This window comes from Trachemys scripta, chromosome 24, assembly GCF_013100865.1.
Source record: "Trachemys scripta elegans isolate TJP31775 chromosome 24, CAS_Tse_1.0, whole genome shotgun sequence".
Taxonomy (NCBI): Eukaryota; Metazoa; Chordata; order Testudines; family Emydidae; genus Trachemys; species Trachemys scripta.
Genome location: NC_048321.1, coordinates 1,574,688 through 1,646,776, shown reverse-complemented (window position 1 = coordinate 1,646,776; position 72,089 = coordinate 1,574,688).

Below are 72,089 nucleotides of genomic sequence, written 5' to 3'. Positions count from 1 at the left end.
CATTGTGATCATCTTATTTGGTCTCCTGTACAGCACAATAATTCCTAGAGCAGATCGCTTAGAAAAACATCCAATCTTGATTTAAAAATTGTCAGTGATGGAGAATCCACCACCACCCTTGGTAAATTGTTCCAGTGGTTAATTACTCTCACCGTCAAAAATGTATATCTTGTTTCCTGTCTGAATTTCTCTCTCTTCAAATTCCAGCCAGAGTGCTGGATTGCAGAGTCCATTATTAAATATTTGTTCCCCATGTAGGTACTTATAAACTGAACTCAAGTCACCCCTTAATCTTCTCTGTGTTAAGCTACATAGTTTGAGATCTTTATGTCCATAACTATAAAGCATTTATTCTCACCTTTTAATCATTTTTGTGGCTCTTCTCTGAAACCTCTTCAATTTTTCAACATTCTTCTTGAATTATGGGCACCAGAACTGGACACAGGATTCCAGTAGCAGTTGCATCAGTGCTAAATACAGAGATAAAATAACCTCTCTACTGACTCCTACCCAAGATTTCCCTGTTTATGCAACCCACGATTGCATTAGCTCTTTTAGACAGTGTCACACTGGGAGCTCATGTTCAGTGACTATCCATCCCCCAAATGTTTTTGAAAGTCACTGCTGTATTAAAATGCATGTTGTTTGCTTGTGCCCAGTTTATCAAGTGAGATGAAGTGGATATTTAAAAAATATTTTTATGAATTGAATGTGTACCTCCGTTTCCCCAATACCTTGCATGGCTTTTCAGTGGGGCAAAAAGGATTAAGTTTGCTCTCAGGGCAGACTAAAAGACATGGGGTGGGGGAGGGGTTCACCTAGCTGTCTGAGTGGTCTGAATGGGTCATTAAAAAAAATGGTTGAAACTGACCCAGATCAGCAAAAAATCCAGCAAGAAAAGGAGACACAAACACACCCCGCCAACGACTGAACAATCAGCACCTCACAGCAGGAAACTCCGGCAGGTGGGAGATGTGAACTAAACTGGAGAACAAAGGGCAAACTGTGTCAGGTGACTGAAATAAAAGCTGCCCTTTCCAGGGACTCAGCATCTCTCACCTGGGATTAAGGACAAAGAGACCAGGAGACAGAGGGCGTGCAAAGGAGTCCATTACAGTTTGGCTGGCGCATGGCACTGGCTTGTCCAGGATGGACTATGGTTTAACCCCTGCCTCTCTTTGCTAACCTAAGGACTTTCAGAGTCTGTAGGCCAGGTGACTACTAAAGTGCTATCTTGTTTGTGTCACTGCAAACACTCCCTGGGAGCATCGCACCCTGAGGAAAATAGGGCAAGCCTCCCGCAGGAGTCTGGCTCGGCTGGATTCACTGCAGAGAGCAATGGAGAGAGACAGAATAGCTGTGCCTAAGGCCCAGTCTAAGAGTCTTGGAGGTTGTGCCTGCACAGGTGGAACTGTGTGAGTCCTGGGGGCCTGGCACATTACAGCGGTCACGCCCAAGAGACTGGTTACAGGCTGGAGCATAGACCAGACCCTGTGGATCCATGACACGAAGTGATCCAGATCTTTCTGAATCAGTGACCTGTCCTCTTCATTATTTACTGCTCCCCCAATTGTCGTGTCATCTGCAAACTTTGTCAGTGACGATCTTCTGTTTTCTTCCAAGTCATTGATAGAGACATTAAATAGTGTAGGGCTAAGAACTGATCCCTGCGGGACCCCACTGGCAACACACCTCCTCTGTGACAATTCCCCATTTACAGATACGTTTTCAGAGAATCATAGAATATCAGGTTGAAAGGGACCTCAGGAGGTCATCTAGTCCAACCCCCTGCTCAAAGCAGGACCAATTACCAACTAAATCATCCCAGCCAGGGCTTTGTCAAGACTGACCTAAAAAACCTCTAAGGAAGGAGATTCCACGACCTCCCTAGGTAACCCATTCCAGTGCTTCACCACCCTCCTAGTGAAAAAGTTTTTCCTAATATCCAGCCTAAACCTCCCCCACTGCAACTTGAGACCATTACTCCTTGTTCTGTCATCAGGTACCACTGAGAACAGTCTAGATCCATCCTCTTTGGAACCCCCTTTCAGGTAGTTGAAAGCAGCTATCAAATCCCCCCTCATTCTTCTCTTCTGCAGACTAAACAATCCCAGTTCCCTCAGCCTCTCCTTATAAGTCATGTGCTCCAGCCCCCTAATCATTTTTGTTGCCCTCCGCTGGACTCTTTCCAATTTTTCCACATCTTTCTTCTAGTGTGTGGCCCAAAACTGGACACAGTACTCCAGAGGTGGCCTCACCAATGTCGAATAGAGGGGAATGATCACGTCCCTCGATCTGCTGGCAATGCCGTTAGCCTTCTTGGCAACAAGGGCACACTGTTGACACATATCCAGCTTCTCGTCCACTGTAACCCCTAGGTCCTTTTCTGCAGAACTGCTTCCTAGCCATTCAGTCCCTAGTCTATAACAGTGCATGGGATTCTTCCATCCTAAGTGCAGGACTCTGCACTTGTCCTTGTTGAACCTCATCAGGTTTCTTTTGGCCCAATCCTCTAATTTGTCTAGGCCCCTCTGTATCCTATCCCTACCCTCCAGCGTATCTACCACTCCTCCCAGTTTAGTGTCATCTGCAAACTTGCTGAGAGTGCAGTCCACACAATCCTCCAGATCATTAATGAAGATATTGAACAAAACTGGCCCCAGGACCGACCCCTGGGTCACTCCACTTGAAACCGGCTGCCAACTAGACATGGCGCCATTGATCACTACCTGTTGAGCCCGACGATCTAGCCAGCTTTCTATCCACCTTATAGTCCATTCATCCAGCCCATACTTCTTTAACTTGCCAGCAAGAATATTGTGGGAGACCGAATCAAAAGCTTTGCTAAAGTCAAGGAATAACACATCCACTGCTTTCCCCTCATCCACAGACACAGTTATCTCCTCATAGAAGGCAATTAGATTAGTCAGGCATGATTTGCCCTTGGTGAATCCATGCTGACTGTTCCTGATCACTTTCCTCTCCTCTAAGTGCTTCAGAATTGATTCCTTGAGGACCCGCTCCATGATTTTTCCAGGGACTGAGGTGAGGCTGACTGGCCTGTAGTTCCCTGGATTCTCCTTCTTCCCTTTTTTAAAGATGGGCACTACATTAGCCTTTTTCCAGTCATCCGGAACTTCCCCCAATCACCATGAGTTTTCAAAGATAATGGCCAATGGCTCTGCAATCACATCCGCCAACTCCTTTAGCACCCTCGGATGCAGCGCATCCTGCCCCATGGACTTGTGCTCGTCGAGTTTTTCTAAATGGTCCCAAACCACTTCTTTCTCTACAGAGGGCTGGTCACCTCCTCCCCATACTGTGCTGCCCAGTGCAGCAGTCTGGGAGCTGACCTTGTTTGTGAAGACAGAGGCAAAAAAAGCATTGAGTACATTAGCTTTTTCCACATCCTCTGTCACTAAGTTGCCTCCCTCATTCAGTAAGGGGCCCACACTTTTCTTGACTTTATTCTTGTTGCTAACATACCTGAAGAAACCCTTCTTGTTACTCTTAACATCTCTTGCTAGCTGCAACTCCAAGTGTAATTTGGCCTTCCTGATTTCACTCCTGCATGCCAGAGCAATATTTTTATACTCCTCCCTGGTCATTTGTCCAATCTTCCACTTCTTGTAAGCTTCTTTTTTGCATTTAAGATCAACAAGGATTTCACTGTTAAGGCAAGCTGGTCGCCTGCCATATTTACTATTCTTTCTACACATCGGGATGTTTTTTTCCTGCAACCTCAATAAGGATTCTTTAAAATACAGCCAGCTCTCCTAGACTCCTTTCCCCCTCATGTTATTCTCCAGGGGGATCCTGCCCATCAGTTCCCTGAGGGAGTCAAAGGCTGCTTTTCTGAAGTCCAGGGTCCGTATTCTGCTGCTCTCCTTTCTTCTTCGTGTCAGGATCCTGAATTCAACCATCTCATGGTCATTGCCTCCCAGGTTCCCATCCACTTTTGCTTCCCCTACTAATTCTTCCCGGTTTGTGAGCAGCAGGTCTAGAAGAGCTCTGCCCCTAGTTGGTTCCTCCAGCACTTGCACCAGGAAATTGTCCCCTACACTTTCCAAAAACTTCCTGGATTGTCTGTGCACCGCTGTATTGCTCTCCCAGCAGATATCAGGATGATTAAAGTCTCCCATGAGAACCAGGGCCTGCGATCTAGTAACTTCTGCAAGTTGCCGGAAGAAAGCCTCGTCGACTGCATCCCCGTGGTCTGGTGGTCTATAGCAGACTCCTGCCACGACATCACCCTTGTTGCTCACACTTCTAAACTCTCAGGTTTTTCTGCAGTTTCATACTGGAGCTCTGAGCAGTCATACTCCTCTCTTACATACAATGCAACTCCCCCACCTTTTCTGCCCTGCCTGTCCTTCCTGAACAGTTTATATCCATCCATGACAGTACTCCAGTCATGTGAGTTATTCCACCAAGTCTCTGTTAATCCAACCACATCATTAGGATGGGTCAGTGTGTTCCTATTATCTTTGGGGAATGTGCTGGTATCGGGGTGTTCTGGTACCACCCTTCTGGAATGTGTTTATGTGTATATTCTTGTACCTAGCACTACTTAGGAATATGTGTTTCCGCAATATCAGCCCTGTTCTTGCCAGATTCTACGAGCAGGACCAGCCGCTTGCTCACAACTTAACTTTGCTTTATGGCAGCAAAGTTTTGATCACTACTTTAGTTCAGGCCTCTGATACAAGGCCTTATGTTTCAGGCTCTCTTCCTACTACAACCAATACTATCTAATTGTTTCCTTGTGCTCCCTCGTCTGTCTGTATCTATCTGTTGTCGCTTGTCTTACACTTAGATTGTAAGTTCTTTGGGGCAGGGACTGAGTTTTTGTTCATTGTTTGTACAACGCTTAGCACAATGGGCTCCTGGTCCATGGCGGCAGGTCCCAGGCACTGTCATCATCATCTTACTATCTCTTTTCAGAGGCTTCTCTTTTTTTTAATTTTAGCTTTGTAAAGTTACCGCACATAAAATGTAATGAACCTGGTAATCAAACAACCCCCTCAGTTGTTTCTCTGACTCCCTCTGAATTGCTGATAACATTGCTCCAAGTCCTGGTGAACAGCTGGCATCGCTGGATTGGAGCAGCTGCATTTCCCCTCCCTTTGATGTGGGGAATGCAACAAGATCTCAGTGTAACCATTTCTGTCACACACTCTCCACTCCCAGCAAGATGAACACAAACTCCTCTTCCTCTGAGTATTCTCAACTGGGATTAGGAACATGGGGATCACCAGACTGGATCAGACCAGAGTTTTGTTGGGGAACCATTAAGAGCAACTAAATATTAAGGTCCCGAGACATTCCTCAAAATGAACACAAGAAAATTGCTAATGAAGTAATTTTTGGAATGATTCACAAACAAAATTGGAATTTGAAGGAAAAATCCATATTGAAACAAGATAAGAAATGTTGACATTAAAGAATCATTGTGTTTTCCATAACTCTGCCCCTTTAATAGATTAAGGTGGTAGGGGAGGGTAAAACATACTGATTTATAACATTGACATATAAAAATGAAGGATTGGTAAATGGTAAGATTAAAAGCTATGATAGCTATATTTTTAATAATTTGTAATTTGATAATGAATGGCATAGATAAGGTAACACTTAGGCCAAGGCCCAATGGGAAAAACACTGGACCAGCAACTGAAGGAACAGGATTGAAAGAACAGACCAAGGGATCAGAGAGGTGCCAACCATCATGAAACATAGGAGGACACCCCGGAGCCCCTTAAGTCCCAGTTACCTGGAATTGGTAAATTGGGCCCTCACCTATTCTGTCTTCTCTGTTATTATTTGTCTGGCATAAATGTATGTTCAGATACATAAGTGGCAATAATTCTGTCTGAAAATTGATTAAAGCCTAAATTGTGTGGACATAGAATCGTAGGACTGGAGGGGATCTTGAGATGTCATCTAGTGCAGTTCCCTGCACTCATGGCAGGATTAAGTATTATCTAGACCATCCCTGACAGGTGTTTGTCTAACCCGCTCTTAAAAGTCTCCGATGATGGAGATTCCACAAACTCTGTAGGCAATTTATTACAGTGCTTAACCACTTTGACAGTTATGAAGATTTTCCTAATGTCCAGGCTAAACTGCTTTTTGGTGCAATTTAAGCCCATTGCTTCTTGTCCTATCCTCAGAGGTTAAGGAGAACAATTTTTCCCGCCTCCTCCTTCCAACAACATTTTTTGTACTTCAAAACTATCATGTCCCCTCTCGGTCTTCTCTTCTCCAGACTAAACAAACCCAATTTTTTCAATCTTCTCTCATAGGTCATGTTTTCTAGACCTTTAATCATTTTTGTTGCTCTTTTCTGGATTTTCTCCAATTTGTCCACATCTTTCCTGAAATGTGGTGGCGCCCAGAACTGGACATAATATTCCAGTTGAGGCCTAATCAGTGCAGAGTAGAATGGAAGAATTACTTCTCGTGTCTTGCTTACAACACTCCTGCTAATACATCCCAGAATGATCTTCACTTTTTTTGGGGGGGGACAATAGTGTTACACTGTTGACTCATATTTAGCTTGTGGTCCAATATGACCTCCAGATCCCTTTCCACAGTACTCCTTCCTAGGCAGTCATTTCCCATTTTGTATGTGTGCAACTGATTGTGCCTTCCTAAGTGGAGTACTTTGCATTTGTCTGTATTGAATTTCATCCTATTTACTTCAGACCATTTCTCCAGTTTATTCAGATCATTTTGAATTTTAATCCTATCCTCCAAAGCACTTGCAACGCCTCCCAGCTTGGTATCGTCCGCAAACTTTATAGATGTACTCTCTATGCCATTATCTAAATCATTGATGAAGATATTGAACAGAACCAGATCCCAAACTGATCCTTGTGGGACCCCACTTCATATTCCCTTCCAGCTTGACTGTGAACCACTGATAACTACTCTCTGGGAATGGTTTTCCAACCAGTTATGCACCCGCCTTATAATAGCACCATCTAGGTTGTATTTCCCTAGTTTGTTTATGAGAAGGTCATGTGAGTCAGTATCAAAAGCTCTACAAACGTCAAAATATACCACATCTATTGCTTCCCCGCATCCACAAGGCTTGTTACCCTGTCAAAGAAAGTTAATATGTTGGTTTGACATGATTTGTTCTTGACAAATCCATGCTGATTGTAACTTATCATCTTATTATCTTCTAGGTGTTTGTAAATTGGTTGCTAAATTATTTTCTCCATTATCTTTCCGAGTACTGGTCTGTAAGATGACTGGTCTGTAATTCCTCAGGTTTTCCTTATGTCACTCTATAGATGGGCATTATATTTGCCCTTTTCCAGTCCTCTGGAATCTCTCCCATCTTCCGTGACTTTTCGAAGATAATCACTAATGGCTCTGACATCTCCTCAGTCAGCCCCTTGAGCTGTAATTGAGTAACTGAGTAATTGTAATTGAGTTTCCCAGTTTAACCCCAACCGTCCAAGACAGGTAGGTACCAGCTGCTTCAAGGGAAGGAACATGTTACCCCCTAGCTATGGAATAATCTGCCCCCAGAAAAATTCCTCCTGACCCCTTTTGTTAGAAGCTAGGGCTGATGTCCTGAAGGAAGAGGGTTTATATCCCTTCCAAATTTGTGTTTATTATTTTAATAATCATTATTCTAACTCTGGACATTCCTGTTATCCAGATGAATGTCCAGTTATTTTCTGAATCCTGCTATGCTCTTGGTCTCAGTGATATCTTGTGAATGTGAGTTCCACAGGCTAATTGCAGGAGTGGGAGGTTTCCTTTTATCAGTTCTCAATTTTCTGCCTTTAATTTCACTGAATGTCCTTTGTTCTTCTCTTGTGAGACACAGAGGACAGAAGCTCCCAGTCTCCATTCTCTAGACCAGTGTGACAGACCCTATATCCTATATAGAACCTCTATATTCACAGCCTACACACTATTGTAATAATCTCCTACAAAGTATGCCTTATAAATTATCATTTTAAAACTCATAATTTGCTGGTCATTATTGTCCTGATAAAATGGGTGTGGCAACATAATGTGAAGTTATAAGATTTCCCTGTAAGATGCCATTAACACATGTTCGAAAACCCACAGCCCTGCCAAAACCGAGACTGGCAAACAGGTCTGTCCTAAACAAAGGAATGTGTGCTCTGCTTAATTTGCCTTTAAGTAGAAAATCATCAAGCAGGAAGGGAAACAAAGGAAGCTCAAACAGGTGAGGAAAGCAGCAGGGAACATCCTTCTACATAGACTTTTTTGTCTCCTGGTGATAAAGTGGAAATGTTTTTCAAGAGGGGGACTGAAACTATGAAAAGGAGGGACAAACACCCTCAAGGGATCCCCTCCCCCCCCCCCCCCCCCCCCATCACAATCACTGCACCTGAAGCAACAAAAGAGGCATTTGTTGGACTCTAGAGGAGGAGTCCTGACCTAAGTAGTTTGGTCAGTAGGACTGCTGAAAGTATGTGGTGAGAAAACTTTGCTTTGAACTTAACCTAGTTTGTGAAGTTAGGCACCAGTAGCGTTTTATCTCTATTTTTCTTGTAACCATTTCTTACTTTTATGCCTCATTATGTGTACTCATAATCTCTCTCTTTGTAGTTAATAAACTTGTTTTATTGTTTTATCTAATCCAGTGTGTTTAAATTGAAGTGTATGGGAAACTCCATTTGGGCTGACAAGTTGTGTGCATATTATTTCTATTAAAGAAATAATGGACTTAAAACAACTTGTACTGTCCAGGAGAGGGCTGAGCAGTAGAGGACATACATTTCTGGGGGAAATCTGAGACTGAGGGCGTGTTGGGGTCACCCTGCAGTATAACCAAGGCTGGTGAGAGCCAGAGTATAACCCAAGTGTAGCTGGCAGGCTGCAAGTACACACAGACACTCAGGGCATGGCTTGCATACTGGAAAGCTGTTTGTGAGAGGCCCAGGTGGGAGATACTTCAGCAAGATATTGTAAGGCACTCAAGGTTGCAGGGCAGGGTAACACAGCTGCTCATTAGTCTGGATTTGTACCCCTGATATGTCACAGTAGGACAGAAGCTCCCTGTGTCCATTCTCTAGACCAGTATTTCATATCCCTTTATGTTATCATGTCCTTTCTTATTTACCTTCTCTATGCATTAACAATCCCAGTCTGTTCAAGAATCATAGAATATTAGGGTTGGAAGACACCTCAGGAGGTCATCTATTCCAAGCCCCTGCTCAAAGCAGAACCAACCCCAACTAAATCATCCCAGCCAGGGCTTTGTCAAGCCTTAAAAACCTCCAAGGATGGAGATTCCACCACCTCCCTAGATAACCCATTCTAGTGCTTCACCACCCTCCTAGAGAAATAGTGTTTCCTAATATTCAACCTAGCCCTCCCCCACTGCAACTTGAGACCATTGCTTCTTGTTCTGTCATCTGCCATCACTGAGGACAGCCGAGCTCCATCCTCTTTGGAACCCCCTTCAGGTAGTTGAAGGCTGCTATTAAATCCCCGCCCCCTTCTCTTCTGCAGACTAAATAAGCCAAGTTCCCTCAGCCTCTCCTCATAAGTCATATAACAGTTTTTTCCAGACCTTTTCTCTGAGCTCCTCTAATTCTGCCCTTTCCACTTGGAGATGGGTGACCAGCACTGCCCACAGTACCCCAGGTGAGGGCGACCCATTGATTGGTGGGGAAGGTGAGCACCCTGGGGATGCTGTGGGGCTGGCAGCCATTTGGCCCTGACCCATCGGCCCACAGCAGAGCTGGAAGTTTCATGGGCTATAGAGATGGAGAAGACTTCAAACAGCATCTTTTGGGGGTAGGGCAGGATTGTTCCCAGGGTTGTTCCCAATCTTCTCTGCTTTCTCCAGGATAGCTTTAAATGCCCCAGGTGATGGGACACTGTGCACCCTTATATACACACACCCGTTGACATATTTCCCCACACTGTCAGTTTAAATGCTTCCTTTCTCAGTTTCATCCCCTCACTCTGAACTATCCCCACTTGCAGCACCCTGAAGAACTCCTCTCCCTTCGTGTGAAAGGTTTCCAGGCTCTGATAGGGGCTCATCCATCAACTGGAGATTTGGCAGCTTTCCTGGGACTGTCAGTTCCTAAGAACAAACAGCTGCAGAGCCACCTTCCTCTTCCCGGAATCAGGGAAGAGAACACATGGCCCCAGCCCAATGCAGAGAAACAGCCAAGCCCCAGAAATGCAGCTCAGGAGCCAGCAGAGCCAAGCTTCACAGAGCACTTCCCTGGATTTCCTTCACAGGAGGGTTCATGCCAGGAGCTGGGAGACCAGCACAGCAGCTTCATCTTACAGCTCTGCCGGCCTCTCCCCTCACTATAGGGCACAGACCCGCTTCCCTTTCCTCCATCTCAGCTTCTCGTTCTTTCTCCTTCCAACAAGCAGCAGTGTGGTTGGAGAGGGAGCAGCTTTGTGGAAAGGAAAAGCCACCAAACAACATGGCTAGACAATAACCAGGTAACTGATCTGGCAAATAGCACACAGGCAGTTCCAAGAGGGCACCACATGGCATCCCAGCTTTAGGAGTCATGGACTGAGAACTGAGGCCACCTCTGGATGGAGCTGAGCCCCGGTAACACCTTATTGCCAGGCACTGCACAAATACAACAACCCGGGAGTTTCATTGGGACAGGAAGCAGGCAAGTAAAGCTTGTCCAGATGCTCAGACTACCCACCCACGCATGCCCCCACACGGCCTCAACACCACCCGAAGGGTGCTCAACCCCTGCACATGCACACACCCACACTCCCCCACACAAAGTAGAGACCCACACACAAAGCTTCACCACAAAACTAGCCACATCTGCATGAGAAGCTGCATGCACACAAGGTACACCTAAAGACACACATTCACCCCCATACCTCCGTGGCTGTGCACAGCCCCAGCCAGACTACCTGTGCCCAGCCCCCACACCAACAGCACACAACAGCCAGATCCACTCACACAGAGTCCCAGACCCTCATCCCTGCTCTGAGCCCCGTTCCCTGGCCCGAGGTGTCACCCAGTTGCTGCTACTGATCCTGGGCAAGTTTGCTACTGATCCTTGGCCTCCCACCCAAAGTGGGATTGAGCAAGACTTCTCCTGAGTGTTAACAATCACACACGCAGAGACCAGCAGCACAAACTAGGTATTGGGAGGGCGCTAACCAACCCCAAGGGGATCCTGGCCCAGGCCCTGGCAGCAGCTGGTGTGAGTGGGACTGGAAAGCAGGGGGAGGACGCAGCTGGCTGCAGCATTGCTGCAGTGATTACAGTCAGCCCCTCCCATCTCTCTGCCTGGCAGGGCTAGTCCTGCCTGGAACACCAGCCAGACCGCTCCCTCCCCACAGGTGCCAGAGGCCCAGGATCTCTCCCCCACCCTTGGGTGGGGACTCACATGGTTCTCAATCCTCTGGTCCATCTGGAATGAGCCCCAAGTACTGGGTCTCTGGGGCAGGGACAATAAAGGCTACAGACCCCAGGAGTAACCTCCTGCCACACAGATCCCAGAATTGACTTCCCCCAAAATAAGCAAGACCCTCCCTCCCTCTGTACTTACCATGGAGCAACCCTGCTGGGGTCTCACTGCCCCCGTCATACACACATGCCCCCAGGCTTGTCGGAGAATGTTACCCGGATCCATTGATTCAATGTCACAACCATGAGCCTCCTGAGGGGAGCAAAGCCTGCCAAGTGGGGCGCACAGGCCAAATGTCTCTGATCAGAGCAGGAGACACTACAAGCCCCAGTTCCTTCATCCACTGCATGGGTTATCCTAAAGCAGGCCAAATGCTTCAGTTTACATGTTGTTTTTCAAAAATGTGTAGGGGGAGGGGCTGTGCAGTGTCTCCTGGGGGAGGGGCTGTGCAGTATCTCATAGGGGATGGACTGTACGGTGCCTCCTAGGGAGGGGCTATGCAGTGTACCCCTGGGGAGGGGCTGTGCAGTGTCTCCCTAGAGAGGGGCTGTGCAGTGTAAACTCATGGAAAGGTTGTGCAGTGTATCCCCGGGGAGGGGCTGTGCAGTATCTCATAGGGGATAGACTGTGCGGTGCCTCCTAGGGAGGGGCTATGCAGTGTACCCCTGGGGAGGGGCTGTGCAGTGTCTCCCTAGAGAAGGGCTGTGCAGTGTAAACTCATGGAAAGGTTGTGCAGTGTATCCCTGGGGAGGGGCTGTGCAGTGTCTCCCCAGAAAGGGGCTGTGCAGTGTAAGATCATGGAACGGTTGTGCAGTGTAAGCTCATGGAAAGGTTGTGCAGTGTATCTCCAGGGAGGGGTAATGTAATCTGGATCCTCCAGATAAATATTGAAATCAGAGTCAATCAGGGTTAGTCACCTAATGGACATAGGAACTTAGTGGCAAAAGTGCCTATCTACTTCATTAGCCGCCTAAATACCTTTGGCCCCAAGCAATTTGGGAGCACAGGTTCCTTAGTGCTTGTTTCTCTGTCCCTGGAACCCAGCTGCCCTTTCAGTAGCAAGGGTAATCCAGGAGGTGCACTCAACTCACACACACACCCAGCATTTGGGCAAGGTCTGATACCCAAGGTCATCTTTGCAATAACAAAGATTATTGAAGAAATGCCCCTAGATAGTCACCATACCCAAAGCCCTCTGTAGTCTGTGTTTTTGACTTGGCAGAATAGTTGTTCTCTTTTTCAGATCAGGCCTGATGCCATTTTTTGACAGAATTTCCTGCAAATACAAGAGTTCTTTTTTCTGGAATTGTCATTTTGTTTTACTCAATTTCTGACCCTGGTCCCTAGCAATCTGCAGGACTCGTTCCAGCCCGTCCTTCTGGTTTTGTTCTGTGGGACCCCAAATAAAAATATCATCTGTGCACATCCTGAGGTTGTGAATGGCATCCAGAAGCTGATGCATCATTCTATGGAATAATTCAGATGCAGAGCAAATTCCAGAGGGGAACCATTTGAAGCACTGCCTGACAAAAGGTGTGTTAAATGGGCAATGGTGTGAATTCTCTTGAATGGGGGAAAATTTATCAAAATCCATTTGATGCATCCAGAATGGGGAAAACCATGTCACCTGCCATTCCCCCCCCAGATTCTATGGTTAGTGTGTGATAATGCTTTCTCCTTCGGTTGCTTGGGGCTGTCTAAACAGAAGCCCAGTGCTCCATGGAGTGCACCCACCTGGAAGGTTCCTCCAATTCCTTGTCACATGCATCAAGATGAGGCACTGATGTTCCTTCTCTAGCCTGCCCCTCGGGGCCACAGGGACATTCCTGGCTGCATTTTCCTTTCAGGTGATTTTATTTCTTACTGGTAACTCTCCTGATCTGTTGAGCATATCTGTATATTTCATCACTGACGCTGTGCTATTCAGAGTCAAGTTTTGTTGTATGGTAATAACCTGTGTATTGACCCAATTGCTGGCTTGATTCCAGGCCTAGGATTGGTGTTGTGTCCCCTGACAAAAATGTGTTTGCTTCTCTGTTGTTATATGTCAGAGTAAGGCAGCATCTTTCCACCACAGAGATGGAAAATCCATTGTATGCTTTCACAGTTGTACAGGCAGCACATTGAGTTCAGCACTTACGTCCACCTTGTCTGTACTGTGTGTGTTGTCAGTTTTAAGTGTAATGGACCAGTTTTTGTTGACTGCTGACAGTTGCTGTATTGACGCAAATCACAAAGCTTCATCAGTGGTTTCCTTCAATGCTTTTACAGTTCCCTTTGCTTGCATTGTCTAGTAAAATGGCTGTATTTATGGCAGACTCTGCACTTTTACCCAAATTCTAGACATGTGCATTTCCACATTTCACACATTGTCACTGGCTGTCATTTGCTGCAAGATGCAAGAAGAAAAACAACAGGGCAGTCTGCAAAATATATTTGATGCCTGTATACCAATGCAAGGAATATGGGGAACAACTTTAAGTTATGGTATATGAAGAAAATTATGACTTAATTGGCATTACAGAGACTTGGTGGGACAAGCATTGAGAGAGATAGCTTGTTCCAGAAGGATAGGTGGGGAGGGGGGAAGAAGGAGGCATTGTGCTGTACATCAAGCATGTGTACACTTGCTCCAAGGTCCAAGAGGAAATGAGCGGCAGACCTACCGAGAGTATCTGGGTGAGGATTAAAAGGAAAAAAATAGTAGTGATGTTATGGGGCGGGGGGGAAGGTCTATTATAGACCCACCAAATCAAGAAGAGGAAGTGGATGAATCATTCTACAAGCAGGTGACAAGTTTAGCTAACACACATGAGTTAGCATTAATGGGGGATTTTAACTTTCCTGATATCTCTTGGAAGACTATCACAGCAAAACATAATATGTCCTGCAAGTTCTTAGCATGTGTAGGGGACAACTTTCTGAATCAGAAAGTTGAGGAAACAACTGAGGGGTCAGCCATTTTGGATCTGGTTTTGATCAACAGTGATGAATTAATTATGAATGTCAAGGTGGTCAGGAACTTGGGAGGAACTTAAGTGATCACAATCTGATAAAATTCAAGATCCTATGGAAAGGAAGACATGAGAATAGCAAAACAAGGACACTGGACTTCAAAATGGCAGATTTCAAGCAATTGAAAAAAAAGATGTAATACTAGAGGGTCAACACCAAGCTATTACAATGCAGAGGAAAGATAAGAAGAGCCACAGGAGATCAATGTGGCTGCATCATTAGCTTTTTAGCTATTTAAAAAACAAAAGGGATACATACAGGAAATGGAAGGAGGGGCATGTCACTGAGGATGTATACTGGGAATAGCACAAGCATGTCGGGACAAAGTCGGGAAAGCCAAGGCAAGGAATGAGTTACAACCGGAAGGATAAAAGAAGGGGTTCTACAAATGTCAGACAAAAAAGAAAGATCAGGGATGCTGTGGGCCTGCTGCTCAATGGAGAAGATGAGCTGGTAATGGGAGATGATAAGAAGGCGGAGCTGCTCAATGTCTACTTTGCTTCAGTCTTCACACAAAAAATAATGTGACCAAATGACTAGCGAAGTTATCATAGACAATAAAGGGAAAGAGATGCTGTGACGAACTGGGACTGTTCTTACTGTGGTCTGTGAATGCTGACAGGGGAGTNCCCCCGACCTAAGGGGGGGGGCGTGAAACTGGAGGGGCCTGGTGTAATTCTCACCAAGGAATGGGAGGGATGCGGGGGCATCCATGGGAACGGGGGTAGGTTCGAACTTCTCCGGGTCACTGGCTAAAGTGACCCTGCTCAGTTCGGTCTCGAAAGGGGGAGAGATGTGATGAACTGGGACTGTTCTTACTGTGGTCTGTGAATGCTGACAGGGGAGTGTGGCTAGGATAGTCTGCATTGGGGGATGGGAGACTGCCCGAAGGAGAATACCTGAGCATGGAACATGAGAACCCAGGAAGGGGTTGGAGGCCAGGTGACACCTTGGCCCGGGAAACTGAACAAAGGCTGTGGGAGGGGTCGCTGAAGGCAGAGGGTTGGAAGCTGGCTGGTGAGATGGCTGGGAGGCAGAAATGGCTCTGACCTCCCAAGGGGGGCTGGGATGCCCTGGGACCCCAAGATGGACCTAACTGAGGGGGGTCCTGTTGTCTGTGCCTGCAAGACCTGTCTTGGACTGTATTCCTGTCATCCAAATAAACCTTCTGCTTTACTGGCTGGCTGAGAGTCATGGTGAATCGCAGGAAGCCGGGGGTGCAGGGCCCTGAGTTCCCCCACACTCCGTGACAGATGCAAATCAAGATAAATAAAGAACATGTCAGAGATCTTCTAATTTGAATGAATTCAAATGAGCAGGGCCTGGTGCTATTCACTTGAGGGTGCTGAAGGAATTAGCTGAAGACATCTCAGAGCCAGTGGTGATAATATTTGTAAAGTCATGAATGCCAGGAGAGGTCCCAGAAGACTGGAGAAGGGCTAACACAGTGCTCATCTTTAAAAAGGGGGCAAAGGAGGAGTCGGGGAACTATAGACCAGTCAGCCTGAACTCAATACCTGGGAAGCTACTAGAACAATATATAAAACATTCTATTTGCAAATACCTGGAGGATAAAGGGGTGATCACCAGCAGCCAGCATGGATTTACCAAGAACAAATCATACCAAACCAGCTTGATTTCCTTCTTTGATAGGGTAACTGGTTTGGTGGATAGGGTCAATGCAGTGGACGTAATATACCTGGACTTTAGTAAGGCTTTTGTCACAGTCCCACATGACATTCTCATAAGTAAGCTGGAGAAATGCAGGCTCGGCAGAACTACCATTGAGTGGATACTGTGACAGGGTCAAGCCAGATGGCTACAGGAGAGTGTTGGGATCCAGGAAGTGGGTGGGCGGAAGCCCACCCACTCCTAAAGGACCTCCCCCCCAGCCTAAGGGAATACAGGAGAGTGTTCGAGAGCAGATACATTAGTCCCAGATTAAGTAGATCCCCTTTCCCTGGGTAAGGTAACAGGGGTAGTTCCAGAACAAGCAGGAACTTGCTGGAACCAATTAAGGCAGACAGGCTAATTAGGACACCTGGAGCCCATTAAGAAGAAACTGCTAGAATCAATTAGGACAGGCTGGCTAATCAGGGCACCTGAGTTAAAAAGCACCTCACTTCAGTTTGTAGCATGCGAGGAGCTGGAAGCAAGAGGTACTAGGAGCTGAGAGTGGGAAGGCGTATTGCTGGAGGACTGAGAAGTACAAGCATTATCAGACACCTGGAGAAAGGTCCTGTGGTGAGGATAAAGAAGGTGTTGGGAGGAGGCTATGGGGAAGTAGCCCAGTGAGTTGTAGCTGTCATGCAGGTGTACCAGGAGGCACTCTAGACAGCTGCAGTCCACAGGGCCCTGGGCTAGAACCCAGAGTAGAGGGCAGGCCCGGGTTCCCCCCAAACCTCCCAACTCCTGATCAGACACAGGAGGAATTGACCTGGACTGTGGCTTCTACCAGAGGGGAAGGTCTCTGGGCTGTTTCCCGACCCACAAGGTGAATCTCTGAGGTGAGCAAATCCACCAATAAGTGCAGGACCCACCAAGCTAGAGGAGGAACTTTGTCACAATACATAATTGGTTAAATGACCACAAGCAAAGAGCAACTATTAATAGAATGATGTTGGATTGGAAGGAAGGCCTCAAGTCCACAGGGATCTGTTCTGGGTCTGGTGTTATGTAACATCTTTACTAATGACCTGGATGTAGGTATAGAGAGCATACTGATCAAATTTGAAGATAATACAAAGTTGGGGGGGGGGTTTGCAAACATTTTGGAGGATAGAGCTAAAATTCAGAGAGAATTGGAAAACTGGACTACAGACAACAAAATGAAATTCAACAAAAACAAATGTAAGGTACTTCTCTTCTGGAAGAAAAATCAAATGCACACATACAGAATGGGGGATATGTGGCTTGGCAGCAGCACTGCTGAGGAGGACCTGGGATTTGTGATGGATCACAACCTCAACATGAGTCAGCAATGTGATGCTATTGCAAAAAAAGCAAATGCTATTTTAGGTTGCATTAATAGAAGCAAAGCATGCAAGTCACGGGAGATGATAGTACTGCTACTCAGTGCTGGTTAGGCCTCAGCTGGAGTACTGTGTCCAACTTTAGTCACCAATGTATAGAAAGGACGTGGAGAAACTGGAAAGGATCCAGAGGTGAGCGACAAAGATGATCAAAAGGATGGAATGCAAACCATCTGAACAGAGGCTGAAGGAACCAGCTATGTTTAGTTTGGAAAAGAGGAGATTAAGGGGGGACAGGATAGCAGTCTTCAAATACTTGAAAGGCCACCATAAGAAAGATGGAGGAAAAAATGTTCTCTCTTACCACAGAGGGCAGGACAAAAGGCAATGGGTTCAAATGACAGCATAGCCAATTTGGATTAAATCTCAGTAAAAACTTCCTAATTGTAAGAACAGTAGGACAATGGAACAAACTGCCCAGGGAACTCATGGAATCTCCTTCACTGGAGGTCTTCAAAAAGAGGCTGGAGCCATCTGTCTTGGATGGTTTAAACCAGAGGTGGGCAAACTACAGCCTGTGGGCCACATCCGGCCCGCGGGACTGTCCTGCCCGGCCCCTGAGCTCTCGGCCGGGGAGGCTACCCCCAGCCCCTCCCCTGCTGTCTCCCCTCCCCTGCAGCCTTGCCGCAGTATGGACAGCACTCTGGGCGGCGGACCGGCACGCTCCTGCAGAGCAGAGCAGCAGAGTGTCTGGCTTCGGCCGGGCAGTGCAGCTGCCAGACATGCTGCTCTTAGTGGCATGGTAAGGGGGCCGGGGCCAGGGTGTTGGATAAGGAGCGGAAGTTTGGGGGGGGCAGGGGATGGGGAATTGGGGGGGGGGTTGGATAAGCGTGGGAGTCCCAGGGTGGCTGTCAGGGGGCAGGGGTGTGGTTAGGGGTTGGGGGGCAGTCAGGGGATGGGGAACAAGGTGGTTGGATAGGGGGTGTGGTCCCGGGGGGTGGTTGGGGGGGGTCCTGGGAAGGGCAGGGGGACAAGGAGCACGGGGGGTTGGATGGGTCGGGGGTCCTGTGGGGGGGGCAGTCAGGGGTCAGGAAGTGGGAGGGGCTGGATGAGGGTGGGGGCCAGGCTGTTTGGGGAGGCACAGCCTTCCCTACCGGCCCTCCATACAGTTTTGCAACCCCAATGTTTGTTCCTCTTGTAAGTATTTATAGGCTGTAATGAAGTTACCCCTTAACCTTCTCTTTGTTAAGCTAAATAGCTTGAGCTCCGTGAGTCTATCACTATAAGGCAGGTTTTCTAATTCTTTAATTGTTCTCATGGCTCTTCTCTGAACCCTCTCCTATTTATTGATATCCTTCTTGAATTGTGGGCACCAGAACTGGATACAGGAGTCCAGCACTAAAACATGCCTTAGGCCTGGTCTACACTACGGGTTTAGGTCGACTTTAGCAGTGTTAAACCGAATTAAGCCTGGACACGTCCACACAACGAAGCCCTTTCTTTCGACTTAAAGGGCCCTTTAAACCGGTTTCTTTACACCACCTCCGACGAGGGGATTAGCGATAAAACCGGCCTTTGCGGGTCGGAATTGGGGTAGTGTGGACGGAATTCGATGTTATTGGCCTCCGGGAGCTATCCCACAGTGCTTCATTGTGACCGCTCTGGACAGCGCTCTCAACTCAGATGCACTGACCAGGTAGACAGGAAAAGACCCGCGAAGGTTTGAATTTCATTTCCTGTTTGCCCAGCGTGGAGAGCACAGGTGACCACGCAGAGCTCATCAGCACAGGTAACCGTGATGGAGTCCTCCCAGGATCGCAAAAGAGCTCCAGCATGGACCGAACGGGAGGTATGAGATCTGCTCGCCATATGGGGAGGTGAAGCAGTGATAGCTGAACTCCGTAGCAGTAAAAGAAATGGAAAAGTATTAGAAAAGATCTCCAAGGCCATGAAGGACCGAGGCCATAACAGGGACACACAGCAGTGCCGCGTGAAAATTAAGGAGCTACGGCAAGCTTACCACAAAGCCAGAGAAGCAAACGGAAGGTCCGGGGCAGAGCCGCAAACTTGCCGCTACTACGCGGAGCTGCATGCGATCCTAGGGGGTGCAGCCACCACTACCCCAACCGTGTGCTATGACTCTCTCACTGGAGAAACACACAGGGAAGACGGTTCGGGGAACGAGGAAGATGACGATGGAGGTACTGTAGGTAGCTCACAGCAGCAAGGAAGCGGAGAAACCGGTTTCCCCAACAGCCAGGATATGTTTGTGACACTGGACCTGGAACCAGTAACCCCCGAACTCACCCAAGACCCTCAGGGCACACAGGAGACCTCTGGTGAGTGTAACTTTGTAAATATTTGTAAACATTACAAAAAAAAGCAAGCAAGTCTGTTAACGTGTATGGGGATGGAGCGGAAATCCTCCAGGGACATCTCCAGAAAGCTCTCCTGGTTGAAATGGGGTGATTTTATTAAGGGGGACATTCAGAGGTGCCCGTTCCTGCTCTTCTGACCAGAAATGTTCCCCGCTGTTAACCACGCGGTGGGGGGAGGGGTGAAGTGATCATCCCAGAGAATCGTGTGTGTGTGTGTGGGGGGGGGGTGGTTTACTTGTGTTTGTGCCGCATGTTAAACGGGAAACCGCAGCCCCCTCCTTTTACATTGAAACCCCATTTTAAATGGACAACCCAATTCATCCTTGATATGGGAAATGCGCTGCTGTTTGCAACCTTTCCCGCATGTTAAGAAGGTTAAAAAAGCCAAAACACTGTGGCCTACGATGGCTGCCTGCAAGCCGAAATATGCGACCTTGTAATGAAAGAGTGTACCCATTGTTCCCTAAAATGTGTCTTTTTTAACCACCTCTCCCTTCTCCTCCGCCAGCTGCAAATGTTTCTCCTTCGCAGAGGCTCGTGAACATTAGAAAGAGAAAACGTAAGACGAGGGACGAGATGTTCACGGAGCTGCAGATGTCCGCCCAGGCTGATAGAGCACAGCAGAATGCGTGGAGGCAGTCAATGTCGGAGATGAGAAAAGCCCAATATGAACGAGAGGAGAGGTGGCGGGCTGAATCGCGGGAAGAACAGAGCAAGTGGCGGGCTGAAGACGATAGGTGGTGTCAGCTTGCAGACAGACGGCAAGAGGCAATGCTCTGTCTGCTGGAGCATCAAACCGATATGCTCGAGCGTATGGTTGAGTTGCAGGAAAGGCAGCAGGAGCAGAGACCGCCGCTACAGCCCCTGTGTAACCAACAGCCCTCCTCCCCAAGTTCCATAGCCTCCTCACCAAGACGCCCAAGAACACGGTGGGGGGGCCTCCGTCCACCCAGTCACTCCACCCCAGATGATCGCCCAAGCATCAGAAGGCTGGCCTTCAATAAGAGTTAAAGTTTTAAAATGCAGTGTGTCCTTTTCCATCCCTCCTCCCCCACCCATCCCAGGCTACCTTGGCAATTATCCCCCTACCTCTGTAAGGAACTAATAAAGAATGCATGAATGTGAAAAAACAATGACTTTATTGCCTCTGCAAGCGGGAGGGGAGGGGAGGGTGGGGTTGGAGGGTTCATCAAGGAGAAACAAACAGAAGTTTCACACAGTAGCCTGGCCAGTCACAAAACTCGTTTTCAAAGCTTCTCTGATGCGCACCGCGCCCTGCTGTGCTCCTCTAACCGCCCTGGTGTCTGGCTGCGCGTAATCAGCGGCCAGGCGAGTTGCCTCAACCTCCCACCCCGCCATAAATGTCTCCCCCTTACTCTCACAGATATTGTGGAGCGCACAGCAAGCAGCAATAACAATGGGGTATTCTTTTCGCTGAGGTCTGAGCGAGTCAGTAAGCTGCGCCAGCGCGCTTTTAAACGTCCAAATGCACATTCCACCACCATTCGGCACTTGCTCAGCCTGTAGTTGAACAGGTCCTGACTCCTGTCCAGGCTGCCTGTGTACGGCTTCATGAGCCATGGCATTAAGGGGTAGGCTGGGTCCCCAAGGATCACGATAGGCATTTCAACATCCCCAATGGTCACTTTCTGGTCCGGGAAGAAAGTCCCTTCCTCCAGCTTTCGAAACAGAGCAGAGTTCCTGAAGACGCGAGCATCATGTACCTTTCCCGGCCATCCCACGTTGATGTTGGTGAAACGTTCCTTGTGATCCACCAGGGCTTGCAGCAGCATTGAAAAGTACCCCTTGCGGTTTACGTAGTCGGTGGCTTGGTGCTCCGGTGACAAGATAGGGATATGGGTTCCGTCTATGGCCCCGCCACAGTTTGGGAATCCCATTTCAGCAAAACCATCCACTATTGACTGCACGTTTCCCAGAGTCACTACCCTTGCTATCACCAGGTCTTTCATTGCCCTGGCAAATTGGATCACAGCAGCCCCCACCGTAGATTTGCCCACTCCAAATTGATTCCCGACTGACCGGTAGCTGTCTGGCGTTGCAAGCTTCCACAGGGCTATCGCCACTCGCTTCTCAACTGTGAGGGCTGCTCTCATCTTGGTATCCTGGCGTTTCAGGGCAGGGGAAAGCAAGTCACAAAGTTCCATGAAAGTGGCCTTACGCATGCGAAAGTTTCGCAGCCACTGGGAATCGTCCCATACCTGCAGCACGATGCTATCCCACCAGTCTGTGCTTGTTTCCCGGGCCCAGAATTGGCGTTCCACGGCATCAACCTGCCCCAGTGACACCATGATTTCCACATTGCTGGGGCCTGTGCCTTGTGAAAGGTCTATGTCCATGTCAATTTCCTCATCACTCTCGTCGCCGCGCTAAAATCGCCTCCTCGCCTGGTCCGGGTTTCGCCTTGGCATGTTCTGGCTCTGCATATACTCCAGGACAATGCGCGTGGTGTTCATAGTGCTCATAATTGCCGCGGTGATCTGAGCGGGCTCCATGATCCCAGTGCTAGCTATGGCGCCTGGTCAGAAAAAAGGCGCGAAAGTAGTATCTGATGGACCAGGAGAAGGAGGGCGGGAGGGAGGGAGGGCCGAGTGATGACATGGCGTACAGGAACAGGGAGAAACACAAACAACTGTCACACAGAATGGTCCCCCCAAAGATTAAACTGGAAACCCTGGGCTTAGCAGGCCGTTGATTTCACGGAGGAAGGGGAAGCAAATGAACACAGAACAAATCTATTTTTTACATCTTAAGGTGGCAGCCGACGGTGCAGCATGAGTGACAGCCATACCAGTATGACGACGATGGGTACCAATCATAATATACCATCATCTGCCAAAAGGCAAGGGGCTGCTGCTGTGTAGCAATGCAGTCCCACGTCTGCCGGCACCCAGAGGACATATGGTGACGGTGAGCTCAGCTGAGCTGACCGGGCTCCATGCTTGCCGTGGTATGTTGTCTGCACAGGTAATCCAGGTAAAAAGGCGCGAATCTATTGTCTGCCGTTGCTGTGACGAGGGGGGAGGGGCCTGACGACATGTACCCAGAACCGCCCGCGACACTGTTTTGCATCATCCGGGCATTGGGATCTCAACCCAGAATTCAAAGAAAAGGCGCGAACCGCTTCTCGGCTCTCTGAGCTGTGGCGCAAACGTAGTATCTGACGGACTAGGGGAAGGAGGGAGGGGGGCCGAGTGACGACATGGCGTACAGGCACAGGGAATTAAAATAAAGAACGGTGGCTGTGCATCAGGGAGAGACACAAACAACTGTCACAGACAGGTCCCCCCCAAAGACTAAACTGAAAACCCTGGGTTTAGCAGGCCGTTGATTTGACGGAGGGAGGGGGAAGCAAATGAATACAGAGCAAATCTATTTTTTACATCTTAAGACGACGGTGCAGCGTGACTGATAGCCCTCGGCATCTTTCTGGGTGCTTGGCAGCAAATACGGGGCGGTGTATGACGATGGTCTTCAGGCCTATTGCACAATCGGCTGCTCAGGGAAGACTCTGCTAACGTACGATGACCCGACTTGTAATAGGATGGCTAACAGTCGTAATACACCATTTACTGCCAAAAGGCAAGCCCCACGGCTGCCAGCACCCAGATCGCCGATGAAGGCTACCAGTCTACTGCACCGTCTACTGCGAAAAGGCAGTTAGCAGCTGCTGCTGCTGTGTAGCAATGCAGTCCCACGTCTGCCGGCACCCAGAGGACATATGGTGACGGTGAGCTCAGCTGAGCTGAGCGGGCTCCATGCTTGCCGTGGTATGTTGTCTGCACAGGTAACCCAGGTAAAAAGGCGCGAATCTATTGTCTGCCGTTGCTGTGACGGGGGAGGGAGGGGCCTGACGACATGTACCCAGAACCGCCCGCGACACTGTTTTGCATCATCCGGGCATTGGGATCTCAACCCAGAATTCCAAGGGGCGGCAGAGACTGCGGGAACTGTGGGATAGCTGTGGGATAGCTACCCATAGTGCAATGCTCCGGAAGTCGACGCTAGCCTCGTACTGTGGACGCGGTCCGCCGACTAGAGCACCTAGAGCATTTTATTGTGTGGACACACACAATCGGCTGTATACAACCGATTTCAATAAAACCGGCTTCTATAAATTCGAACTAATTTCGTAGTGTAGACATACCCTTACTGTGATAGACTTAAGGAGCTCAATCTATTTAACTTAACAGTGAGAAAGTTAAGGGGTGACTTGGTCACAATCTATAAGTACCTACATGGGGAACAAATATTTACTAATGGGCTCTTCAGTCTAGCAGGGGAAGGTACCACATGGCCTCAGTGGCTGTAAGACACATGCAGATTGGAAATAAGGCATGCATTTTTAACAGTGAGGGTAATTAATCATTGAAACAATTTACCAATGGTCATGGTGGATTCTTCATCACTGACAGTTTTAAAATCAAGATTACATCTTGAATACTGCATGGAGATGTGCTTGCCCCATCTCAAAAAAAGATATATTGGACTTGGAAAAGGTTCAGAAAAGGGCAACATAAATGATTAGGGGTATGGAACAGCTTCTGTATGAGGAGCGATTAATACGACTGGGACTTTTCAGCTTGGAAAAGAGATGACTAAGAGGAGATATGATAGAGATCTATAAAATCATGACTCATGTGGAGAAAGAAAATAAGGAAGTGTTATTTACTCCTTCTCATAACACAAGAACTAGGGGTCACCAAATGAAATTAATAGGCAGCAGGTTGAAAACAGACAAAAGAAAGTATTTTTTTCACACAACACACAGTAAACCTGTGTAACTCTTTGCCAGACGATGTTGTGAAGTCCAAGACTATAACAGGGTTCTAAAAAGAACTAGAGAAGTTCATGGAGGATAGGCCATCAATGGCTATTAGCCACGATGGGCAGGGATAGTGTCCCTAGCTTCTGTTTGCCAGAAGCTGGGAATGGGCAACTGGGGATAGATTATTTGATGATTATTTTCTCTGTTCATTCCCTCTGGGGCACCTGGAATTGGCACTGTCAGAAGACAGGATATTGGGCTAGATGGACCTTTGGTCTAACCCAGTATGGCAGTTCTTATGTTATGTTCTTAAGATTGGATGTTTTTCTAAAAGATCAAAGAATCATAAAATCATAGGACTGGAAGGAACCTTGAGAGAGCTTCTAGTCTAGTCCCCTTCACTCCTGGCAGAACTAAGTATTATCTAGAATGTCCCTGACAGGTGTTTGTCTAACCTGCTCTTAAAAATCTCCAATGATGGCAATTCCACAACCTCCCTAGGCAATTTATTCCAGTGCTTAACTACCCTGACAGTTAGGAAGTTTTTTCTAATGTCCAACCTAAACCTCACTTGCTGCAATTTAAGCCCATTGCTTATTGTCCTATCCTCAGAGGTTAAGGAGAACATTTTTTCTCCTTCCTCCTTGTAACAACCTTTTATGCAATTGAAAACTGTTATTGTATCCTCTCTCAGGCTTCTCTTCTCCAGACCAAACAAACCCAGTTTTTTTCAATCTTCCCTCATAGATCATGTTTTCTAGACCTCTAATCATTTTTGTTTCTCTTCTCTGGGTTTTCTCCAATTTGTCCACATCTTTCCTGAAATTTGGCACCCAGAACTGGACACAATACTCCAATTGAGGCCTAATCAGTGTAGAGTAGAGTGGAAAAATTACTTCTTCTGTCTTGCTTACAACACTCCTACTAATACATCCCAGAATGATCTTCACTTTTTTTTTTTACAGCAGCGTTACACTGTTCACTCATATTTAGTTTGTGATCCACTATGACCCCCAGATTCCTTTCTGCATTACTTCTTCCTAGGCAGTCATTTCCCATTTTGTATGAGTGCAACTGATTGTTCCTTCCTAAGTGGAGTATTTTGCATTTGTCCTTATTGAATTTCATCCTATTTATTTCAGACCATTTCTCCAGTTTATCCAAATCATTTTGAATTTTAATCCCCTCCTCCAAAGCACTTGCAACCCCTCCCAACTTGGTATTGTCCAGGAACTTTATAAGAGCACTCTCTATACCATTATCTAAATCATTGATGAAGATATTGAACAGAACCAGACCCAGACATGATCCCTGCAGGACCCCACTTGATACGCAGTTCCAGTTTGACTGAGAACCACTCCCTAGGAGCGGTTTTCCAACCAGTTATGCACTCACCTCATAGTAGCGCCATCTAGATTGTATTTCCCTAGTTTGATTATGAGCTCATGAGAGACAGTATCAAAAGCCTTACTAACATCAAGATATGCCACATCTACCACTTCCACTCTATCCACAAGGCTTGGAACCCCACAAAGAAAGCTATTAGGTTAGTTTGACATGATTTTTTCTTGACAAATCCATGCTTACTGTTACTTATCATCTTATTATTTTCTAGGTGTTTGCAAATTTATTGCTTAATTATTTGTTCCATTATCTTTCCAGGTACTGAAGTTAAGCTGACTGGTTTGTAATTCCCCAGGTTGTCCTTATTCCCATTTTTATAGATGGGCACTATATTTGCCCTTTTCCAGTCCTCTGGAATCTCTCCTGTCTTCCATGACTTTTCGAAGATAATTGCTAATGGCTCAGATATCTCCTCAGTCAGCAACTTTAGTATTCTAGGATGTATTTCATCAAACCCTTGCGATTTGAAGACATATAACTTGTCTAAGTAATTTTTAACTTGTTCATTCCCTATTTTAGCCTCTGATCCTACCTTATTTTCACTGGCATTCACTATGTTAGACATCCAATCGCTACTTACCTTTTTGGTGAAAACTGAAACAAAAAACTCATTTCACATTTCTGCTGTTTCCATATTTTCTATATTTTCCCCTCCTCATTGAGTAATGGGCCTACCCCGCCCTTGGTCTTCCTCTTACTTCTAATGTATTTATAGAATGTTTTCTTATATCCTTTATGTCTCTAGTTAGTTTAATCTGGTTTTGTGCCTTGACCTTTCTAATTTTGTCCCTACATATTTCTTTTATTTGCTTGTATTCATCCTTTGTAATTTGACTAATTTCCACTTTTTGTAGGACTCTTTTTTGAGTTTCAGATCATTGAAGATCTCCTGGCTAAGCCAGAGTGATCTTGTCATACTTCCTATCTTTCCTATGCAGTGGGATAGCTTGCTCTTTTGTCCTTAATAATGTCTCTTTGAAAAACTGTTTTCAATTGTTTTTCCCCTTACACTTGCTTCCCATGGGATCTTACCTACCAAATCCCTGAGTTTGCTAAAGTCTGCTTTCTTGAAACCCATTCTCTTTATTCAACCCTAATCTTCTATGATTCTATGGAAGAGACTTCAGGAGGTCATCTAGTCCAACCCCCTGCTCAAAGTAGGACCAACCCCAACTAAATCATCCCAGCCAGGGCTTTGTCAAGCCAGGCCTTAAAAACCTCTAAGGATGGAGATTCCAACATTTCCCTAGGTAACCCATTCCAGTGCTTCACCACCCTCCTAATGCAATACTTTTTCCTAATATACAACTTACACCTCCCCCGCTGCAACTTGAGACCATTGCTCCTTGTTCTGTCATCTGCCACCACTGAGAACAACCTAGCTCCATCCTCTTTGGAACCCCCTTCAGGTAGTTGAAGGCTGCTATCAAATCCCCCCGCACTCTTCTCTTCTGCAGACTAAATAACCCCAGTTCCCTCAGCCTCTCCTCATAAGTCATGTGCTCCAGCCCCCTAATCATTTTTGTTGCCCTCCGCTGGACTCTCTAAAATTTGTTCACATCCTTTCTGTAGTAGGGGGCCCAAAACTGGACACAATACTCCAAATGTTGCCTCACCAGTGCTGAATAGAATAATCACTTCCCTTGATCTGCTGGCAATGCTCCTACTAATGCAGTCCAATATGCCATTAGCCTTCTTTGCAACAAGGGCACACCGTCGACTCATATCCAGTTTGTTGTCCACTGTAATCCCCAGGTCCTTTTCTGCAGAACTGCTGCTTAGCCAGTCGGTCCCCAGCCTGTAGCAGTGCATGGGATTCTTCTGTCCTAAGTGCAGGACTCTGCACTTGTCCTTGTTGAACCTCATCAGACTTCTTTTGGCCCAATCCTCCAATTTGTCTAGGTCACGCTGGACCGTATCCCTATCCTCCAGCATATCTACCTCTCCCCCCAGCTTAGTGTCATCCGCAAACTTGCTGAGGGTGCAATCCATCCCATCATCCAGATCATTAATTAAGATGTTGAACAAAACTGGCCCCAGAACTGACCTCTGTGGCACTCCGCTTGATACCGGCTGCCAACTAGACATCGAGCCGTTGATCACTACCCATTGAGCCACACGATCTAGCCAGCTTTCTATCCACTGTATAGTCCATTAATCTAATCCATACTTCTTTATCTTGCTGGCAAGAATACCGTGGAGACTGTAACAAAAGCTTTGCTAAAGTAAAGATATATCACGTCCACTGCTTTCCCTATATCCACAGAGTTAGTTATCTTATTATAAAAGGCAATCAAGTTGGTCAGGCATGACTTGACCTTGGTGAATCCATGTTGACTATTCCCAATCACCTCCTCCAAGTGCTTCAAAATGGGTTACTTGAGGATCTTCTCCATGATTTTTCCGGTGACTGAGGTGGGGCTGACCGATCTGTAATTCCCCAGATTCTCCTTCTTCCCTTTTTTAAAGATGGGTACTATATTTGCCTTTTTCCAATTGTCTGCAACCTCCCCTGTGATAAATGAAAGGTACGGGGAGCTCCCTTTTATGGACATATTCCTTGTTCATGCACTGTTACAGACTAGGGATCGAAGGCTAGGAAGCAGTTCTGCAGAAAAGGACCTAGGGGTTACAGTGGACAAGAAGCTGGATATGAGTCAACAGTGTGCCCTTGTTGCCAAGAAGGCTAACGGCATTTTGGGCTGTATAAGTAGGGGCATTGCCAGCAGATCGAGGGACGTGATCATTCCCCTCTATTCGACATTAGTGAGGCCTCATCTGGAGTACTGTGTTCAGTTTTAGGCCCCACACTACAAGAAGGATGTGGAAAATTTGGAAAGAGTCCAGCGGAGGGTAACAAAAATGATTAGGGGGCTTGAGCACATGACTTATGAGGAGAGGCTGAGGGAACTGGGGTTATTTAGTCTGCAGAAGAGAAGAATGAGGGGGGATTTGATAGCTGCTTTCAACTACCTGAAAGGGGGTTCCAAAGTGAATGGATCTAGACTGTTCTCAGTGGTACCTGATGACAGAACAAGGAGTAATGGTCTCAAGTTGCAGTTACGGAGGTTTAGGTTGGAGATTAGGAAAAACTTTTTCACTAGGAGGGTGGTGAAACACTGGAATGCGTTACCTAGGGAGGTGGTGGAATCTCCTTCCTTAGAGGTTTTTAAGGTCAGGCTTGATAAAGCCCTGGCTGGGATGATTTAGTTGGGAATTAGTCCTGCTTTGAGCAGGGGGTTGGACAAGATGACCTCCTGAGGTCCCTTCCAACCCTGATATTCTATGATTCTTCAGCTTTTGCGAACAGGGGCTGCTAACAGGGAGTTTTGCAAGGGAGTTTGGAAGGGGAGCAGGAAGGGGGCGAGGGTCCCTTGCCAGTTCTATCTGTTTTCCCTTTATTCCCCTTAAAACCTATAAGCCAAATACATTCAAAACGTCTTGCTTAACAACCCTTTCAGCGGATTGGGGGCTGCAGACCGGAGTTTGACAGAGGGAGGCTTACGATGGTTAGGAAGACCCGCAACACCTGTACCAGCACTGCTTCTGTTTCCTCCGCCTGTGCCTGTAGCCAGACAGAGCGCCTGAGTATGGTTGCTTCTACCCAGATCCTGGTGTGGTTTTGCAGAGACTGTAACTTGCAATTTCCACTTACTGATCTCCAGGCTGGGGGGACCATCCAATGTGAGAGGTGCCTGCTGGTGGAATCTCTCAGGCAGCAGGTGGGAGAGCTAGGTTGAGGAGCATCCGAATCCACGAGCAATTCCTCGACAGTGTCCATGTGGAGACAGCTGAGGTAGCTGTCCCAGTACACAGGACTGCTGATACACCACTGGTGGAGGAGGAGATGGCTCAGGGTGGACACTGGCAATTGGTTACTTCTGGCAGCAGGCAGCGCTCCACCCCTGCTCCGAACCCTCCTGCCGTGGTAATAGGTAACCGTTATGCTCTTCTTGATACAGGAAAGAAGGAATCACCCCCTACAGTAAAGGAGGAGAAGCCTCGTACCCCTAAGGCTGGGAGGTCTGCTGCCACCACTGCGAATAGGAAACGTAGGGTAGTGGTGGTCGGAGACTCTCTGCTGAGGGGGACGGAGGCGCCCATCTGTCGCCCTGACATTTCATCTCGGGAGGTACGCTGCCTGCCGGGAGCCCGTATCCGAGACATTACGGAGGCATTGTTGAGGATTATCCAGCCCTCTGACTACTACCCCATGCTACTCATTCATGTGGGCACAAATGATACTGCGCGGTGTGACACTGAGCGGATCAAGCGTGACTACAGGGCTCTGAGAGTACGGGTGAAGGAGTTTGGAGCGCAGGTGGTATTCTCTTCGATTCTTCCTGTCAAAGGTAGGGGCCCGGGCAGAGACAGATGCAGCATGGAGGTGAATGCCTGGCTGCGAAGATGGTGTCGCCAGGAGGGCTTTGGCTTCCTAGACCACGGGATGCTATTCGAGGAAGGACTGCTAGGCAGAGATGGCATTCACCTTTCGAGGAGGGGAAAGACCCTATTTGGACACAGACTGGCTAACCTAGTGAGGAGGACTTTAAACTAGGTTCGACGGGGACAGGTGAGCAAAGCCCACAGGTAAGTGGGGAACATGGAGACCTGGGAGATGCCTCAAAAACGAGAGGGAGTGTGGGCTACATTGGCAGAGAGAAAGGAGGGTCAGGACAAAACTGGGAGGCAAGATCAAACCAGTATCTTAGATGTCTATATACAAATGCAAGAAGTATGGGAAATAAGCAGGAAGAACTGGAAGTGCTAATAAATAAATACAACTATGACATTGTTGGCATCACTGAAACTTGGTGGGATAATACACATGATTGGAATGTTGGTTTGGATGGGTACAGCTTGCTCAGGAAGGATAGACGGGGAAAAGGGAGGAGGTGTTGCCTTATATATTAAAAATGTACACACTTGGACTGAGGTGGAGATGGACATAGGAGATGGAAGTGTAGAGAGTCTCTGGGTTAGGCTAAAAGGGGTAAAAAACAAGGGAGATGTCATGCTAGGAGTCTACTACAGGCCACCTAATCAGGTGGAAGAGGTGGATGAGGCTTTTTTTAAGCAACTAACAAAATCATCCAAAGCCCAAGATTTGGTGGTGATGGGGGACTTCAACTATCCGGATATATGTTGGGAAAATAACACAGCAGGGCACAGACTATCCAACAAATTCTTGGACTGCATTGCAGACAACTTTTTATTTCAGAAAGTTGAAAAAGCTACTGGGGGGAAGCTGTTCTAGACTTGATTTTAACAAATAGGGAGGAACTCGTTGAGAATTTGAAAGTAGAAGGCAGCCTGGGTGAAAGTGATCATGAAATCATAGAGTTTGCATTTCTAAGGAAGGGTAGAAGGGAGAACAGCAAAATAGAGACAATGGATTTCAGGAAGGCAGATTTTGGTAAGCTCAGAGAGCTGATAGGTAAGGTCCCATGGGAATCAAGACTGAGGGGAAAAACAACTGAGGAGAGTTGGCAATTTTTCAAAGGGACACTATTAAGGGCCCAAAAGCAAGCTATTCCGCTGGTTAGGAAAGATAGAAAATGTGGCATAAGACCACCTTGGCTTAACCACGAGATCTTGCATGATCTAAAAAATAAAAAGGAGTCATATAAAAAATGGAAACTAGGACAGATTACAAAGGATGAATATAGGCAAACAACACAGGAATGCAGGGGCAAGATTAGAAAGGCAAAGGCACAAAATGAGCTCAAACTAGCTACGGGAATAAAGGGAAACAAGAAGACTTTTTATCAATACATTAGAAGCAAGAGGAAGACCAAAGACAGGGTAGGCCCACTGCTTAGTGAAGAGGGAGAAACAGTATCAGGAAACTTGGAAATGGCAGAGATGCTTAATGACTTCTTTGTTTCGGTCTTCACCAAGAAGTCTGAAGGAATGCCTAACATAGTGAATGCTAATGGGAAGGGGGTAGTTTTAGCAGATAAAATAAAAAAAGAACAAGTTAAAAATCACTTAGAAAAGTTAGATGCCTGCAAGTCACCAGAGCCTGATGAAATGCATCCTAGAATACTCAAGGAGCTAATAGAGGAGGTATCTGAGCCTCTAGCTATAATCTTTGGAAAATCATGGGAGACAGGGGAGATTCCAGAAGACTGGAACCGGGCAAATATAGTGCCCATCTATAAAAAGGGAAATAAAAACAACCCAGGAAACTACAGACCAGTTAGTTTAACTTCTGTGCCAGGGAACATAATGGAGCAAATAATTAAGGAAATCATCTGCAAACACTTGGAAGGTGGTAAGGTGATAGGGAACAGCCAGCATGGATTTGTGAAGAACAAATCATGTCAAACCAATCTGATAGCTTTCTTTGATAGGATAACGAGCCTTGTGGATAAGGCTGAAGCTGTGGATGTGGTATACCTAGACTTTAGTAAGGCATTTGATACGGTCTCGCATGATATTCTTATTGATAAACTAGGCAAATACAATTTAGATGGGGCTACTATAAGGTGGGTGCATAACTGGCTGGATAACCGTACTCAGAGAGTTGTTGTTAATGGTTCCCAATCCTGCTGGAAAGGCATAACGAGTGGGGTACCGCAGGGGTCTGTTTTGGGACCGGCTCTGTTCAATATCTTCATCAACGACTTAGATATTGGCATAGAAAGTACGCTTATTAAGTTTGCGGATGATACCAAACTGGGAGGGATTGCAACTGCTTTGGAGGACAAGGTCATAATTCAAAATGATCTGGACAAATTGGAGAAATGGGCTGAGGTAAACAGGATGAAGTTTAACAAAGACAAATGCAAAGTGCTCCACCTAGGAAGGAAAAATCAGTTTCACACATACAGAATGGGAAGAGACTGTCTAGGAAGGAGTACGGCAGAAAGGGATCTAGGGGTTATAGTGGACCACAAGCTAAATATTAGTCAACAGTGAGATGCTGTTGCAAAAAAAGCAAACATGATTCCGCTCTACTCTGCTCTGGTTAGGCCTCAGCTGGAGTATTGTGTCCAGTTCTGGGCACCGCATTTTAAAAAAGATGTGGAGAAATTGGAAAGGGTCCAGAGAAGAGCAACAAGAATGATTAAAGGTCTTGAGAACATGACCTATGAAGGAAGGCTGAAAGAACTGGGTTTGTTTAGTTTGGAAAAGAGAAGACTGAGAGGGGACATGATAGCAGTTTTCAGGTATCTAAAAGGGTGTCATAAGGAGGAGGGAGAAAACTTGTTCACCTTAGCCTCTAAGGCTAGAACAAGAAGCAATGGGTTTAAACTGCAGCCAGGGAGGTCTAGGTTGGACATTAGGAAAAAGTTCCTAACTGTCAGGGTGGTTAAACACTGGAATAAATTGCCTAGGGAGGTTGTGGAATCTCCATCTCTGGAGATATTTAAGAGTAGGTTAGATACATGTCTATCAGGGATGCATGTTGTGGGGAGAACCCAGGGCTGGGGCAGCAAGGAGCGGGCGGGGGGAGCCCTGGGCTGGGGTGGGGGGCAGCCAAAATGTTTTTTGCTTGGGGCGGCAAAAAACCTGTAGCCGGCCCTGATCCTGCCCCAGTGGTGGTGCCTCTTGGGAGGTGTTTCAACCTCAGTGAATTTGACTAATTCCCCCCTACCCTCACTGTTCTTAGTTCCTGGAGGGCTGTGGTCCCCCTCCTGCATGCAATTACAGACAGACCTTATATATTAACTGCTTGTTGCTTTGTTGCAGATATGATGTGTGGGAAACATGACTCATCTGGAGAAACATTAGGCACAGGGCACAACATCTGAACATGCTACCAGGCATACAAATGTGGACCCATTTAGCTCCCATTGACTTCTTATTAATTATTATGATGATGTAACATTTGTATTGTGGCAGTGCCTAGGAGTCCTAGTCCTGGATCAAGACTCATTGCACTAGGTGCTGCACAACCAAACAACAGACAGTCCCGGCCCCAAGGAGTTCACAGTCTCAGCAGGGAGTTGAGGGCTCTGCACACTCATATGCCACAGGGTTGTTCTGCCTTTGTCTCTCTCTACACACATTTTATACTGTTTACGTATCCTTAACACACATGCATTGGTCACATTTCTGTGACTACAAAGAAATTCCCAATAGATTGTAGAAATCCAGGTCCAAACTGCACTGTTATTGTTCCCGATCTCACCTGCACAACCCTTTGGGGATTCCCAGTCTGCCATGGATCAGAAGATTCATCTCAATGAATTTATACTCAATTGATAAATCTCCTACTCACAAATTAATTGTCAGACACAGACACTTACGGTGACCTGGGAAAGCAACATGGAGAAATACTTTTCAACCCAAGTATTTTCTCACTAACTTCACTACTCTCTCTGCCCTTGCCTGCACTGGGGAAAAAATGTACACTTTAGAAAACATGCTGTAGGAAGAGGCACAAAACAAATCAGCTGCATGGCTCATTGTACCAAATGTGTTCTTAATTTCTTCAGCACTCCTCACCTGTGTGCCCGAGTGCCTGGCCAGATTTAAGGTTCAGCATGGATCTCTGGAAGGCAGTTTCTCACTGATACAGAATGCTGGAGTCTGATTCCTTCACTGCCAGGTACATTCCCACATGGCTGTTTGGGGGAATGATTGCGGAAGCAGGTGCATTGTTACATGGTGTTCTAAGGGAGTGAGAGTTGAGATAAGCCCAGCCTGCAGAAGCATGTTCCATAACAATGGACCCTTTGATGAGACAGACTCTGCCTGTGACCACCAGGGTTTGACATCTACAGGCCATCAGCCAAAGCGTCTGTACTGAGCACAGCAGACATGCTGAGGAGTGGTGAGGGAGGCAGTAGCTCAGGTCCCTGGTCCCGAGCCCATTCCAGGTTTGAATGTGGGGATGAGAATTTAGAAATGGACTCTAAATTTGACTGACAGCTCAGCACTAGTGAATTGGCAGCAGAGCCTTCAGGAGCTGTCTTCAAGGTGGTTGTCTTAGAAGGCAGGTTACCATGTGCTGCATCAATTGCAGCTTCTGGGTTGGAGTGAGTTGTAGTTATCCTCTCTGGGTGTTACATACTTCACTCAGGATGGACAAAGCTGTGATGAAGGTGACAGAAGGCATTTGTGGCCACAGCTTCACCTGGGCTTCCACAAGCAAGGAGGAGTTGGGCCACCTTCGCCACTGGGGGCAGATGTCTGCAGCAAGGGTAGGTCAGCCGTGCCCTCAAACTATCTTCCCCAGCTAGCAGCATTGCCTCATCCTGCCTGGATTAAGCTGTAGCCACTGCTGCTCCATCAAAGCCTCCCTTCACTCAGACATAGCCAGGGTGTGCACAGGCCTGGCTCATCTCAATAATACTGGGGTCCCCTCACTGTGATGGTGCAGGGGAATCAGGCCCCCAATGTCTGGATTTGTGAAGAATGTGTTATGCAGCTGGGAGCCATCCGTATAATGATGGCAACAGAGCTTGGTGTGTCACTCTCTCCACTGTGCCCTTGCATAGATGCTAAACACAATCACTGACCCTGGCAAGGCTTTATCAGGAGAGAAGTTAACAGCACTACTTTGGGGAGTGAGCAGAGCCAGTGAAGCTGCTCTGTTTACACCTGCCGAGCCCCATAGATGGGTATACAGTGACGGGTGGGCCACAGGCCTGAATGCCACTGAAAGATGGTGCACCATGGGCATTTGCTCTGTCCAGCAGGCAGATCACCCATCAGCACAGGGTGGGCTCTCTCTGTGCCATGTCAAGGCCCAAACTCGGACTGGAAAGGACTCAGACACCTACATGCTTCTGGAGCCTCCCCACCACAGGTTCGAAGTCCCTGCCCAAAAGAGAGAGGGTGATACTGGAAAGGACTGTAACTTGCAAGATTACCCATGATTATTAGATTAATAGATAATAAGGCCAGAAGAGACCATTGTAATCATCTAGTCTGGCCTCCTGCATAACATGGGCCATAGAAATTCTTGTTTAAACTAGAGCGGATCTTTTGAAAACATCCTGTCTTGATTTAAAAATTGCCAGTGATGGAGGCTCTACACTTAGTGTGGTAAATTGTTCCAATGGTTAATTACCCTCACTGTTGAAAATTTGCTCCTTATTTCAAGTTTGAATTTGTCTAGCTTCAAATGCAAGCATTTGGCTTGTGGCTTCTTTTGAATGGTGTTACTTTTCTCTGCTAGACTGAAGAGCCCTTTGTTATCAAAGTTTTGTTCCCTTTGTAGATAACTTATAGACTTTGGCCAAGTCACTCCTTGACACCCCTCTTGTTAAGATAAACAGATTGAGCTCCTGGAGTTTAATACTATAAGGCACATTTTCTAGTCCTTTAATGATACTTATGTTTTTTCTCTGAACTGTTTCAAATTTATCAACATCCATCTTCAGTTGTGGGTGCCAGAACTGGAAACAGGATTCCAGTAGTAGTGGTCACACCAGCACAAAACACAGGAGTAATATAACCTCTTTACTCCTACTCAATATTGCCTTCTTTATACACCCCAGGATCACATTAGTCCTTCTGGCCATATTGTTGCTCTGGGAGCTCACATTCATCAGTTTATCCAGCACAATCATTCAAGTCCTTTTCAGAGACGCTGCTTCCCATGTTAAGAGCCTTCCCTGTTGTAAGTATGGCCTACATTTCTTTATTCATAGATTTATAACTTTATATTTAGCCATATTAAAATGCATATTGTTTGCTTGTGACCATCTCTACCAAGCAATCCAGATCACTCTGTGTCAATGACATGTCTTCTTCATTATTTATCACTCCCTCAATTTTTGTGTCATCTGCAAACTCTATCAGTTGCGATTTTATGTTTCCTTCCACATCATTGATCAAAATGTTAAATAGCCTATGACTTAAACCAATCACTGCACTAAAAACTCACATGCTAAGTGATGAATCCCTGTTTACACTGACATGGTGAGACCTATGTTTTAGCCAGTTTTTAATCCATTTAATGTGTGCCAAGTTAATTTTGTAACTTTTTAGTTTTTTAATCAAAATGTTTTTATGGTATGAAGTCAAAAACCCTACAGAAGTGTAAGTATATTACACCAACACTATTGCCTTTATCAACCAAACTCATCATCTCGTAAAAAAGAAAAAAGATATCCGATTAGTTTGATAGGATCTATTTTCCATAAACCCATGCCATTGGCATTAATTATATTACCCTCCATTAACTCTGTACTAATCAAATCCTATATCAGCTACTTCATTATTTTGCCCAGGATTGATATAAGGCCAACAGGTCTATTATTACCTGGGTTGTCCCATTTACCCTTTTTGAATATTGGCACTGCATTCATTAGCTTTTTTTTCTGTCCTTTGGAACTTCCTGCTGGGTGCTGGCTCCCTGAGCAGGGCTGGCTTATTGCACTAATCATTTGCATTCGCGGCCTCTGACAGTGGCAGACTCGGCTACTCTGCATATCCAGCCAGGGCATGTACCTCCCCAATGCCTACACCACTTCTCCCTGTGGTGGGATAGGTTCAAACACAATGAGGGGTTCTCGAGCTCATTCTTTTCCCCCTTCTGTCTCCACATCAGCAGGGATGGGAAGGATTCTGGATTTGCTCCTTTTTCTGTGACCCTAGATGTGAGTTCCTTGCAGGGCCGGCTCTAGGTTTTTTGCTGCCCCAAGCAAAAAAATTTTTGGCTGCCCCCACCCCAACCCTGGGCTCTCCCCATCCCAACTGCACCCTCCTGCTGTCTCAGCCCCGGGTCACTGGTAACTCGCTCCCAGGGCAGGTCATTCAGCAGGAATTTTGGATGTGCACAGAACACAGACAGGATTGGTTCCCACATGGTTACAGAACTGCAGTAAAGTGGAACAATTTTCAGCTTGTGTGATTGGAGGATGTCTGGATGCATATTATAAGACTGTCCTACATAAATGAGGAAAAGTTGAGGCGCCTTTATTATTCTTTTGTTCCATTCTTTCTTTCTATTGGGAATTTGCCAATGCAATCACTGTCTTCCTTTTTAACAAATAAAACTAAAAAAAAACAATGGCTGTTGAAAATAGCAATTCCAGTCTTAAAAATCACTGGGAAGCATTTCTTGCTCAATTTTATCCTACTTTTTCTACAGCAAGTTACAGAGGATCAGTATATTTGATTTGGGAGAAATGAAGTAACAGCTGCCTAAATGGAGCTTGAGCACTCCTGAATTTTGAGGGTGTTCAAATCTGGAAGGCAGGTGCTAGATTCCCTTTCTGAATATTAGCTGTATCTGGAAAGGAAAAATCAATTTCTGCTTCCATGGCTCAGAAGTGGAAATCCTCCCACGTGCCTGGTACTGTATCTAAAGCTGCCCAGGTCCTCTAGCAGAGCCTCCCCTCCGTTACTTTTCATTTTAAAGTCTAGTGGGATCCACGTACCTCCCTTGCTAGGCTTCAGATAGAGAGGTGCACTGTCCCTTTAGTCCACCCAATTCCTTCTTTGGGGGCTGCAAGGTGAGGTCACACCAGTATCCCTAATCCAGTCTGGAGAAGTCTTCTGAAGGGGATATCTGGGGAAAGCCTTCTACTCCTTGGGCTGGGCACACTTGTCCCCCACTCACAGTATCACCCCATTCTAGCAGCCAGCTCTCCATTCACAGCAAGCTGCAGCGTGGCTCAGCTACCTCACTCCCTCCCCCTCCCTTTCCTGTTGATAGCTGCCAAGGGATTGCTGGGAAATGTCGTTTTTTTTCCCTGCTCCAGGGCTGGCTCTATAGGCAGGGAGCTAGGCAAGGAACTACAGCTCCCAGGGTCCCATGGGTTCTCCATTTCTGCAGCATTGCGAGAGGGGAGGAAGTGCATTTAAAAAAAAAAAAAAAAAAAAAAGGATGGCCAGAATGCCACCCCCTGCAAATGTGCTGCCCCAAGCACCTGCTTGTTTTGCTGGTGCCTAGAGCCGGCCCTGGGCAGGATTACTTCAACTGTTCATACTGGACTATCCAACAGACACAGAAAGGCCTTTTGGAGAAATAGCCTGAGTTCTAACTGACTCAAGGCCTTCTGTGATCCAGCAAATAGACAGGACCTTCTGTTCAAAGGGGACCCCATTCTTTCCTGGGAAGGGCTGGAAGTACTTCAGCTTTCGGAGGCCCATAGGACTGATTTGTGAGCTCTGGTAAGCTTTGAGCTTGTGAATAAGAACTTGTATATTTTTTATGATTTCTCTGAAATTTTTCCACCTTAAGAATATATGTGCTTGCTTACAGGGCTGTGTGGTAACTTACCACTGCTGGAAATCATGCTGTTCGTAGCCTTCAAAGAGGAAACAAAGGGCAAACAATGGCCTATAAAGGCAGCCTGGCTTGCTGGGGATATCACAGTGTAGGCAGAGAACTGTGCAGCCTGGAAATACCCCGCTCTGGAGGGAGAGAACTCAGATCTCTACTCAAGAGAGCTGATGACTGAGGAGCCGGGAGCCTACAGTGTGTCCCCTCAAGGGACCAGGTACAGGGAATACAGGTGCATTTGCCCTGAACTGTGACAATATGCTGATCAGGTTGTTTCTTGTCTTTATTTTCATCAATGTCTCGGTAAGGTGTTCCTTGAAAGTCACAGTCCAATCCAGTGTAACACCTAGATACACATGCTTCGGGTTGTGGTCCAGCCTGTACTTAATGCAGGAAGATGTTGAGTTGTTTGTTGGCCTTTGTGTGGTATAGATGGAAGCAGCTGGAAACTGTCTTTTTGGTAAGAGGTTTAAGTAAGTACAATAGTGGGCCATCTGTTCATGTCAACATTCAGGACTTCCAGGTCAGTGGCTCTCAAACTTTCCAGACTACTGTACCACTTTCAGGAGTCTGATTTGTGTATCCCCAAGTTACACCTCACTTTAAAACTACTTGCTTACACAAATCAGACATAAAAATACAAAAGTGTCACACATTGTTATTAAAAATTTGCTTACTTTCTCAGTTTTACCATATAATTATAAAATACATTAATTGGAATATAAATATTGTATTTACATTTCAGTGTAACAACAAACAAATTATTGTCTGTATGAAATTTTAGTTTGTACTGACTTTGCTCATGCTTTTTATGTAGCCTGTTGTAAAACTAGGTAAATATCTAAATGAGTTGATGTACCCCCTGGAAGACCTCTGTGTACACCCAGGGTTACATGTACCCCTGGTTGTGAACCATTGGTCTAGGTGACTGAATTCCTGGTCCTGCACTACCAGACAGATGTCATTGTCTGCATTGATAAAACACCTGGCAGTGGTGCTGGGAAAGTCATTTTGTGAAGAGGTTGTAAAGTGTCAGTGTTGGACCTGAGAATAGACTGTTGTTTTGGGAGCTCCAGGAGCTGGGGTTTCTTTTGTCTAAGTAAAATTTGAAACCAGCAGCCTCTTAGCAGCAGTTCCACAGCCCTGACAACCCATGTCAGTAGGACCAATGACAGTTTGTACAGTAAGCCTGTATGCTAGATCATGCCATATGCCGCAGTAAGATCTAGGAATACAGATTCTGTCTTCTGCTTGGTCCGGAAGCCATTCTCGATGCAGGTGGTGATTGCCAGCACTTGATCACAAGTATTGCAGTTTAGTCTGAAACCTGCTTGATCTGCACTCAGGATATCATCAGTGCTGGAGGCATTTTTTTTGGCAGGATAAGCCTTTCAGCTAACTTGTGCACTCAGCTTAGCACAGAGATGGGGTAGAAACTTGTTGTGGTCTTTCTCGGATTTTTAACAAGGCTGTTGCTTTTGCTCTGCACCAGAGCTTAGGTATTTTATTCTCCTGGATGACCCTAGAGAGGAAGATGGCTCCTGCTAGTTTTTCCCAAGTTCTTCAGGAACTTGGGGGAGATGCCCCCCCCCCGAGGTCTTACCTGTTTTTAATGTTTGATCGAACAAGAAGCAATGGTCTCAAGTTGCAGTGGGGAAGGTCTAGATTGGATATTAGGAAACACTATTTCACTAGGAGGGTGGTGAAGCCCTGGAATGGGTTCCCTAAGGAGGTGGTGGAATCTCCATTCTTAGAGGTTTTTAAGGCCCGGCTTAACAAAGCCCTGGCTGGGATGATTTAGTTGGTGCTGGTCCTTCTTTGAGCAGGGGATTGGACTAGATGACCTCCTGAGGTCTCTTCCAACCCTAATATTCTATTCTGTTGCCCTTTCTATTTCATCTGCGGTGAAAGATTGGAAGCCTTCTTCACTTCCAGGTGTTTATATTGCTCCCATTTCTTCTTTGCCTCACCTTCAAAATTTTTGTCCTTCTCTACCTTTGGGACATTTATCAGGTGGGTAGCAATGCTGTTTGGAGAGACTGGGTGCTGGTGCTGTGCTGGAGGCTTCTGAGCAGCACCAACTCTTTTGGTGAGTGCCCAGGCTTTGTGGCTGGATCTGGACAGGTTTAGTTCCACGGTAGCCTCCTGTCTTGCTCTTTTGGAAGCATTCAAGCCATCTACAAGATATGTGGCAATGTCTGGATCACAATTCTTTTTATATCACTTGAGGAGTTCTGCACACTCCTTAGCTAGGCAGGGAATGTAGGCCTGACAACCACCTCTTGGAACTGAGTTGGTGGCAGCTTTGTAAATAGCCGTTGTGAACCACACATAAGCTCCTTTGATAGAGATGTTGTTCAGGACATAAACGATACACCCACCAGTGAATTGTGTAAAGCTGGGCCAGTTTGCTTTCTGATAGCTCCAGTGAGGGCTTTTATTGGTGCTCACAACAGGTATGGCTACTCCAATTTTGGTAAAGATTATGACTATGTGGAAAGTTTTTCAATACACTGCTTATAGCATGCACTGGAGCATTGCCTGTGCTGGTGGCCCAGGTGTGACCAGGGGAGTAAGTCTTGCTTCCATCTGGCAGCAAGAAAAGTACCCCCTTGTTTTGGGTCATGAATGAGGTGAAGGACATGGAGCAAGGCCCAGACCAAAAGGTCAACTCCACTTTGATCTGACTCTGTATCCCCAAGTGGTGTGGGGGCTATTAAAATCTCCAACATAGATGGCAGGGTGTGGGAGCTTAGGAAGAATATTTGAGATAGCCCAGGGGTGGCTAGGGGGCTCGTACACGCTCACCACTCTGAAATGGGCGACTCTCACAATATCACAGAGGTCTGAATTAGGTGGAAGTGGTTCCATGTCAGCAAGATCCTCTCTAATATAGTGTGCACGGTCATAGTTACTAGCCAGAGAGTAACTCATAAGGTCCTAACCTTTGATGTTAAGGTGGCTGGCAGAAAGGGAGTTGACATGTGTCTCCTGAAGGCCATGGGCAGTGGGTCTAATAGGCAGGGGAAGACTCTGCCTCCCCAAACAGCCCTGCGTGGCCCCACCCACGCTCCATTCAGAGGCCCCCTTCTGCTGCTAGTTGGCCCCAGCCCAGGCAGTCTGCTCCTCTTCTGGGAAGGGAAGCCTGCTGGGTCTGGGGCTAGGGGGCTGGGACTTGGGTTAGCTGGGGCTGCCCAGTGCTGGGGGAGGGAGGAGGGGCTGGAATTGGGGCTGCGCCAGCCAGTGCTCCAGGGCTGGGGGGAGAGGGAACTATGCACCACCCGCCACTCCAGGGGCTGGGGGGGGGCTCCGCGTGCCACCTACCCCATGCTCTGGAGCTGGGGGGCACGCACCACCCCATGCTCCAGGGGATCATGAGGGGGCACATACTGCCTGGTGCTCCAGGAGGCCGGGATGGGCCGCGCGCCACCCGCCCGGTGCTCTGGGGTTGGGGAGGCTGATAGCTGCGGGGGGTGGGAGATCTGGGATGGGGGGGAGGGGCGGGGCCTCAGGCGGAAGGGGTGGGTTAGGCTGGGGGTTAGCCTTCCCAAGCTGGTGGTTCACCCGCCGCCCATGCTGAAGGCACATTATATTTGTTACATTTGAAGGCTAAGGATTGGAGAATGGAGTGTTTAGCAGCCGAGGGGGCCTTTCACATTTAACTAAAGGATTTTCAGGAACAGGCCAATGTCCAAGATTTCTTGATCATGGTTGAGATCACATGGAAGTCCATGCCGGCAAGGATCTGAAAGATTTGTCCTGCTGGTTGCAGCTCTGGTTTCCCTGGAAAAAGCAGGCTACTTAGGGGTATACAATGGGAACATAGCAAAATCTTCATGAATGTAGAGCAATAATTCATTAACACGAAATTAGGTTTCTTTGTCAAATTCAGACAAGTTCCCTTGCTTCCCCCCACAGCCTTTGCTATGATCTCTCTGGATTTCATAAGTCTGCATCAGCTCTTTGGTTTGTGCTGTTTGGAAGTAATTATCTGTATTGTAGTGAGCTATCATGCCTGCTATCTGAATGCTTGTCCCCATCTCCCTGGCCCTTTGCTTACATTTGTCAGCACCTCTGTGGCTGGGATGTACTTTTAGGCAGGGCCGGCTCTGGCTTTTTTGCCGCCCCAGGCAAAAAAGCCTCCCGCCGCGCCCCCCCCCTTCCCCCCCAGCGCGCAGGGGAGGGCGCCAAGCCCAGCCGGGGCTCCGCTCTCCCTGGCGGCCAGAGCGCTGGTGGGAGGGCGGAGAGCGCGGACGGGGCTCCGCTCTCCCGGGCGGCCGGAGCGACGGGGGAGGGCGGCAAGCCCACTGCGGCTCCTTTCTCCCCGGCGGCCGGAGCACCGCACTGTGGCCCCCCCCCCCCTCCAGGTGCTGCCCCAAGCACAAGCTTGGTGGGCTGGTGCCTGGAACCGGCCCTGACTTTAGGAAGTATCAGCACCACTTTTCCATTAACAAGAAGCTGTCATCCTCACTAACTCCTGCCTGAACTGACCAACATGGGCCTGTCTTGGGCTAACTCTTTTCTGGTAAAACTGTGAACACCAGCCTCCTCTAAACTGGCCTCCGTGTGTCAGGGTGAGACACTGCTATACGTGAAGAAGGATTAGGCCTCTGCTTTCCTGTCTTCATCAATATTGTTCCCAGGTGATCAATGCCCTGCTATGGATGTCTAATAGGTTAGTCATATTCAGAAAGATAGCATGGCCCAAATTCTGCCCTCAGTGGCACCCGTGCAGCCCCCTGCACTGAAGGCAATGGGACTGTACAAGGAACTGAGGGCAGAATTTACCCCCAGAGCTTTGCAGTCGCAAGAGCAATTGTTTGGTGTCTAACTGGTGCTAAAGACAAAGGTTTCATTTTTAAGTACACACACTGTCTCCGTAGGATCTCTGCCTTGCTCACAGCCACTCCACCATCTCAGCTTCTGCTGCCCCATCCAGATTTACACAAGTAAACTCAACGCACATCAGTTTTACACATGCAAACAAGTCATAACTCACCCTTCGCATCTGCCAGAGTGAGAGAGGAGTGACCAAATGGGTGGGAAATGACCTGAAAGGGGAAGGCCTGTGCTTTGGGGCACATTGCCCTGTGCCTGACAGCTTATAATGGTTTTAATTATAACGTCTCTCTTACGGATTGCTTCTCAGCATGTGAATGAAATAGACCAACAATAGCCCTCCCCTAGGAGGCAGGCAAGTGTCATTCACACCACTTTCAGATCACGTAACTGGCTGGTTGCACAAAGTCACTTCATCAAGAGATGGGAATGGAAACCACCTTTTTAGGACACTAGAGCCAAGCCTTTACTTCTTAGCCAGACTGTCTTTCAGAATGGATGGGCCAAATCTAGGTGCTCAGCTATCTCATCTGGAACCACAACAACACCCCCTTCTCAATCCAGGAGTAAAACCCAGCTGTCCTGATCCTGTGGCTGTCTAGCAATTGTGTAATCCATTATCAAAGTCTGTCCTGTTACAAACTCTTTGGGTTGTTCCACTATGAGTCAACAGTGTGCTATGAGTCAACAGTGTGCTCTTGTTGCCAAGAAGGCTAACGGCATCTTGGGCTGTATAAGTAGGGGCATTGCCAGCAGATCGAGGAACGTGATCGTTCCCCTTTATTCGACATTGGTGAGGCCTCATCTGGAATACTGTGTCCAGTTTTGGGCCCCACATTACAAGAAGGATGTGGAAAAATTGGAAAGAGTCCAACGGAGGGCAACAAAAATGATTAGGGGTCTGGAGCACATGACTTATGAGGAGAGGCTGAGGGAACTGGGATTGTTTAGTCTCCAGAAGAGAAGAATGAGGGGGGATTTGATAGCAGCCTTCAACTACCTGAAGGGGGGTTCCAAAGAGGATGGAGCTCGGCTGTTCTCAGTGGTGGCAGATGACAGAACAAGGAGCAATGGTCTCAAGTTGCGGTGGGGGAGGTCCAGGTTGGATATCAGGAAAAACTATTTCACTAGGAGGGTGGTGAAACACTGGAATGCGTTACCTAGGGAGGTGGTGGAGTCTCCTTCCTTGGAGGTTTTTAAGGCCCGGCTTGACAAAGCCCTGGCTGGGATGATTTAGCTGGGAATTGGTCCTGCTTTGAGCAGGGGGTTGGACTAGATGACCTCTTGAGGTCCCTTCCAACTCTGATATTCTATGATTCTAAGAGCTAGGATTTGCTTCTTTAATTCACAGATGAGAGATTTGTTGTAGCCTGAAGGGCCTAGGTTCAAAGCCTGATGACACTGTGTGTGTTGGCTCACTACTGTTACAGTGACAGGCTTTCTGCTTTTTTCACTTTCTATTGTAAAAACCTAGGATGTTTCATACAAAAAAACTATATTAAGAGAACATTAAGGTTCCAAAATCAAGCACTGAAAAGGCAGGAAACGCCGTCATTGAGGTTGCCTGTGCCATTTTAATATTGCCCACTTGGGCGCATGCATCATGATACAAACTTTAATTATATGACCCCATTGTTTTAGCATATGGACAAAGAATAAGGCCAGCTTTTGTAATGAATGTGTAATACGGACAGTCATTGGGCAGGATTGAAGCTGGGAACCTCAGTGCATGAGCCTCTACCACATGAGCTAAAAGCCAACTGGCTGTTAGCTAAGGCTGTTGAGCAAACTCATTAAACTCTCTCTTTAAGTGGTCTCAGTGCCACTAGATGGGATAGAGCACACCAGAAGGTGTGTGGGTTGCAAATGCAGCTGTTTTCTGTTGACCCTCCTACTTCTTTTGCAACAGAATGCTGTGTAATGAATGAAGAAGAGAAAGCCTGGTCTTGAAGCTAAGTCCTAGGCCAGTGAGCTAGCAGAGCTGGATCCTGTCCTGGGCTCTGCCCTGGACTCTGCCCGGCACCTTCCTGTGTGATATCCAGAGTTTAATGAGACCCGAGTTGTCAGGTGTGACTGTTACATGTGTATTTCTCCATTTCCAGGTGTGCAAAGTGAGACACCCAGGGCCTGATGTTTGGAAGTGCTGAGGGCTCACAGATCCAGCTGCAGTCAATGGCAGTTCAGGTCTCTGTCCTCTAATGGCAGGCCCAAGATGTCTTCAGTTCAGCACATCACATTTGCAAATTGTGGCCCAAATTTCTCCGAGCCTCAACTCCCCAACTGTAAAATGGGGAGAATAAAGCTTCCCTCATGCAGTGTGGTGTTATGTTGCAAACAGAAATGCACAAATGTTTATGAGGGGTTCAGCTAATCCAGTGATAGATAACATAGAAAACCCATGAGGAGCTAATGACTTCCCTGCAGCATGTGGTTTGTGCAGTAAATGAGGCGTGGGGCCACACACTGAACGATGGGGATGAAAAGGGACATCAAATAGCTGCCTCAGTCCCTGAGCTGTGTCCAACAAGGGGCCTGCAGAATGTGATCATGTCCCTTCACACAGCCTGGCCCCTCTGGTTTGAGTTGTCTTCTGTGCAGCTCCTGCCTCCCCACATCATTCTATGCTATAAGCTCCACTCGGCATTTCCATTCTCAGCAAAAAATACTCTGTTCTTCCCCACAATCTCTCTCTATCCCCCCCTCACCCTCTTTCTGTGGTTTGTTCACACCACATACCGCTGACTACCTGGTCTGATTTAACTCTCCCAAGTGCCTCAGGGATCTGTAGTTACTATGGACCATGTCCTGTATGACAGCAATGCAGAGGATGAAACTTCCAGGAAGGGTAAGGAAGTTAGTGAGAACTCATAGACTATCAGGGTTGGAAGGGACCTCAGGAGATTATCTAGTCCAACTCTCTGCTCAAAGCAGGACCAATTCTAATTAAATCATCCAACCAATTTTTGCCCCATATCCCTAAATGGCCCCCTCAAGGGTTGAACTCATAAAGCTGGGTTTATCAGGCCAATGCTCAAACTACTGAGCTATCCCTCCCAGTGGGGATGTTGGTCATGAGCTGTGGAGATGCTAGCCATGTTATGGGGAGAGGGCCAGAGACTGCTTTCCATTCATACTCTGCAGCATCTAGACCAGGGGTTGGCAACATTTGGCATGCGGCTCGCCAGGGTAAGCACCCTGGCGGGCCGGGCCAGTTTTATTTACCTGCTGACACGGCAGGTTAGGCCGATCGCGGCCCCCATTGGCCGCGGTTCGCCGTCCTGGGCCAATGAGGGCGGCGGGAAGCAGCATGGGCGAGCGATGTGCTGGCCGCGGCTTCTAGCCACCCCCATTGGCCCGGGATGGCCCAGTGGGGGCCGCGATCGGCCGAACCTGCCACGTCAGCAGGTAAATAAAACTGGCCCGGCCCGCCAGGGTGCTTACCCTGGCGAGCCGCGTGCCAAACATTGCCAACCCCTGATCTAGACAGACTGAGACAGTGGCAGCAGAAGATCAATGCTATCACAGGATCCGCCGTGCCCTTCCCCTCTCTTCATCCCCACGGCCACTCCTCACCCACAGGACTCCAGGCTCTCAGGGCTCTGAAGGAGGCCTATCCTTCTCTTGCAACTTTCCCTGGATTTCTAGGGGAGCAGTGTTCCCTGGAGGACCCAGCAGGTGTGGTTCCAAGGTACCGTGGGGAGCTCTCTGAGCTCCTCTGCTTGTCCTTTGGAGACCATTTCACTTTGATGGGATAGACAGTTGTATCAAGCTAACAGCTTTCCCTGCCTGGTAATGATTCTCTTTGAAGGTTGTAGGCAAAACCAAAGTAGGAGCAATTTCTAGCAGAAAATCCACTGCCAAGTCCTCCTGGGGGGAAACAGTTGTGTGCAGGGCTGGGAGGGAGAGAGCCAGAGAGCAAACCCCAGGGGAGATGTTTTGCTTTATATCAAGTAACTTTGTTACTGCGGTTTTAGAGCTAAGTGGCAAATGGGAGTGAGATGCCAGGCAACAAAGCAGAAAATGGGCCTGGGCTATTTTGTAATTCTGTTGGTTCAAATAATCAAATATACATTGATCTACCAACGTGTATCTTCAACAAACCTTGGAATATTAGGGAAGTTCCAGAGTACTGAACAACAGCCGTATTGACCAGTTAGCCTGACACTGATCCCAGCACAATCATGGAAAACCTGATATGGGAAGCAATCAGTAAAGGATGAAAGGATGGCAGCACAGTTAGTGTCGGTCAGCATGGTTCTGTGGAAAACAAGGCATGTCAAACCAACTTATTTGCCCAATGCATCTCCCCTTGGCCCAACGTTCTTCAATTTGGCTGTCAAAGAGACCTGGAAGAAGATATAAAGTAATTACTTGTAAAGTTGGCAGATGTGACAAAAAATGATGGATTGGTAAATAATGATCAGTCAGGTCAGTAACACAAAGTCATTTGCATCACTTTTGGAAGGTGGGCTCATTCAAACAATATGGATTTTAATATAGTTAATTGGAATGTAGGAACATCTAGGAACAAAGGATGTAGGTCACATTTACAGGATGGGGAACTGTATCCTGGAAAGTTGTGACTCTCACAAGGACTTTGCAGTCCTGGTGGCACCTGGTGTGATGCCATGGCAAAGAGGGCTAATGCAAGTCTTGGACATATATATGGTGGAATAATAAGCAGGAGTGGGGAGGTGTTACTACCTCTGTATATGACACTGGTGAGACCATTACTGGACACTGGAGCTGGTCAGAATTTTTTAACCCAAAATGTTTTTCCATTGGAAAATGCCAGTTTATCGAAATCGAAAATTTTCACGGGAAGGTATTGATTTTGATAGAACTTTTTTCAGGAAGGTTTCAGGATGGTCCAGGGTGGAATTTCTGGTCAAAAAGAGAGAGCGAGAGAGAGACCAACTCACCCAGATTAGCCAATAACCTGGTGGTCTGAGCATTCAAGTCCCTGTTCTACATGACTTGGAGCAAGGACTTGACCCTGGCTCTCCTACATTGCAGGTGAGTGCTCTAACTATGGGCTATCTAATGCAGAATGAGAACAAATTCTGAAACATCAATTTATTTATTTTTTTTGAGAAATGGAAATCTTTTTTTCGGGCCAGTCCTATTGGATCCTGAGTCCAGTTCTAGTGCCCACACTTGAAAAAGGATGTTTTCTAATTAGAAAGGGTACAGAGAAGAGCTACAAGAACAATTAGGGTGCGTCTATCTAGCCCGCAGCAGCAAGCCTTTCAGCCTGGGTCGACAAACTCAGGCTCACAGGGCTTGTGGTGCTGAACTAAAAATAGCTGTGTAGATGTTGCCACTTGGGCTGGAGCTCACTTTCTGAAGGGTAGGGAGTGGAGTGGGCTTCATAGCCCAAGCTTCAGCCAAGCTGCAACTTCAAAGCCCTGTCTGAACGCTCACTGCCACAGGCTGTGTAGAGATACCCATAGAGGTCTGAAAAACTTGCCTTACAGTGAAAGACCATAACAAACTCAATCTATTTATCTTATCAAAGAGAAGGTTAAAGTAGGAGAAGTTAAGGGGAAGTGTGGCAGGGAAGTTTGTGCAGGATAAGCATCTGGAAACAGATTTGCCATTGGCTGAAGAGGAATGGAACCACTTAAAAAAATGTTGATTGCAGCAGTGGAAGAGGTTTGTGGATGATGCAGATGGAGAAAGCCAAGGGAAAGAGGGGAGTGGTGATGGACTGATGAAGGGCAAGTAGCAATCTGAAACAAGAACATGGAGCGTAAAGAAAAATAAATCAATCCATTGTGTACAAATGAAAGCAAATACAGAGAAGCAAAGTGAGCTGCCAAGCATGCAGTGAAGAAGGCCCCAAGACAGTGCCCTAGACAATATGTATGCTGAGCTTGTAAACCACCCACAGCTGGCTAGCAAAAAGATCTATAGTATTGCAAAAATTAGGTGCAAAGGGAAGCAGGATGATATTGTAACACCATTTGTACATGATGCGTAGGTGAGACTGCTAGTAACACGCAGGTGAAGGAGAGATGGAAAGAATACTTTGGGAGTCCCTTAAATGAAGCAAATCCTTTAGGACAGAGGAAATGTGGTGCCTGAGCCTCATATAATGGAGGAAGAGGTGAGAAATGCACTCCAGATAATGAAGACCGTAAAGCAGTAGGACCTGATGAAATGATGGTGGATCTGGTCAAAGTCTTAGGTGAGAGAGGCGTAAAATGGATGAGCAGATTAGTTAAAACCGTATGACGAGGCAAGAGAATTCCCAAAGACTGGTGCGAGTCTATCCTGGTCCCAATACATAAGAAAGGAAACATCCATGAATGAGAAAACTATCAAGGAACAAAGCTATTGTCGCATCGGATGAAGCTACTAGAACATATTCTGGGATCTTATAGACCTAGACAAGGCCTACAAGAGTACAGAAGGATGCTCACACCCGTGCTGAGGAAATATCGAGTGTCTGAGGATTTAATAACTACAGAGTATGCCCTATATAGATCACCTAAAACAGTGACCCAAACATGTTTTGGAATGACAAGTCCCTTTGAAGTAAAAGTCAGACTGCACCGGGGTCAGTCCTCTGTCCACTCCTGTTTATCACATTGGTGGACTACATCAGCAGGAAGAAGGGAGAAGTTGCAATATGCAGATCACACAACAATAAGGGACCCTCAAAAGAAGACCTACAGGAAATATTAAACCAGATATATGACCAGCTAAGCAGGCATGGGATGAAAATGAGCATGACTAAGGGTATGTCTATACTACGAAATAAGATCGAATTTATAGAAGTCGATTTTTAGAAATCGATTTTATACGGTCGATTGTGTGTATCCCCACTCAAGACCATTATGACCATTAACTCAGGGGAGTGCATCCACAATACCGAGGCTAGTGTCGACTTCCGGAGCGTTGCACCATGGGTAGCTATCCCACAGTTCCCGCAGTCTCCGCCGCCCATTGGAATTCTGGGTTGAGCTCCCAATGTCTGATGGGTCAAAAACATTGTTGCGGGTGGTTTTGGGTACATGTCGTCAGGCCACCCCCCTCCGTGAAAGCAACGGCAGACAATTGTTTCGAGCCTTATTTCCTGGGTTACCCGTGCAGACGCCATACCACGGTAAGCATGGAGCCCGCTCAGCTCACCGTCACCGTATGTCTCCTGGGTGCTGGCAGACGTGGCACTGCATTGCTACACAGCAGCAGTTCATTGCCTTTTGGCAGCAGACGGTGCATTACGACTGGTAGCTGTCGTTGTTGTTTCCTGGGTGTTCTTTTAGCTGACCTCACTCAGGTCGGTCAGGGGCGCCTGAGCAGACATGGGTGCTCCTGGCAGACCTCGGTGAGGTCTGTCATGGGCACCTGGACATAAATGGGAGTAACTCTAGGTCATTCTCTTTTTACGTTTTGTCTCATGGAGATTCAGTCCTGCCTGCAGTCGTACTGCACCGTCTTCTGGTGAGCACCCAGAAGATGACGATGGCTAGCAGTTGTACTGCACCGTCTGCTGCCAGCCTAAGATGTGTAAGAGAGATGGAGTGGATCAAAACAAGAAAGAGACTGGATTTGTTTTGTATTTGTGGTAATGTGGGCTAGTATTGGTGCCAGAGCGAAACTGGACATAGAGATTAATGGAGCACAATTAAACTAGATTGACCTTGGCAGCTGGCTCATGGAAGACAGTGAGCCTGATCATGAGATACAGTCCAGACTAGGGAGTGCTGGAAGAGCGTGGAATAACATCTCAGGGATATACATGACCAGTGTATGCCACCGAGAGTAAAATCTTAGCTGTGTAGAACATGCTGCACCCCACAACGCAACATGGTGCAAACGATGGGTATAAAGAGATGGCAGGGCCAATGCCTACAGGTATATGAAATGAGATGTCTTTTCTCCGGAAGGGGACTTATAGGAAAAGACAGATTTTGAATTGTAAATATTAGGATGGAAGTCAAAGTCTGTGATGTGGCTGACAAAATCCAGGAAGCACAGTTTTGCTGGTTCAGACATATGCAGAAGATTCATTGTTTCTAAGACCAGAAAGTACCATTGTGATCATCTAGTTTGACCTCCTCTATAGATCTCTCTTCCCCCAGAGAACTTTGCCACAAAAATTCCTAGAGCAGATCTTTTAGAAAAATGTCCAATCTTGATTGAAAAATTGTCCGTGCTGGAGAATCCACCACCACCCTTGGTAAATTGTTCCAATGGTTAAATACCCTCATGGTCAAAAATGTATGCATTATTTCCAGTCTGAATTTGTCTAGTTTCAACTTCCAGCCATTGGATCATGTTATACCTTTCTCTGCCAGGCTGAAGAGCCCATTACTTGAGACCATTACAAGGAGCAGTGGTCTCAAGTTGCAGTGTGGGAGGTCTAGGTTGGATATTAGGAAACACTATTTCACTAGGAGGGTGGTGAAGCACTGGAATGCGTTACCTAGGGAGGTGGTGGAGTCTCCTTCCTTGGAGGTTTTTAAGGCCCGGCTTGACAAAGCCCTGGCTGGAATAATTTAGTTGGGAATTGGTCCTGCTTTGAGCAGGGGATTGGACTAGATGACCTCCTGAGGTCCCTTCCAACCCTGATATTCTATGATTCTATGATTATTAAATATTTATTACCCATATAGATACTTCCTGTGAACAAACTCCCTAAGTTCTCTTTGTTAAACTAAATACATTGAGCTCTTTGAGTCTATCGCTATAAGGCAGGTTTTCCAATCCTTTAATAATTCTCATGGCTCTTCTCTGAACCCTCTTCAATTTATCAATGTCGTCCTTGACCTGTGGACACCAGAACTGGACAAACTATTTCAGCACCAGTGCCAAATACAAAGGTAAAATAACCTTTGTACTCCTTGATTTTGGGATTTCCTCTGAGACCTCATTCTACTCAGCTTCCCAAGAGCTCATTTCAATTCCAAATTTTATCACTCAAGAATCTTTATTTGACATACAGCAAAGCTATACTGAATCGATCAGACTTAAGAATAGGGGGTGAGTATAGGGCGTACTACATATCTAAAGTTACACAGAAAACCTCTTCCTTTATATACATTTACATATCACATTGCATTTACTATGCATTGCATCACAGGTTTGGGGTTTGGCTCAGTTATTTTGTAGGAACCAAACTCTGTGTAGCATGTTCTGTCCATGTGCTACTCATGCGTAATCTGACCGCTACCTTATCTTACATTTAGGCTTGTAAGACCAGGATGTTCCTGATGATCTTAGCTAGCTATCCTGACTCATCATAGTGCTTGTTATAACAACTTAACATTCCATTTACCTTCCCAATCATGCCAACTAAGAAATGAAATAAGCCTAAACTTGAGAATCCTGTTTGAGTCCCATGGTCACATTAGTTCTTTTGGCCACAGCTTCATATTGGCAGCTCATGTTCAGCTGATTATCCACCAGGATAATCTTTTTCAGAGTCACTGCTTTCCAGGACAGAGTCCCCCATTCTGTAAGTATGGCCTACATTCTTTGTGTCTAGATGTATGTGTTTAGATTTGGCTGTTTTAAAGTGCATATTGTTTGCTTGCGCCCAGTTTACCAAACGATCCACATCACTCTGAAACAGTGACCTGCTCTCTTCATTATTATTTACCACTCCTCCAATTTTTGTGTCATCTGCAAACTTAATCAATGATGATTTTATGTTTTATTCCAGATCATAAGAACATAATAGCCATACTGGGTCAGACCAATGGTCCATCTAGCCCAGTATCCTGCCTTCCTACAGTGGCCAGTACCAGATGCTTCACAGGGAATTAACAGAAAAGGGCAATCATCAAGTGATCCATCCCCTATCATTCAGTCCAAGCATCTGGCAGTCAGAGGCTTAGGACAGAGCAGGGAGTTGCATCCCTGATCATCATGGCTGATAGCAATTGATAGACCTATCTTCCATGAATGTATCTCATTCTTTTTTTAACCCAATTACAGTTTTTGCCTCCACAGCATCCCCTGGCAATGAGTGCTACAGATTGGCTCTCCCTTGTGTGAAAAAGTACTTCCTTTCCTTTTGTTTGTTTTCCTGATTAGTTTCATTGGCTGACCCCTAGTGCTTCTGTTATGTGAAAAGGTAAATAACACTTCCTTATTCACTTTCTCCACACCATTCGGTGGGAGACCCCTGTCATATCCCCCCTTAGCCATCTCTTTGCCAAGCTGAAAAGTCACAGTTTTTTTAATCTCTCCTTGTAAGGAAGCTGTTCAATACCCTTAATGATTTTTGTTGCCCTTTTCTGCATCTTTTCCAATTCTGATGTATCTTTTTTGAGATGGGGCAACCAGAACTTCACGCAGTATTCAAGGTGTGGGCGTACCATGGATTTATATAGTTGCATTATGATATTTTCTGTCTTATTATCTCTCCCTTTCCTAATGGCACCTAACATACTATTAGCTTTTTTGACTGCCATTGCACATTGAGTGGATGTTTTCAGAGAACTATCCACAATGATTCCAAGATCTCTTTCTTGAGTGGCAACAGGTAATTTAGACCCCATCATTTTGTATGTATAGTTGGGATTGTGTTTCCAATGTACATTACTTTTCATTTATCAGCACTGAATTTCATCTGCCATCCCAGTTTTGAGAGATTGTGATGTACTAAGGTGAATCCAGACTAATGGGCAGCTGTGTCACCCCATTCCTACAACCTTGGGTGCCTTACAATGCCTTGCTGAAGTATCTCCCACCTGGGCCTCTCACAAACAGCCTGCCAGCTACACCCTTGCTGTCACCAGCCTTGGTTATACTGCAGGGTGACCCCAGCACATGTGCAGTCTTAGATTTGTCCCCAGAAACATATGTCCTATGTTGCCCAGCTCTCTCCTGGACAATACAAATTATATTAAGTTTGTTATTCCTTTAAGGGAATAATATGCACACAACTTGTCACCCCCCAAATGGAGTTACCCAGAGACTTCAATTTTAACACTCTGGATTAGATAAAACCAAGTTTAAAAAGTATGGATTGGATGAATGGACAATAAGGTGGATAGAAAGCTGGCTAGATTGTCGGGCTCAATGTCTAGTTGGCAGCCGGTATCAAGCAGAGTGCCCCAGGTGTCAGTCCTGGAGCCGGTTTTGTTCAACATCTTTACCAATGATCTGGATGATGGGATGAATTTCACCCTCAGCAATTTCGCAGATTACTCTAAGCTAGGGGGAGAGGTAAATATGCTGGAGGGGAGGGATAGGGTCCAGAATGACCTAGACAAATTGGAAGATTGGGCCAAAAGAAATCTGATGAGGTTCAACAAGGACAAGTGCAGAGTCCTGCACTTAGGAAGGAAGAATCTCATGCACCGCTACAGGCTGGGGACCGACTGGCTAAGCTGCAGTTCTGCAGAAAAGGACCTGGGGATTACAGTGGACAAGAAGCTGGATATGAGTCAGCAGTGTGCCCTCGTTGCCAAGAAGGCCAACGGCATATTGGGCTGTATTAATAGGAGCATTGCCAGCAGATTGAGGGAAGTGCTTATTCCCCTTTATTTGGCACTGGTGAGGGCACAGCTGGAGTATTGTGCCCAGTTTTTGGTCCCCCCACTACAGAAGGGATGTGGACAAATTGGACAAAGTCCAGCGGAGGGCAACGAAAATGATTAGGGGGCAGGGGCACATGACTTACGAGGGAAGGCTGAGGGAACTGGGGTTTTTTAGTCTGCAGAAGAGAAGAGTGAGGGGGGATTTGATAGTAGCCTTCAACTACCTGAAGGGAGGTTCCAAAGACAATGGAGCTAGGCTGTTCTCAGTGGTGGTAGATGACAGAACAAGAAGTAATGGTCTCAGGTCACAGTAGGGGAGGTCTAGGTTGGATATTAGGAAACACTATTTCACTAGGAGGCTGGTGAAGCGCTGGAATGGGTTACCTAGGGCGGTGATGGAATCTCTATCCTTAGAGGTTTTTAAGGCCCGGCTTGTCAAAGCCTTGGCTGGGATGATTTAGTTGGTGTTGGTCCTTCTTTGAGCAGGGGGTTGCACTAGATGACCTCCTGAGGTCTCTTCCAACCCTAATATTCTATGATTCTATAAAAAAAGTGTGTTAACTACAAAGAGTTTTAAGTAGGTACAAATAATGAAGTATAAAAGTCAGAAACAGTTACAAGAAAAATAGAGGTAATAGTAAACATCTTATCTAACTATGTCAGATTCAGCAAAGTTTCTCTCCACATGCTTTCAGCCGTCCTACTGACCAAACCCTGTAGGTTCAGGACCCCTCCCCCAGAGTCCAACAAATGCTTTCTTTGTCATTTCACGTGCAGTGAATGTGATGGGCAGGGGGAGAGAGAGGGATCCCTTGGAGTCTTTATCCCCCTGTAGCAGGGTGGTTACTCCCGCTCCTGCCCTGAGGGGTTTAAAACAGCCTTGGAGGAGGACTGTGGAAGGGCAAGAGGCCTGGGCTGATTGGGAGGAAGCAGGCTCAGCTGGGGCCACGCCCCAATCAGGGCCCAGCCGGCCCTATAAAGGCTTGAGCCAGGAGCTCAAGCAGACAGCCTCTCTCTATGTTCAGAGAGAGAAGGGCCTGACTGCAGGGAGCTTAGCTAAGTGCCTAGAGTGGAGCAGGGCTGGGGAAAGGCCAAGGGAGCAGGGAGCTCCGGCCTAGGAAAGCCCCAGGCTGCAGGCCTGGTAAGGCTTATTAGGTACTGGGTTGCAGGGGGCAGCCCATGGGTAGGCAGAGGCAGCAGGTCTGAACCCCTTTGCCTGTGATGAGTGGCTGATACTGCAGTCTGCCCCAGTGAATGGGGCTAGATGGAGACTGGGCAGTAGCCAAGACTGAGGTGAAGTGGGGATAGTGTGTGGGGGGTTTCCCTGCGGGGGAGAGACCCAGAACTGAGGGGTGTATTGCCAGGGGACAGCACCCCAGACAACAGGGCACCGGTCTGGGAGGGACACGGGGGCCAAGCAGTGGCAAGGCGGATCACCAGCCTGCAGGGGGCACTCCGGGACGCTGGAAGAGCTAATTCCCGAGATGACCAGCAGGAGGCGCCACTGGGTGAGTCCGCTCCTCTACACCCACCTTTTTGTATTTTCAGTCCCTCTCTTGAAAACATTTCCAGCTGGGCACTAGGAGACAAAGAGTCTATGTGGCAGGATGTTCCCTGCTGGCTTTTCCTCACCTATTTGAGCTTCCTTCGGTCCCCTTCCTGCCTAAAGAAAAATTGAGCAGAACACACACTCCTTTGTTTAGGACAGACCTGCTTGCCAACCTTAGTTTTGGAAGGGCTGTGGGGTTTGGAACATGCGTTAATAACATCATAGAAGGAATCTTATAACTTTACATTCAGTGTTGCTACACATACTTTACCAGGACAATACTGACCAGCAAATTATGAGTTTTCAAATGATACCTTATAAGGCATACTTTGTACAAAGATTATTACAATAGTGTGTAGGGTGCTCACACTTCTTATCAAACTGTCTGTACTGGGCTATCTTGATTATCACTTCAGAAGGTTTTTTTTTTTTCCCTTTCTCTTAATTAATTGGCCTCTCGGAGTTGGTAAGACAACTCCCACCTGTTTATGCTCTCTGTATGTGTGTGTATATATATCTCCTCAATATATGTTCCATTCTATATGCATCCGAAGAAGTGGGCTGTAGTCCACGAAAGCTTATGCTCTAATAAATTTGTTAGTCTCTAAGGTGCCACAAGTACTCCTGTTCTTCTTTTTGCGGATACAGACTAACACAGCTGCTACTCTGAAACCAGTGATTCCTTTGTGATTCTTCAGCATCTGCTTTTGACTTAACTATCTTGAGTAATTTTGTATTGTCTGCAAATTTTGCCACCTCACTGTTTACCCTTTTTTCCAGATCATTTATGCCTATGTTGAACAGCACTGGTCCCAGTACAGACCCTTGGAGGACCCAGTTATTTACCTCTCTCCATTCTGAAAACTGATCATTTATTCCTACCCTTTGTTTCCTGTCTTTTAACCAGTTACTGATCCATAAGAGGACCTTCCCTCTTACCCCATGACTGCTTACTTTGCTTAAGAGCCTTTGGTGAGGGACTGTGTCAACAGCTTGCTGAAAGTCCAAATACACTATATCCACTGGATCCCCCTTGTCCACCTGTTTGTTTATCCCCCTCAAAGAATTCTAATAGATCAGTGAGACATGATTTTGCTTTACAAAAGCCATGTTGACTCTTCCCCAACAAATTGTGTTCATTTGTGTGTCTGTAGTTCTGTAGTTTCAACCAATTTGCCTGGTACTGAAGTTCGGCTTACTGTAATTGCCAGGATTGCGTCTGGAACCTTTTAAAAAAAATTGATGTCATATCAGCTGTCCGCCAGTCATCTGGTACAGAAGCTGATTTGAGCGACGAGTTACAAACCATTTCATTATTTGGGTTCCTTCAGAACTCTCAGCTGAATACCACCTGGTTCTGGTGACTGATTATTGTTTAACTTATCAATTTTCTCCAAAACCTCTGCTACTGATACCTCAGTCTGGGATCGTTCCTCAGATTTGTCACCTAAAAAGAATGCCTCTGGCATGGGAATCTCCCTCACATCCTCTGCAGTGAAGACAGATGCAAAGAATTCATTGAGGTTCTATATTTGACTCTATGCTTTCTTTCATATACAGTGCTACCCCCCTCTCCCGCACCAGCACAACCTACTCCGTTATTCCTATATATTTTGTACCTTGGTATTATCATGTCCCATTGATTATCAGCATTCCACAAAGTTGCTGTGATGCCTGTTATATCAGTATTCTCAGTTAATATCTGGCACTCAAGTTCACCCATCTCAGTTACTTCTTGTATTTATATACAAGCACTTATAAAATTTGTTACTTTTTAGTTGTTTGCCATTATGTGATGTGATTGAACAGGACTCTTTTTCATTTGACTGTTTCTCTTCAGTTACTACCTGTACTTTATCAACTTCTATCCTCTCCTCTTTACTAGGATATAGAGAATCCCCATTAATAGAGCCTCACCTACAAGATGTATCTGTCCAAACCATGTGCTCCTCCACAGGGTCAGATTTAGGGGCAGGCAACACAGGCAACTGCCTGGGGTACTGGATTTGGGGGGTGCTGAGCTCGGGGTGCTGTTTTTGTTTTTAGAGACAAAAAGGAAAATAGAATGTTTGAAGTAAAATGTTTCAGGTATTCCATATGCGGATTCATTTTTCACTAACCTCCTAGAATGTTCTGGACCTTTGTAGAATCTCATGGAACCTTCCAGACATTCTGAGAACTACATTTTCCTTGAACCTCCTAAAATGTTGTCAGCCATGGCCTCAAAGGTATATAAGGGGTGGGGCATCACCAGTCAGTCAGTGAGATGTAAGAACGAAGTGAAGTGAGACCCCAGCTGCAATATTGTGAACCTTGTTTTACTGTGTAATTGTGAAAATGTATTTGTGTTTTAAGACTTGAAGCATGTAAGTAGTGACCAATAATGGACATATTTAATGAGACACCAGAAATATCTATTAAACACCTATCTATGCAACAATATAAAAGAAATACTGTTATTTATTTTTCCATGCTTAACACGTAATGTTTCATGACTTTCTAAGACTGTGTAACCCACACTTTTGCTCTCCCTAATACTGTCTGTTTTCCCCTGTAGAAAATAAAAAATGCCCCCAAATAAACCTTCAGGAGCTCAGTATAGGAAGCAAAAAGCTCAATTGCAATCTAGTCTGCAGCAAGGTGCAAATTTGATGGGAAAACATCTGAAACAGAAAAACAGACCGAGCATTAGGCAGTAGCGATTGTCCCAGTACAGAAGAAATTGAGGAGTGAAGCACAAAGAATGGAAATCCTATTACTAAGGAATTAGCAGATTTACCTGACGACAAGGAAAGGAAATGTGAGGAAAGCGATGAAAAATTGTCCAGTTTTCCTGGCGACGTAAAGGAAAGTGATGATAAAGAAGAATGGATCACATGAAAAGGAGTGATGACAAAGAAAAACCTGGTATACATGAAAAGGAGAGAAACAATAAAGAAAAATCAGCCTCGCATGATGACAGAAACAGCAGTGAGAAAAATTGCACACCACAGATTGATACATCAGGTCCTGCTTTATGGTTGGCGGTCCTAAACTCTGCTGATATTGATTGTACAATTTTGAATGGGCTGGGGAAAATTGAGGATATGACATTTCCATTAAATGAACAGAAGTGACACTTCTCAAAGTCACGCTACAACAGAATGTTCGAGAATAGTGAGAAACTGAATTGCCATTAGCTAGTTTACTGAAAATCAACTGACGAAGTGTTCTGTTTTTGTTGCAAACTATTTGACAAGAATGACAAATCATTGCTTGCACTTCCCAGGTACAATTATTGGCATAACTTAGACGATGCTTTGAAGCAACATGAAAAGCCACCCGACCATTTTATGTCCTACTCCAAATGGATGGAGGTCAAGTCCAGGTTCAAGTTGAGTAAATGTATAGATACAGAAAACCAGTGGATTATGAATGTAGAAACCCAGCACCGGAGGAACATGCTCGAGCGTCTAATCTCAATTACCCGCTTCCTTGCAAAGAATAATTTGGCTTTCTGGATCTTGTCAGATAAGTTGTTCACTGAACGTAGTGGTACTGTAACTTCTTTGGTTTGGTAGAGCTCATTGGGAAATATGATGATGTCATGCATGAGCACTTATGCGAGCTGTTCATAAAGAAGCTATGCAGCAAAACAATTGAAAACAAATTGATTGACCTTATGATCGGGAAGGTGCTTGATAACAATTTGATGCAGCTTGGCAAAGCCAAGTACTACGCCATATTAATGGACTGCACTCCCGACATTAGTCACAGTGAAAGATGTCATTTACAGTAAGACTTCTTGACGACAAGGATGGCTCTATCCAAGTAAAGGAACACTTTATCTGTTTCCGGTCTGTGGATGCCTCTACTGGAAAAGGCCTAACAGAACTGTTTATGAACATTTTGAGTGAGAATAAAATAAATATTCAGGACTGCTGTGGCCAAGGCTATGACAACAGCACGAACATGAAGGGAAGAAACAGTGGCATCCAGGCAAGGATCCTTGCGCTGAATCGTGCCTTGTGGCTGCCATCCCTCAACCTGGTTGTGTCAGATGCAGCAGCATTTTCTTTAGATTCACTATCTCTCTTCAGAGTACTGCAAAGGTTATAAGTTCTGTTTTCAGCATCAACTATCAGGTGGAAGATCCTCACAGACAAAACAAATCTGACTGTGAAGCCACTAAGCGGCACTTGCTGGGAGATCTGCATTGACAGCATAAGGACCGTGAGGTACTAAGTGACTGAGGTTTACGATGCCCTGATGGAACTGATGCAGTCGAATAAAGCCAAGGCTGGAATCCAATACGAGGTGAAAAGCCTGGCAAACCAGCTCACTGACTTCAAATTTATGGTCTCAGTTGTGGTTTGGCATGATATCCTGTTCTAAGTAACCATTGTAAGCAAGCCATTACAAACTCAGTCAATGGACATTGCAGCTGCTACTACTTTGAGAAGCTGCCTAGATTTCATTGTGGCCCACAGACCCAACGGATTTGAAGATCCCAAAAAAATGGCAGAAAACTTAGGAGTTGAGCCTGACTTCAAGGAAACTTGTATTCAGGGCCAGCTCTGTTTTTTTTTTTTTTTGCCGCCCCAAGCGCCAAAAAAAAAAAAAAAAAAAAAAATGCAGGGCAGCTGGAGCCAGGGTGCAAACTTTCAGTGCCACTTACTTGGCGGCTCACAGCTGCCTCCCCCAGCCGCGCTGGCTAGCGGGACTCCCTGCACTGCAGATGTGCCCCAGGCAATGGAGTGTGCACCCTGGCTAGCGGGGGGAGAGAGAGAAAGGGAGTGGCCAGGGCTTCCTTCAGCTGGGGCGCTCGCCACTCGGTCCCTTCCGCTGTGCCACCTGCCGGGAGGGCTCCACGCAGCTCTCGCCTGCAGGTGAATTGAAGGTCAGTGGGGAGGGAAGGACGCGGGCTGCTGGGCTTGCTGCAGACCTGGCACCGGCTGGGACAGATGGAGCACGCAGCCTGCTCCCAGCAGGGCGCTCCATGCCGCTGCCCCCTACAGGGCAGCCGGAGCGGCGAACCAAAAAAAAAAAAAAAGGGTGGGTGTGCCACCCTAGGATTGAACGGAATGCCACCCCTTAGAATCTGCCACCCCAAGCACGAGCTTGCTCAGCTGGTGCCTGGAGCCGGCCCTACTTGTATTCATCAGAAGAAGAGATAGTTTGGTTACGAGGGCAAAGCTGAGGTGATGGGAAGATTTTTGCTCGCTTGTTGACACTGCTCAACTGTCCATCGAATAAAGGTTTTGAAAAATGAAGCACTGTGAAAAGACCTGGGGGGTTTTGTAGGATCTTCACACCTGGCAGGCAATTCAATGCAGATCATTAGTAAAGTAGTTCAATAGTGTAGGGCTAAGATCCAGTCCCTGCAGGACTCCACTGGAAACAAACCCCCTCAGTGATGACTCCCTGTTTAGTCACATTTTGAGACCTATCCATTAGTCAGTTTTTAATCTACTTAGTGTGTGACATGTTAATTTTATATTGTTCTAGTTTTTTAATCAAAATGTTGTTCTGTACTAAGTCAAATGCCTTACAGAAGTCTATTACATCAACGCTATTACCTGTATCAACCAAACTTGTAATCTCCCTCAAAAAAGATATTTAGTTTGACATGATCTGTTTTCCATAAATCCAAGCTGACTTGCATTAATTACATTTAAAATCTTTATTAATTGACTCCCATATCAGCTGGTCCATTATCTTGCCCAGCATCAATGTCAGACTGACAGGCCTATAATTACCCAGGTCATCCCATTTACCTTTTTAAAAATTGGTTCATTAGCTTTCTTCCAGTCTTCCAGCCAGTGCTCCAAGATTTATTGAAAATTAACATTAATGATCCAGCAAGCTCCTCAGCTGGCTCTTTTAAAACTCTTTTATACAAGTTATCTGGGCCAACTGATTTAATAATGTCTAACTTCAGTAGCTTCAGCTCAACATCCTTCAGAGCAACTAGTGGAATGGAAAGAGTGTTATCACCATATGATGTGACTATATCATCTGATTTTTTTGCCCAAATATAGAACAGAAATATTTATTGAACACATCTGCCTTTTCTGAATTATTGATAACTCTACTATTTCCATCTACTAATGGACCAATACCATTGCCAGGATCTTTTCTGTTCCTAATATTTTTTTAATTCCTTCTTATTGTCCTTTATTCTGCTGCCCATAGAGTTCTTCTTGTGACCCTTTCCTTCCTTATCAGTTTTCTACAGTTACTAACTTCTGATTTATATTCATTACTATCAACTTCCCCATTCTTCTATTTGTTATATATTTATGTTTATTATTGTTATTTTGAATAAAAGGGACCTGCTGAAAATAGCATGGCAGGAGGGCAAGGGACAGGAAAGACACCCCAAGGAAAGCAGAGGAAGCACTGGATGGTTTGTATCAAAGAAAATAGTAAGCAGGTGGACCTTAGTGCTTCCTTGGAGAGGCAAAGATGGTGGATGCTTGCACAACAACCCAGACACAGTTGATGGGATAAGGGGAAAGGAAGAAGAAGAAGAAAGAGAAGGTTAAGAAGCAAACAGCCCTGCACTGGTAATAGAAATTGGAAGCCTATAAGTATCTACAGAGGGAGGAGATTTCTGATAGCAGAGGGCTCTTCAGTTTAGCAGACAAAGGCAGGATAAGATCCACTGGCTGGAAGCTGAAGCTAGATAAATTCAGACTAGAAAAATGTGCAGATTTTTAATAGTGAGGGGAATTACCACTTAGCTCGGGAGATAGTGGATTCCTCATCACTTGGAGTCTTTAAAGAATACTGGATTCATTTCTAAAAAATATGCTCTAGCTCAACCACAAGATATGGGCTTGCTTCAGGAATTAGTGAGGGGAAATTCCCTTGTATGTGTTATGCCGGCAGTCAGTCTAGAAATTAATAATGGACCTTTGACTTTAAAATATATAAATATGACAAGATTAACTTTAAAAGATTTTTGCTGCTTATAGTTTATGGTTCTGTTGCCCTTTAGATATCTGACATTAACTAATCTTTCTTTTAATATTTATTCTACCAATTTTTAGGGATGGAAGTGAGATTTTTTTGGGGATGATAATTACCAGGGCCGCCTTCTTCCCTGTTCTGAAGATTGGTACTACATAGCTCTCCAGTTTTCCATGACTCATCAGCTTTACAGTAAGATCCTTAACTAATTCCTCAAGTAACCAAGGATGCAGACTACTGAGCAGCTGATTTTGATATGTTCCAAGTTTCCAGCTATTCCCTGGTTTTTATCTATTGCTATTTCCCTAAGGTCTTTATTACATCAAAAGGTCTCCATCACTCACCTGGGTCCATGGCCTCTTCAGGCCCTAGTGGGATTCACCTGCACAGCGCCGACCCCAGGATTGGGCCCATCCAATGCTCTTGTGGTAAAGAAAACTTTACCATTGACTTCAATGGACATGAAATCAGGCCTGGTGTCCAAACTCTTGTTTAGTTATGCATATTATAGGAAGATTTTACAAGACCCTGTGGGCCTCAGCCATTCAAGAGTCTGTCTCTGTCTCTCCTCATTTATTAATGAACCCACTTTCACTGCACTGTTTTCTTCCCCCGTGATGTCTGCAAAAGTCCTGGGCTAGTTTGGGTTTATTGGTGGCTATGTGGTGCTGCCTCCATCCCTTTCAGTGCATGGCTGGAGCTGCACCTAGATTATAGTATCTGCAAGGATGCTCCGTGCGCCCCCTCCCATCCTCTAGATGCCACCAAACACTCCTCCCTCACCCACCTTCACTCCACATGCGTCAGAGGTACAAAGGGATCTCTCTTCTGTTCCTCATTTCCCCCCAGAGAGGCCAGTAACCCCTGTTACTCCCCTAAACATGGGTCAGAAACCTCCTTGTGCTCCTGCTGCCCTCTGGTTCGGACGCAGAGGCCCCATTTGAACACCATGCCCAGTGTCATCAGCAGGAGGGGCAGAGGGAAGGGACCTCATAGCAGTGGCTCTGCTGAGTTGTTTGCTGCTATGGACATCATCTCTCATGCCCAGAGCAAGAGGGCAAATGGCAATGGCCCTGCCCCTGGCCAGTGCTTGGTGTCTGTCATCCTGTACCCATTCAATGCCCCAAACAGATTCCCCTTGCCCCCATTCAGTGGTGCCCTGCTCCCCTCACCCATTTCCTGTCCTCTTTGTGCTTATCTCTGGGCCACCCCTAAGCCCCTTGTTAGCTGGTGGCTTCCTCCAGGATGTCAAGAGGACCTGCCCAGGCAACAGTATGGTTGATTCTGGCACCTGGACTGGGCAGTCAAACAGCACACACCAACCCTCTCTTTCAGGGATCTCATCTAAAATCCCAGGGACAACTCTACCTCAGCAATTGTCTCTAGTTACACGAAGAGCTTGTCCACATGGCTCTGCAAATGAGATGACAGGACTGCAAATAGCAGCTGTGACAAAGTGGGACTGTTCTTAATGTTTCCTCTGAATACTGTGTGGGTGCCTCAGTTTCTGACCGACACTCTGTCGCCTAGCAACTAATGGCCAGACCCTTCTCTCCCCCCCTCCCCCGCAAGGGATGCTAACGGTGTGGGAGAACAAAGAGGTCAGGTGACCTCCTGGCCCGGGAAAGGAACTCAGCAGAGAAGGAGGGGATGGAGGGGGTTTCAGTTTGGAGCTGGCTGGGGACTAGGAGTGAGGGCAGACGTGGGTGTCTGGCTCACTGCCCCCCAAAATGGACCCAGCTGAGGGATCCTGTACCTACAAGCTCTGTTTTAGACCGTGTTCCTGTCATCTAATAAACCTCTGTTTTACTGGCTGGCTGAGAGTCCCATCTTACTGCAAAATGGGGGTGCGTGCAGGTCCTCTGGCTTCCCCAGGACCCCGCCTGGGTGGACTCGCTGTGGGAAGCGCATGGAGGGGCATATACTGAATGCTCCAAGGTCAGACCCAGGAGGTGAAGCCGTGTGAGCTTCTTGCCCTGAAGACAGTTTGCTCCGAGGGAGAGAAGGCACCCCAAAGTCCTGACTGGCTTTGTGGGGAGCAGTTCCAGAGCATCACCCAGGAACTCGGTGACAGTAGTGCAAACCAAAGTTCTGCTCTGTAACTGCCCCATGTGGACACAGCTGTCTTGAACTAAAAGGTACCTAGTTCACATTCAGAGGGGTAGCCGTGTTAGTCTGAATCTGTAAAAAACAGAGGGTCCTGTGGCACCTTTGAGACTAACAGAAGTACTGGGAGCATAAGCTTTCGTGGGTAAGAACCTCACTTCTTCAGATGCAAGTAATGGAAATCTCCAGAGGCAGGTATATATCAGTGTGGAGATAATGAGGTTAGTTCAATCAGGGAGGGTGAGGTGCTCTGCTAGCAGTTGAGGTGTGAACACCAAGGGAGGAGAAACTGTTTCTGTAGTTGGATAGCCATTCACAGTCTTTGTTTAATCCTGATCTGATGGTGTCAACTTTGCAAATGAACTGGAGCTCAGCAGTTTCTCCTTGGAGTCTGGTCCTGAAGTTTTTTTGCTGTAAGATGGCTACCTTTACATCTGCTATTGTGTGGCCAGGGAGGTTGAAGTGTTCTCCTACAGGTTTTTGTATATTGCCATTCCTGATATCTGACTTGTGTCCATTTATCCTCTTGCGTAGTGACTGTCCAGTTTGGCCAATGTACATAGCAGAGGGGCATTGCTGGCATATGATGGCATATATAACATTCACCTGCACGTCCACCAATGTTATATATGCCATCATATGCCAGCAATGCCCCTCTGCTATGTACATTGGCCAAACTGGACAGTCACTACGCAAGAGGATAAATGGACACAAGTCAGATATCAGGAATGGCAATATACAAAAACCTGTAGGAGAACACTTCAACCTCCCTGGCCACACAATAGCAGATGTAAAGGTAGCCATCTTACAGCAAAAAAACTTCAGGACCAGACTCCAAGGAGAAACTGCTGAGCTCCAGTTCATTTGCAAAGTTGACACCATCAGATCAGGATTAAACAAAGACTGTGAATGGCTATCCAACTACAGAAACAGTTTCTCCTCCCTTGGTGTTCACACCTCAACTGCTAGCAGAGCACCTCACCCTCCCTGATTGAACTAACCTCATTATCTCCACACTGATATATACCTGCCTCTGGAGATTTCCATTACTTGCATCTGAAGAAGTGAGGTTCTTACCCACGAAAGCTTATGCTCCCAGTACTTCTGTTAGTCTCAAAGGTGCCACAGGACCCTCTGTTGCTAGTTCACATTAACATCTTCCTGTTTGAAGAGGACTACATTAACACAAACTAGGTACCTTTTAGTTCATGCCAGCAGTGTCTACATGGGGCAGTTAGAGCACAGTACTTTGGTGTGCATGGCAGTTCACACCCCACCCTCGTAGTCTGCCCTGTGGAACAGAATAGCCATAGCCCACGAGAGAGGAAACTCCCTTGCGATTTGTGATAGCTCCCCCAAAGTAAATACCTCACTGAACTAACGATGACACAGCTCTTCAAAGACAGAACACTGATCTCACCTATGGAAGAGAACTTGTGGGTTATGTTTTCAAAAGCACCTAAGTGACCTCAGAGTCTAAAGGTCATCTACACTAGGCCCCCTAATCCCAGACTCTCCACCCTTTGCAGTTCCTGAGGAACAACGTGGTCACTTCTCCCTGCACCCCCACAACATACCACATGGCATCACAGGCCACATCTTTACCCTTACTTCTCCACACCAGGGACAGCGAGGAAAACCATAGCTTCCCATACACCAACTGCGGTGCTTCCAGGTCAGTGTATGTGTAGCCACAACACGGGACATTTGTGCACTGAAGTGGACAGAAATGTTTGCAGCCTTTCCAATTTTAAAGTTCCACACAGTTAATTTATGTTAAGAATTTGTATTACAATGCCTGCATTGTTTTGCAAATTTTTTTTCTGCACTGTTTTTGGCACTCAGTAGACTTCTATTTTTGGAGAATAAAATTATCCGTATTAGTTCACAACATATATTGCAAAATGCATAGTGGTACTCAAAGAAAAGAGTACTTGTAAATGTACAGCAAGCATCACTAATTCATAGCTTCAGGAGAACACTCAGCCATATTTATACATTTACAGCAAGCACACCACCAGTGATTTTCAACCTTTTTTCATTTGCAGACCCCTAAAAAAATTTCAAATGGAGATGCGGACCCCTTTGGAAATCTTAGACATAGTCTGCAGACCCTCAGGATCAAACATTGATACACACTCTTTCCCCTCTGAACTTTTTCCGAGATAATTGCTTACAGTTTGAAAACCACTGTTCTGTGGTACCGACAACCTTTCACTGACCCCTTAGACATACTTTGCGGATCTCCAGGGGTCTGCAGACCACAGGTTGAAAACCATCGCACTAGCTCCAGGCCCAGAGAACAGTCCAGCTCAGAACTACTGTGTCTGGCTGTTAAAATGCTCTTTCCAAGTCTCCCTCAGCAGCATAACTCCACATTGGTTCTTGTAATGGCCCTTGTGTCTGGCTGTTCAAAGTCAGCCAGCAGCCACTCCACCTCAGCCCTTCCCCCGGTGGCAGCTTTTTCCCCTTTGCCTTGCAGATGTTATGCAGGACACAACAGGCAGCAATAACCATTGGGATATTTTTCTCATTGCGATCCAATCTAGTGATCCACCAGCAAATTTCAATCTACCAAAAGCACCTTCTCCTGTCATTCTGCACCTGCTGACTGAGTAGCTGAATCTTTCCTTGTTGCTGTTGAGATGGCCATTGCACGGCTTCATGAGCCATAGGAGCAAGGGGTAGGATAGATGCCCCAAAAATCACTATTGGCATTTCAGTATCACCAATGGTAATCAGCTGCTTGGGAAAGAATGTCCCTACTCATAGTTTTCTGAAGTGTTCTGTGTTCTTAAAGATGCAAGCATCACGCACCTTCCCTGACCATCACACATTGATGTCAGTGAAGCATTCCTGATGGTCCATCAGTGCTTGCATAACCATAGAAATATAGCCCTTTCTGTTGAGGTGCTCTATGGCAAAATGAGCTAGGGCCAAAATAGGAAACGTGCTGTCTATTGCCCCACCAGTTTGGAAACCCCATTGCTGAAAATCCATCCACCATGTCCTACACGTTGCTGAGAATCACAGTCCTGCACAGCAGATGAGTTAATGTCCCTACACATTTGCATGACAACTGCTCCTACTGTAGATGTTCCAACTCCAAATTGGTTTCCCACTGACCAGTAGTTGGAACATCTACAGTAGGAGCAGTTTCCGGTGTGTGATCGCCACTCCCTACTCCACTGTCAATGTAGCTCTCATTCTGGTGTCTTGCTGGAGGGCTGAGATGAGCTCAGCTCCAGGAATGTGGCCTTTTGCATCCCGAAGTTCTGCAACCATTGCACATCACCCTAAACTTGCATTAGAATGAGATGCCAAGAGTCAGTGCTCATTTCTCGGGCTCAGAACCAGCGCTCCAACGTCTACAGCTGCTCTGTGGATGCCATCAACCTTGAACTGTTCTTTACTAGGTCCCTTAGCAAACTGCCTGAGAAAATTGTCATGTCCCCCATTGTGGTAGTACTTCCTGAGGGTCTGCACTGACACAAGCACCCATGGTGAGCATGTGCAACACTGACACAGCACTGACACCTGAGTGATCCACAAACCTTGGCAGCTGTACACGGATGTAATTTGTGTCAGCCAAAGTTTGTACTTTAGACATGGCCTCACAGTCAAACCCAGGGTGACTGTATTTAAACCCTGAATTTAGGCTTTCTTAACAGCTCCCATTCATCTTCTCAGAGAGAGCCCCACACAACTAGACCATGTACAGAGTTTTAGTTAAAACACCTGCCAACCAAGCACTTTAAGCAGCCCTTTAAATGTTACATACCCAAAAGCTCCCTGGGCAGCCTTCCTCTATAGACTGCCACAGAGATTGACTTCTTCATGCTGCCTACACAGAACATGTGTAACAGAATGGGGGTTTCAGTCTCACACTTACATTCCTTGACTTTAGCACGGGTACATGCTCTTTCCCCTCTGATCTTTTTCAGAGACAATTGTTTAGTCTATAATCCAGCCTCAAATGTAGTGGGTGTCACTGTAATCCTTCAGAACTGAACTGAAAACTCCCAAATGATTATTACTAGAGTAGAACCTTGGAGGCCGAGCCTGGATCAAGACCCCTGGTGCTAGGCGCTGTTCAAACACAGGACAAAAGGACAGTCCCTGTCCCAATGAGCTCACAATCTAAGGCACTGCATATGCTGCACTGCAGTGTGGGCTGCGTGAGCACGAATTGCAGAGCACACCAAACTTGTGCTCTAGCTCCCCCATGTAAATGCTGCTGGCATGAACTCAAAATACACCTAGTTCTCGTTAATGTAGTCCCGCTTTCAAGAGAACAATGTGAATGCAAACTAGATACCTTTTAGTTTGCACCAGCAACATCTGCACAGGGCAGATACAGCCCAGCATGCTAATGTGTGCTGCAATTCATAGAATCATAGAATATCAGGGTTGGAAGGGACTTCAGGAGGTCATCTAGTCCAACCACCTGCTCAAATCAGGACCAATTCCCAACTAAATCATCCCAGCCAGAGCTTTGTCAAGCCAGGCCTTAAAAACCTCCAAGGAAGGAGATTCCACCACCTCCCTAGGTAACGCATTCCAGTGCTTCACCACCCTCCTAGTGAAATAGTGTTTCACACTATTCACAATTCGCACCCCTGCAGTCCAAACTGTGTGGCCGAGTCCTTGGCAATAATCTCTCACCCCTCTCCAAACCCTGCTTCCCTTCACTGTCTGGTCCAGGAATCTTGCTAGGTGGCAGCACTCCAGGCTCTAGTAATGGGGACTAACTCTTAGCAGTCATCTGCTCTGACAGGGAATCTCACTTGTAGCCACAATGGCCAGCTTTTGAGCAGGTGTCTACTGGGAACTGCAGAGACTGGCATTATTCCATTATTTGCCAGGTTCATGTAACTCCTTCCTTAACCATCTCAAGCAGGGATGTAAAGGGTGTGCTAATGACACCAGCAGATTGGGAGAAGGTGCAAATGTAACCAGTGGGTGGGCTAAAATTCACTTCACTACCCCTCTCCTAATGCTTAAACACTCCTTCTGTACAAAGTCACAAGGATACCCAGAATTCAGTCACTGAAGATTTTCACCAAGGATTGCACAGCATCTGCCTCCCACGTCAAATCCATAAAAAAACAAAAGGAATTAATTTAATTCTGAAGTACCAACTTCCTAAAAATTGTACAATGATAAAGAAATAATAATAAAAATTCTACTACATACTGCGGTTAGATGTTCGGCTGCATGTGTGTATTTTCCCTGTATGTTGCCCCAGCTCTGCGCAGACAGCCAGCACAGCAGACCTCGAGCAAACCACCCAAAGACCACAAGATCCGTTAAGGTACGAAAGCACCAGGCCAGGTTTACTATCGACAAAGCACGGTAATAGCACCTGGCAGACTCTCTGAGGATACTAAGACATGTATGCCTCTGACAATGGATGCAGCTGAGTGAATGGCAGGACTTTCCATTCCCACCTCAGCTGGACAAAGATACTCCCTGTGAGATACATCTTTATACCCTAATACAAACAAGTTACGTCCTGGCTCTGACGTAGTTAGTCACTTCCCCCTGACGTGGCTAGTTATCACCTTGTACATGTTGGTTCAATCAGAACATCTCTATTACAAACTGTCATCCTGACCTTATCTTTTAGGAGGGATCAGTATGTTCCTGTTATCCTTCGGGAATGTTTTTGTACCATCCTTGATATTGGGGTGTTCTGGTACCACTTGATATCGGGATGTGTTTGCGTGAGTACTCTGTGACTAGCACTTCTTAGGAATGTGTATTTCTGTGATATCAGCCTGTTCTTGCCATATTCTGTGAGCAGATCCTGTGTCATACCAGGCCTCTGATACAAGGGGTTATGTCTCAGGCTCTCTTCCTACTACACATACTGGGCTACTTTTTAATCCATATACATAAATCAAAGAAACAAATTAAGTCTAAACAGGTCAGTCCCACAGAAACACAGAGAAAAGTAAATCTGAGTTTCAAAAACTTAAGTTGAATTCCCCT